The sequence below is a fragment of the Hakea prostrata genome, chromosome 8 (assembly GCF_041222555.1).
Source record: "Hakea prostrata isolate BN-2017 chromosome 8, UWA_Hpros_2, whole genome shotgun sequence".
NCBI lineage: Eukaryota > Viridiplantae > Streptophyta > Magnoliopsida > Proteales > Proteaceae > Hakea > Hakea prostrata.
The window spans coordinates 36,675,417-36,747,505 of record NC_142607.1 but is presented as its reverse complement, the minus strand read 5'-3'; the positions used below and the strand labels follow the sequence as shown (position 1 = coordinate 36,747,505).

General features: G+C 36.5%; 2 protein-coding genes and 1 pseudogene across 2 annotated transcripts; all 3 read right to left on the bottom strand.

Moving 5' to 3' along the window:
- Window positions 1-17,134: 17,134 nt before the first annotated feature.
- LOC149007702 (amino acid transporter AVT1I pseudogene) lies at window positions 17,135-18,305 on the bottom strand (annotated as a pseudogene).
- Window positions 18,306-23,483: 5,178 nt separating this feature from the next.
- LEW3 (UDP-Glycosyltransferase superfamily protein) lies at window positions 23,484-37,742 on the bottom strand. Its single transcript, XM_089165360.1, has 7 exons — window positions 37,209-37,742; window positions 34,407-34,693; window positions 33,890-34,076; window positions 25,830-25,898; window positions 25,194-25,387; window positions 24,150-24,259; window positions 23,484-24,012 (listed from the first exon to the last, which is right to left on the bottom strand). The coding sequence occupies exons 1-7, from the start codon at window positions 37,530-37,532 to the stop codon at window positions 23,768-23,770; spliced, it is 1,416 nt and encodes a 471-aa protein (XP_089021486.1). The 5' UTR covers window positions 37,533-37,742; the 3' UTR covers window positions 23,484-23,767.
- Window positions 37,743-40,842: 3,100 nt separating this feature from the next.
- LOC149007700 (clathrin heavy chain 2-like) lies at window positions 40,843-65,342 on the bottom strand. The gene is made up of 30 exons (XM_089166007.1): window positions 65,040-65,342; window positions 64,317-64,521; window positions 63,217-63,305; window positions 62,976-63,054; window positions 62,709-62,836; window positions 53,855-53,953; window positions 53,612-53,720; window positions 53,336-53,415; window positions 53,017-53,244; window positions 52,828-52,893; window positions 52,339-52,455; window positions 51,946-52,143; window positions 49,795-49,911; window positions 49,542-49,601; window positions 48,068-48,154; window positions 47,759-47,842; window positions 47,536-47,670; window positions 47,380-47,442; window positions 47,167-47,271; window positions 46,979-47,091; window positions 46,640-46,892; window positions 46,415-46,551; window positions 46,039-46,317; window positions 44,952-45,954; window positions 44,213-44,698; window positions 43,871-44,041; window positions 43,599-43,784; window positions 42,032-42,154; window positions 41,844-41,954; window positions 40,843-41,527 (listed from the first exon to the last, which is right to left on the bottom strand). Exons 1-30 carry the CDS (start codon window positions 65,082-65,084, stop codon window positions 41,360-41,362), a joined length of 5,124 nt encoding a protein of 1,707 aa, XP_089022133.1. The 5' UTR covers window positions 65,085-65,342; the 3' UTR covers window positions 40,843-41,359.
- Window positions 65,343-72,089: the final 6,747 nt, after the last annotated feature.

The following is a 72,089-nucleotide window of genomic DNA, read 5'->3' as shown; positions in this document are numbered from 1 at the left end:
ATTTATTTGTTAGCTATCCTTATGTTTTAATTTACTTTTTTTTTTTTTGTAAATAATTTACTTATACGTTTATAAGGGTAAAAATATCATTATTAATGATTACCTATATTTTTAATATATAAGGGCCATGTCTAAACATCATAATATAATTCAACGGTGAGATCTTTAGTGGATCTCACATAGGCCCATACAATGTGTGGTAAAGCATTAGTGCTCCCCTGGTGGGGAGATGATTCAGACTCTCATTATCTGGCATTCCCAATGTTAAATCCTGGCTCTGCCTCTATATGCGTTCATACATTTGATTTTTTTCAGATACTAGTAATAATACACGTGCATATGTATGTGTGATGTGTTCTCGAATATAAAAAATCTTTGCAAATAACTGATGTGACATCTCAAAGACAACTTTGTAAATATTAGTAAAGGACCAAGGACAATATTGTCCCTAAAAATATAAAGGTGTCCTTTTAAGTCCTTTGTTTGTAGTATATTGACAAATGTAATAAGTAGTATATAGTATGTTGACAAGTATAATAGGGCACTTTGAAGGCAGATTGCCTATAAATGAAATAGTAAATGTAAATGAGACACGCTAGTTCTTTGGAAAAATCTTTGAAGACTCCATAGGAATTTACGAATGGTGCACTCTCCTTGTAATGTGTTTGCTTGTAACCTCTCTTTAGTGTAATAAAGAAAGTCTTTCCATGGTAAGATCTCTTCCTTCAATTTTTTAGTTTTCTCTAATCTTTTTGGAAACCCGAAAGAGAACTCAAGCAAGGTAAAGATGTAGATCAACGGCTTATTTTTCTTTTTATTCTCTTAATTTAATAGAGGAAGGATTTGAGATGACATCCCTCTAGTCGTGCAACTACCATCTCCTAGGTCCCTCTATAATTTTCTGCATTGCATGCATCAATAGATTATCATTTGTAAATCCTCTAATCTTTTTGTAAATATTCTCTTGTAAGTGCTGTCGCACGCCACCAATTATGCTAAAAACTGGCCATGTGGGTGTGACTTCATTTCTCCTGTGATTTCGCCCTCACCTATATATATAGTCAACCCCCCAAAAGAAAAAATTATACATCAAGAAATTAGAAGCTAAAAAGTCATTTTTAGATAAAAACAAACATGTTCGAAGATTCAATCTAAGAAAAACTTATAAGACACAACTAAAATGTTATTATCTCTAACTTGATTCACTTTCTTAAACACAGTTTGGGTATGCTTCTTCTAAAGTAGTTCTAGATCTTGACCTATTTGTAGATGTACTTTGTTCTATAGAATATTGAGAAGTATGGTGATGAAAATGCAATGTATGACTATTATTTACTCTTGATCCACTATACTAGACAAAATAAAACAAATACTCCAAAATACATATGGAAGTTGTAGAACAAACCATTATCATTCATGTCTATTTCCATTAACTGGATTATTGATTTTATGTTGCTCCATCTTCCCTTATATAATGTTACTAAAACCTTTGTAATAAGGCATAGTGTCTTCCACTTGCCTATAAATAGGAATGACTAATGTAAGAGAGGCACATTTATGTGAACTCTTCTCCCATCTTTGCTCTCTCTCTTCAAGTGATGGTGCTCTCCTTTGTACTAAGTGCTTTTCTTGTAACTCTTATTTGAATAAATAAATCAAGCTTTCTTAATGGTAAGTGCCTTATTTCTTATTTCTTAAGTCTTTCTTAATTTTTTCGGGAACCCAAAGGGAACCCAAGCAAGGTAATGATGTGAGATCAAGGGCTAGTTGTTGTTGTTGTTGGTTTTTTTTTCCATAGAGGAATGATTTGAGATGGCATGCCTACACTCATGCTTCTATCATCTCCTAGGCCCCTCTATACATTTTTGTATTGCATGCATATAGTTAAGCACGTAGATTAATATTTGTATATTATTTAATCTTTCCTTAATTATTTTCTTGTAAATTTTCAAGCACGCCACCAGTCGTGCAAAAAACTGACCATATGGGCGGTTTTATACTAGCTTGGCCTAGTTTACAATATTTTACATGCTTGGTAGTGCATGGATCCTGTTGTTGCCCGGATCAAGGGTTAATGACAATTATTTGATTATACATGGTTGTTCTATGAACCATGTGGTCCTTTATGGATTGGGCCAAAATTCTTGTGGTTTTGTTAAGGTCCACAAAAATCATCCCTAAGTTTAATGTCATTTGGGTGTGAGATGGATGTTAAGGGAATCACCCTATGATGAGACTCTACATATCAAGGAGATTTTTCTCCTTATCTTTCCCTTTCCTTCTTCTGATCACTTCGAATTCAGCATCTTCTGGAGGTGGCGTGACGTGTGGGTGAACGTGGAATCACATGGGAAGGTGAAACCCGCTCACATGGCTAATTTTTTGTGCGACTGGTGGCGTGCGTGAATTTTTACAAAAATTTACAAGAAGGTAACTGAGAAAAGCTTAAATAATATACAAATGCTAATCTACATGTTAATTTATATGCATGCGATGCAAAAAGGTATAGGGGCCTAGGAGATGGTAGAGGCACGATTGTAGGCATGCCATCTCAAATCTTTCCTCTATGAAATTAAGGTAACAAAAGAGAAAAACAGGCCATTAGATCTCACATCCTTACCTTGCTTGGGTTCCTTTTTGGGTTCCCGAAAAGATTAAAAGACTTAAGAAGGAAGAAGTAAGACACTAACTATTAAGAAAACTTGTTTTATTAATTCAAAGAAAACTTACAAAAAGAACACTTAGTACAATAGGAGAGCACCATCATTTGGAGTGAGAGAGCATAGATGGGAGAAGAGTTCATGTAAGGGTGCTCTCTTACACTAGTCCTACCTATTTATTGGCAAGTGGATGGCATTATGCCTTATTAGACTTGGCACACTTACAAACAAAGTAAAAACAAAGGACTAAGAACATATTTTAGGGGACTATAATACCCTTATATATATATGTGCCGTTCATTTATTGAATTTAAAGTATGGTTGGATAAAAGGGGTGAGAAAAGGTAAAATTTTATATAAAATCCCAAATCATTATTTATTTAATTTAATGAAGTGGGATGGTAGATAGACAAACTTCACCTTGTTTGCTTATATGGCATGTCACTTTTCTCATCCATTCATTTTGAAAGTCCTACATATTTAGTAAAATTTTGTGGAAAAGTGTGGATTATAATAAAGTGACACTTATATTTGCAACTTTTTTCACAAAATTCTTTCATTTGCTTTGCTTTCCTTTTTTATTCTCCCACCCCATTACATGCAGGCCTACATGTAGGGGCGAAACCAAGATTCAACATTGGGGGGGGGGCGAAGAATGAAAGTCCAAATAACCTTCTCATTGGACTTACCCCAAAGAGATTGTACCCCAAAGAGATTGGTATCCGAGCCCAAGGTTCGAGGAGATCCTAACCACAAAAGGCAACAACTGAACATTCCTGAGTCATTGATCTGAAGTGACTCTTCTACTCTTAGAAGTGAATAATAGAACACCGAATTAGAAACTTGAACTTTGAGGCATAAGAACATTTCTGAATAACATACCATAATTATACTTGAACAAATGACACTAATGCAAGGAAAAGAAAAGTGCATAACATACAATAATTAAAGAGAAACAAAATGAACTTCATTAATTTCAAAAGTTTTTACAATGATTACATCGAAATGCAAAATGGGAAACCTAAGGTACGCTATCTAGGTGATCTACTCGATCTCATAGCCGAACCCCGCTAGGAGTCACCCGATGCCTACCGCGTCGAGACTCCATCCTCTCGTACATCTGCTCGTCGACCCCATCCCTCTAGCATGGAAGTCATCGATCTCATCGGCACCAAGATCTGAAGTCTCCGGAACCGCATGTGAAGGGCCACCCGCCTCGAAGTGTGATGAAGGAAACTCGTGATGCACGGGCTCGCCCGCGCATATCTCGATCACTCCGGCCCGATCATCACTATCGGGACCGATATCCTCTCCTCCATCCTCTCGATCCCTCATCCTCATCCTCCGATTCATCATCATCCTCACCCCTCGGACCGGGAGATCTCTAACCGATGTAGTCTCATCCGCCGAATGGTCCGAGTCCCAATGGGGTATCCCCGTGATCTAGTGTCCACGGAGTATCCTCGAAACTCACCCCGAAATGCCCGAAGATCAAAGTCGAAGCCTCCCAAGCAAAGGTTCCGCATGCAGGCCGCAGAACTAAGTCCAAGCATGACCGCCGAATGATGTAAGAAAGATCGATCTCGAAGCCCATGTAGATGCGGTAATGACCAAGGCCTCCATCCGGACCCGATGGTGATGTCCGGCCGGCATGATGTTCCGGCCGACTATGCGACCGATAATACGTGCAGAACCCGTCATCCGTCCGCTAGTCCACGGGTGAAGCATCGGCGGCTATCCCATAGCGAGAGCATATCCGCGAAGCTCGACGGCATCGGATGGCTGTCCAGTGCGCTCCGGCAGGTATCCACACACACCGCTGTGGGTAGTAAGGGACCTGCAAGATCTCGGCCGGTGTCCGGGTAGAGAAGCGAATCCGAGTCGGTGGACCCCGCTCCCGAGGACAAGTCCGAGTGGATGTCCCCGGCCCCGAGCCTCCCCGTGAAGTAAGGTTGCCGAAGAACAACCTCACTAGCTCCGGACACCGGCAAATCCTCGGTGAAGAGGTGAGTCCACCGTAAAGTGTCGAACCCGCCGGATCCTGAAGGCTCCGAGCTGGCGTAAATGAAGTAGACGCCCCATCTCGATGTTACAATAGCTGAAGTAGGCCTCGCACGCAAACTCGGCCGAGGTGTGTCAAACAGGTCCGGCCTCCTAACCTCCCTCCGGGGCTCGAAAGGAACCCGACCTCGCCCCCGAGAGCACCTACGATGCGACCTCTACCTCTACCTCCTCCTCGTCCTCCCCTCCGCATGATGTATCCGTGGAAGAGACAAGAGACATTTCCAATTAGTGCTATTTCAAGATTTGAGCCAAAAGGGTATTTTCGTAATTTTTCGGAAAATTTCAAATTTGGGGGAAATTTGATTTGAACATACTAGCATGTGCACAATACTTGGAATTTCATGTCTATGAAGTTGTTTTGATGAAAATCGATCGAAAACATGGATTAAAGCGAAAAATTCAGCAAGAAGAAATTTGGGGATTTTGCAATTTAGGTCAAAATTGGATTTTTGAAAAGTTGAAATTGGTTAAATCAAATTGTATGGACCTATCTACAATGTCATCTTGAGCATGTAGCATTTGATCTCGTGCGAAAATTTCAAGCGGTTTGAGAGAAAACGAAATTTTTCTAAAGATATCGATTTCGGTATAAAACTTTCGAGATGAGCACCAAATGTGTTAAAACTTGTTGTCTATGCATGTCATTGTGTTTAAAACCTAGGGAATATGTTTCTAAGCATTCCTAAGCATGATTTCTAGCATTGGATACAAGTAAAGCATGGTTTTATTGAAATGCAAGCATGAGAAGATGAAAATGGAAGAAAGAATGAGAGATTTACCTTGTTTGTGAAGATGGTGTGTTGTGTTGTTGTTGTTGAAGCACTAAATCACCTCAAGAACACTTGTGAGAACCTTTGGAGACTTTCCCTAGAGCTCTCTCACCTTTGGAAGAAGTTAGAATGAGGTTGGAATGTGGAAATGAGGCTTATAATGCGAATTTTCGTATTCCGTCTTCATTGGTCGACCGATTGGTCGATCGGGTCACTCGACCAACCACTCGACCAATGGTCACGGTGACCTCATTTGCTGTTGAATTTTTGGAAAATGTGATTTTTGCCTTATGGAATATTGTTTGATGACTATATGGATATATTTGAGCATGATTTAAGTTTTCAAATCATTTGGTCAAGTGGATTTTTGATGATTTTAAGTAAAGAGTGGAAGCAAGTTGTTGATGATGTTCTTGGATATCTTGCTTCTGATTTGGAAACCAAGGTGACACACTAGGTGGGAAAAGTTAAAGAAGAGAAGGGAGTTTCACCTTGGGGAGCTCCGGTCTTGTTCGTCAAGAAGAAAGACGGTAGTATGCGCTTGTGCATCGACTACCGTGAGTTGAATAAGTTGACTATCAAGAATAGATATCCACCGCCGAATCGATGATCTCTTCGATCGGTTGAAGGGTGCAGTTGTGTTCTCGAAGATTGACTTAAGGTCCGGATATCACCAATTGAAAGTGAAGTCTAGTGATATCTTCAAGACAGCTTTCCCCACGGGGGGGGGGGCGCGCGAGGAGAGGGGGGCGCCGCCGGGGGGGGCCGCCGGCGCGCGGGGGCGGGGGGCCCCCGGGAGCGGGGAATGGCGAGGTGGGGGGGAAGGGGGTGGGGGTGGGGCCCCCCCCCCCAAAGAGAGCGTACTCCAAATGAAAAACCCCATTACCTCGGGATCAAAAGGTGAAGACACAACCATCCATACACAAATTGCAACAATATCCATCACACCTCTACTCGCAACATGTTTCCATATCAAGAATATGATTGTGTGCAAGAATCATATATTGTATTTCCAATCGAGTAGATGCCCTCACTATAAATATGTAATGCACTCAATGAATGAATAGTTCGATTGAACTCATCTTGCTTCTTTGTATCTAATATATTTCATTTTATAACACGTATCAGACGATTCCGCCAAGAACGAATCCCCAAGTATTGCGTTTGAGAAGAAAGACAACAGACTATGTATCATTATGTCTATTCCAAAGTGAAAATAATGATCGACCTCTCCACGTTGTAAACAATGGAGTTTACCTTGTCCATCTTGAAATGTAAGTGCATCATGATAAAAGGTATGTGTTTTATTGAATCTAAGAATCAATCAAATAATAAGATATTATGTTGCTTTAATGATTGTGGTTATTTAATGTATATAGTGGCTAGCTTTGCACCACAAATATTGTTAAATGCATCAAATTCAAGATTTGAAACGAAATGAATACCTACAGATCACATGAAGTTGAAAGATTTGAAACAGAAATAAGACGATCAGAGATCACTTGAAGTTGCAAGATTTGAAACCGTAAATGAATACGACAGATGCACATGAAGTTCAAGATTTGAAACCGTAAATGAATACGATCAGATGCACATGAAGTTGCAAGATTTGAAACCGTAAAAAATACAGCGTAGTTTTGAGATTAATCTCTTTGAAATTATAAGGAGAAAATATTAATTCTCGAATGATATCATGCCTATTTGTGGCCGAGTAAAATAATGGACTATTAATGAAAAATCATGAAGCTCGAATTGGCCGCCATTCCCAAGTGAATGCAACAATTAATGATATGCCCAAAGAAGGCAAAATTAAAATTATGACAGACGTGGAAGAGGATGAGACAAAAGACGGAATAATTACCGCCATATTATGGAAATAAATAAGAGAATAATAAGGATTCTCAATATAACAATCAAGGAGTGAAAAATATTTATACCGATGTGGTATGAAAGCCATTAGACATGCATATGTCGACTCCACAATATTTAATTAAGCTTTGTCAAGCCTTAATTAAAGAAATAAAAATAATGTGAGATAAATTGGATTTTCCAAAATCATGATACTTGAGCAATTTTGCTTATAAAATAAAATGATGATTTTAATGGCTTCATAGATACTACACATCTAGATGTTGCAAACTCCTTTGAAGATAATAGTTGAAGATTTGGTTATGGTTATTTAATTTGATGATGCGAAGCCAATGTTTATATAAAATCGGTAGTACAACATTGATTGAAGCTCCGAAGAGCTAATCTATTATTATCCGGGAGATAAAATTGGTTATAAATAATTCATTATTTTGTAGTAAGTCTCAAAGAAACTTATTAAGTTTCAAAGCATTTCCAAAATTATTATCGATTGAGACTACAAATAATGGTATAAGTAAATATCTATACAAAGTTATTAGATATTCCCCAATTTGTACTACACAATATCGCATGGTTGAAACACATGCTTGGGTAAATCAAATGAACATTGATTCCAATAATTTTATTATTTGGCATGACCGGTTGGACCATACCGGATCAAGTATGATGCAAAAAATTATTGAAAATTCAATTGTCATCCATTGAAGAACTAGAAGATTCTTCAATTAAGTGAATTTTCTTGTATTGTTTGTTCTCAAGAAATATTTATTATTAAATATTCACCACTAAAGTTAGATTGAACATCTACGTTGAAACGATAGAGGGTGAAATGTATGGGCCCATCACCCATCATGTGGACCATTCAGATAATATATGATTTTAATAGATGCATCTATAAAGTGGTCACATGTATGTTCATTATGAACTCGCAATTTGGTGTTTCAGATTGTTTGCTCAAATAATGAGATTAAGAGCATAATTTATGAATTATAAGATAAAGACAGTTGTCTTGATAATCTGTGAATTTACATCTCGGGCTTATGATTATTGTATAACAACTTAGATCACGGTTAAATAGCCGTTACTCATGTTTATATCCAAAATGGTTTGTAAAATTATTTATTAATTGTCTCCAATTAATTGCTAAACCATTGTTTATGAGAACAAAGCATCATTTGTATGCATGAGGCCAAAAGGTTGTCATAAATTCTCCTATTACAATTGGCTATGTGAAGCCAAATATTCTCATCTTAAAATTTTTGGATGTACGGCACGCTCCAATTGCTCCACCACAACGACAAAGATGAGTCCCAAAATAAAGTTGGGAATATATGTTGGATATAAATCTCCTATATAATTCAATATATTGCTAATGATAGGAGATTTATATAATGCAATACTTGCTAAGTATTATTTTGATGAATTAGTTTTTCCAACATGAGGGGAGAGAATAAACATTGAAAAAGAGATTGATTGTATGCATTATCATTATCTCATTAGATCCTGCACCGAAACCTCGTGAACTTGAAGTTCAAAGGATAATGCAATAAATATATAAATCAACGCCAGACTGACCGCTAAGAGTTACTAAACTCATGTTCCAGGAAATGCTCAATTAGAATTGATGTCCCAACAGGACAATCTATCGGTCAAATGAAATTAAACCACGCTTAAAACGTGGAAGAACAATCGGTTCCAAGGATAAAATCCTAGAAAATGAAATGAGCAAATGATCAAGATGGTCATAATATGGAGACAATTGATTATGAAGATCCCGAAGACATAACCTATAAAACCCAGAAGAGGTTCAGCACGAAAATAATGAAGAGATCTCGATTAGTTATGTCATTCGGGAAAAAGATGGAACCGAAAAGATAAAGTTGTCGACAACATTTTGCATATTATGTTATTGTTGAAATAATACATCAAGACGAGGATCTTGAATATAAATTTGTTGATGAATATAAATCAAGAAATGATTGGCCAAAATGTAAAGACGCAATTCAAGCAGAATTGAATTTGCTTGAAAATTAAACCTTTGGACCCGTAGTCCAACATCCGAAGGTATAAAGCCGGGGTACAATTGAGTTTCTGCGAAAAATGAAATGAGAAAAATAATGAAATCGTGATATATAAAGCATGAATTATGGCACAAGAATTTTCGCAGATCACGGCATTGATTACATGGAAACATGTTCTCTTGTGGTGGATGCAATCACCTAGATATCTTATTAACGCAAGATATGAAAATTGACATGCCTAATGGATATTATTACAGCCTATTTATATGGCTCACTCAGTGTGAAATATATATGAAAATTCTGAATGATTCAAAATGACTGAAGCATATAAAAATCCTAGGAAGTTTGTTCAATAAGGCCAAAGATTATCAAGGCATATATGGTAATCTCCTTAGTGGATATTTACTAAATGAAAAGCATAAAAATGATCCAATTTATTATTGTGCCTTTATTAAAGGATATGGATCTAATTTTAGTAAATATATATGATGATGATTTAAATATCATCAAACTCCGAAGAGTTTCCAAAAGCGATAGATTATTTTAAAAAAGTTGAAATGAAAATCTTGAAAAGACAATGTTTTGTCTTGATTTGTAAATTGAGCATTTGACGAATGAAATATTCGTTAATCAATCAACTTATATAGATAATATTTTGAAGATATTTTATCTAGATAAAATACATCCATTGAGTACCCCAATGGTTGTGAGATCGCCAATATAAAGAAAGATTTATTTCGACCCCAAGAAAAACAGTGGAGAATTTCTGGTCCGAAGTATCATATGTTAGTGCAATTGTGGCATTAATGTATCTTGCCGATAATACACAATCGGATGTAGCATTTCTATAAGGGTATTAACAAGATTTATATTTATCTCCAATACGAAGACACACGAAATGTTATAAAACATATATTTCAGATATTTGAGAAATTATTGACATGATATTATTTTATGAATGTGGATATCAACTTACTAGTTTTGCGGATGCGGGATATTTATCCGATCTACATAAAACTAGATCTCAAACATGCTATTATTCAAGTGAATGTTAGCTATTTTATATTTGGTTAAGATCAATGATACAACACATTCATGAAGCATGCCTTCTACTAGAAGAAGGAATTCAACAATATTATATGAAGATTATCCGCATGCAAAGCTCAATTGAATGGATGATACATCAAAGAAGATAGAACGAAGCATATTTCACGAAATCTCTCACTCTTGATCTTCAATGAAATGGTGAAATATATGTCATTGAATTCGCTTAAGTGATAACTTGACAAGTTATTATGAGGCGTTACCTACTTCAAATGTTGAGAAGTTGGTATATGATAATGGAATGTACGTATTCAAAGATACTCAATGATATTATCATCGGGGAGAAAAACGCACTCTTCCTAACCAAGGTTTGTCCCACCGGGTTTCCGTAAGGTTTTTAATGAGGCACACCAATACGTATTATTTAGATATGATACTCTCCTCACAAGATTTTCCCACGGGTTTCTAGTAAGGTTTTAACGAGTACATTATCTATTGATGGACACCAAGGGGAGTGTTATAAATAATATTTATTATGGATGTCCATTACCCCAAAGAGATACCAATGAAGATCCAATACCTCGGATGCAATAATGGTGAAGATCACAACCACCATACACAATACACAATATTCCACAGCACCCTATCTGGCGCAACATTTCCATATCAAGAATAGTTATGTGTCAAGAATCATATATTATTCCACATCGAGTAGATGCTCCCTACTATAAATATGTAATGCACTCAACTGAATGAATTAGTTCTGATTGAACTCATCTTGTCTTTTTTCTTTGTATCTAATATATTTTCTCTTTATTTTATAACAAATACTTTTTTGTCACACATATTGTGTGGGACCTTCCAAGACCCATGATGGTCTCACTTATGAATTATTTTATTATATTAAGGAATAGACCCATATATATTTTGTGGGGCCCACACATATTTTTTAAAAAAGGGTAAATTATTGATAATGATATTTTATTCTGACAAAATATATGTAAATTAAAGCATCAATACAAAAAAAAAAAAAAAAAAAAATACACATGACTTCAGCCCTAAAACTTTAGATGCAAACCAAAATTTTCTTTGGTAGGAGACGCAAATAAAATATTTTAGGCAAGAGATGCAAACCAATGGTAGTTAGTTACCTTACTAATTATAGATATTTTATTCACAATATAAAATCAAATAACAAAAATTGCAGAAGAAATAAAGAAACCGATAATATAAAATCAAATAAAAAGAATAAAAAAAAAAAAAAGGAGATAAAGAGAAAGAATAAAGAGTTCCTAAAAATAGGGGAGAGAATAAATTTTCCTTAACTCACCCTTAAAAAGGGGAGAGAATAAATAAGAAGAAAGAAAGGAAAGAGAATAAATAAGAAGAAAGAGAAAGATGAGAGAAAAAATAAGGATTAAGGAGTTAGTTTCTAAATAGGAATTATATTTTGAATACTTAATAAGATTTTTTTTCAAAATTTTCCTTTAACCCACGATTATAGAAAGAGAAGAGAATAAATAGGAAGAAAGATGAGAGAAAAGAAAGGGAGAATAAATAGGGTTTGAGGAGTTAGTTTTTAATTAGGAATGACATTTATACCCATTATTTTACATTTAAAAATGTTTTCAATTTTGAAGGGGGCCAAATAGTGATATTTCACATGTGGGAAGAGGAAAAACTGAAAAATTAAGAGAGTTATATAATTTTTTTTTAAATTCGCCCCTGCCTCAACTGTTGTTCTGCCATTGCCCACATGTTTATTTTTTCAACCCTTTTATCTACAATGCCTATATGTTTCCTTCATAAACATTTGATTTAATCATTCTTTTTTTTTTAATATCTATTGGCCTTTGCATTATTTTAGTTGAAAATTTTATATAGTTGTTGTGTTCAATGTTTTGTAATTGATTTGGTGTTTGTGTAGATTGCATTTTAATTAAATAGAACATTCCCAGTTTCCAGGAGAGTGAAATAGAAATAACAATTTTGAGTTTGTAACGTTGATTTTTTTTTTTTTGAACTGTTAAAATAAAAAGTCATTGACTTGGCAATAGATGCTGTTAAAGAAAAGATATAGTCAAAATTAGTAATTCATTTTTGAGTATATCGCGATATTACTATAGATGTGAGTATAATTAAAAGTAGGCAAAAAATTAAAAAGATTAGAGAAAGCTAAATAAGTCATTTGTAGATGCGCTTGTGATGTTTTACCATTGACAATCTCATAATTCTGGCTCTAAATTTTACATACCGTTTTCACAGTCAATATTTTTATTATTTATTTGTTATTTGTGCATAATGTATGTTGACTAAATTCGGCAGCTAGAACATGAATTTCTGATATTAATATTCCTTGGTCAGCTTCAATCCTTAATGAACTTGATATGGATGCCTCTAGACGTCCTAGATTTCGTTTTATAAGTTAGTGGTTTCTAATCTGAGCAGGAACCAGTGAGGAAGGGTGTATTGGGGGCAACAGTTGTTGCGGGTAAGGGAGGTTGGTTCTTTATACGGTATTAATTGATGTATTTTTAATATTTCTTCTTCGCTTAATATAATGATCCTTTTAGCGAAAAAAATGTATGTTGACTAAATAGAAAATTTCAGAAATATCAAATGTAAATATTCATTTTGTGTTCATATAACTTATAAATAACATTTTAACTATTAAGATGTAAAAGAAAGCATGCGTAGTTTCTCATAAAAAGTACAACTTTTAATGACTAATTGAAATGTTGTCAAATTTGTTTTCTAAAAGTTTGTCTAAATTGTCTGTGTTTTGAAGTAAGAGATTCAAATCCCTTATTTTAAATTTTGTAGAGGAACTAACAAAATGAGGTATATTTGTTTATCGAAATATTAGAGTATTAATTGAATGACATTAAACCAAGTTTATTTATTGTAATTTAAATTTCTCGTAAATTAATTTCTTATGAAAGGTAAATAATAGACTTGTTGTATTTGAAGGAAGAAGAAGACAAAGAGTTTGATGTAATTAATAACATCTATATTGTGAAGTTGTTTGAGTGTATTTAATTTTAATTTATTGAGGCTATATAAAAGTCTAACTTATAATTTGAAACTATATCATGCTATCTATGCTTGCCCTAAATTACAATGCATACAGTTCGACTTTAGTAGATGTTGAAATTCTTGAATGTAATCAATGGGTGTTTGTTGAGCGTTTAATTTTTGGGTTGCTACTTTAATTTTGCAGTTATACCATATGAGTTCTTTTGTACCCATGATTAATATTGTAGTCATGCTTTCCAATGTCAAATTGTGTAGTTCCCTTTGAGACACTCGATTAATAGTGTCAAACTTGTTCTGTATTTCTTCTTCTATGTCTCTGTATTATAGTCCTTCATCACCCAGAGATCTATCCATAATGACGTTTTGTTATTTAGCCACCCCAAACGTCCCTCACAGTTGACCAATATTGATGTTTCGAATTTAATTATCAATTTTTTTTTTGCCACTGCAATGAGCTCTCAATTGTCCTTATGTAGATTGAATGCAAATATTGTTTTTATTTGTACTCCAAATGTTAGCTAGTGAAGAATACTATGTGTTAATGCGTTTTAAAGGGGGTGAATGAGTTGCAACTAATGAATTTACCCAATTTTTTGGTTTAATCGTAAATACAAGACTAAGTATGAAAATTTAAATATGATTGAGTAAAATAAATTGAATTTTTTTTATAGTAAAACAAAGCTTGATATTAATTAAGATAGCAAATACATAATGTAGTAGGGTCTATAATGTTTGACCTTGTAAAGTCTAAAGTGGACTTAAATGCCAAATACAAAAGCCACTGGTGGAGTATGGTGTCAGAAAAACCATTAAGGTTTGCATCCTTAATGTTAGTTAGTATGTTTAGCAAAATTGGGACTTGAGATATTGGCCACTTGATGTGATTAATTGGCATGAGTAAATCACGAACTTCTTTGTTGTTGCACCAGATATCTTGTATTTTAATATTCTGGTGCAATGCATGATGTATCCCTTCCTTTAATCCAATCAAGAGTGCGTCAACGATGTTTCCGTTCCCTAATCCTCCTGTGCGTAGAAGCTTTAACTGCCCTTCATGCACTATTCCCATACTCCATCCTGTGCTACCTAATTCTGCATTATATACCACATGTGCAAGCATACAATCCACAACACAAGGATTTTATAGTGGTTCAACTTTACAAGTTTACATCAACTTCTCTCTTGCTCAAGAGATATTTCTACTAATGATTATATTTTAATATGGTTGGTAAAGAAAAACCCTTGCATTCTTTGTTAGGGGTAAGAGTACCCTTTTACAATATTTGTTTATGGGCAAAAGCACCCTTTACGATCTTTGTTCATGGGCAAGAGCATCCACAACAATCTTTATTCATAGGTAGGGGCACCCAAAACCAATTCTAGTCTATTTAGATTAGACTAAATACAATAATATGGTTATAGATTACGTAACAATGGATGTGACACTTTATCCCTTGTGCAAGTGTGATGCAATGAGAGTTGTACGCCCAAATAGAAATGATATGCACTACTAATGACCTTTCAATAGCCTTCTATCATCTCAAGCTTAGCTTTCACAAGCTTGCTTAAATGCTTTGGTATTTTCTTTAAGAGTGGAGTAAGGGTGAAAGGCAAATACAATTGAATTCTTACAATTTGGGAGTTTGAGAGTATTTAGGGAGTAGATGATCAATTGGTAAGGTTGTTACTCTCAAATGGGGTGGATTGGACTTATATAGATGATCTTCAAGTGCCTAGCCCAACCCCCAATAGATAGAAAACGGATAAATTTTAGCTAAGATGGACGTCTATCTAAAAGTATAGCCTTTAAAAATATTAGCTATTGAAGCATTTTTAATCAGACAGGTGTTCGTCTCAAAGTCCGTCTGAGCTTTTGTGAATAGACAGATGTCTGTCTGAAAATCCATCTGCAGTCTAGAGGCACAAAATAGAACTTTAAGGATTTTTAAGGTCTTCTAACCAACCCTATGTCTTCATATACACTCCTAACATGTTCTAGGTCAATCTAATGACATGATGCACATGATTTTTATGCAAATGAGTGCAATTATATATAAATGTACATGGAGGTGTCTTAGGTCTTAATTTGCTAAGTCTTCTTGCTTGAGTTTGAGTTAATGTTCTTGAATTTTCTTGTACTCTATTTTTCATGCTCATCTTGACTTAGACTTCATATCCATTTTGGCTTGGTCTTGGCCTTGACTTGGGCTTGGGCATTCGGCAATAAGTTGGATTTGATTAAGTTGTTCTAGACATACACAACTCAATATAGTCATTAGTAATTTATGTTTGTTATCATCAAAACAAATGAAGGCTGACGTGGCAATCCTGACATGACATTTTCCAACACCATGCATAAGTATATCAGGCTCTCAAGACAATAAAGTTAAATTATAGAATTTCATATAGTGGAAAGACATTTTCCATTCCATGTCTTTGATTTGAATATTTTGTAGTATAAGCTACTGTGACCATATTTCATTTTCGACCGTAAGAACCTTATGATGTTGTAGTCTAGTGGTACTGGCTTTTTTTTAACCACAACTGTTATTTCTTTTTTAATTTGGTAATGTGTTTTTTGGTTTGGGATTTATTTTCATTATTGTGTCACTGGTTTACACACATCGTACTTATTGAATCAATCATACAATATTATTATACTTCTAACCTAACATAACATAAAAATTGTTAGCATTTTCTTATTCCATAGATTTTTTTTTTGTTCTTTCCATGTATAAGCATTTGAATATAGACTCATAAATGATGGTTTCCAATCTTTCACAATCCATATGCATTAGCGTTAAAGATCACAAGTGGAATGTGGCTTAAGACTTCATAAAACATATCATTTCTCAACAATGTTGATGAAGATGAGGTGTTGTTCTTTGATTAACATTATTTTTCGTCTTATTTTATTTGTTGGAGTTTATTTGAAAACGTTGTCCAGTTCAATCACACTTATAGTTAGTTTTTGATTTGTTAGAAGTTAATTATTACATGAGGTACTGTTATCACTAGTATGTTGTTCTCCAATATAATTTTTTGTTTTTATGTAATTTAAAATTTATATATATTTTTTAGTTTAATTTCTATATAAAACCTATATGTTTTCCTTGTAAACATTTAATTAAATTATTAATTTTTATACACGGTAGTTGATTAGTATTGTATTAAAAAATGTAGTAAATTGAATTGAATTTTTATATTTTTTTATTCAAAATTTAGTGCTAGGAAGACGAATTCTCAACTAGCTCACTTATAAGGTATCTTGAATTCGTGAAGAATGAATTTGTTGGTTAACCACTTTTATAGTCTTAGCAATGATTCACGTGCATATGCATGTGTGATATGTTCTTGAATATAAATTTTTACTTTTGTGTAATATAATAAATAAAATACTCAAAGATCAAAATTATTAAAGGGAAGATAAACATACCTAGGTTGACCCATCAATATATAAATATTATATTAGGAGATAATTATTTACATGATCTTAATTTGTTGGAAAATATTTTACCTTTATATAAAAGATAAACAAGTAATTTGACACCAACAATAGCTATAAGAAGCTAAAGACTTTATTTTAGTGTTAAAACAAAGCACACTAGTTTGGGTTGAAATGTTCTTATAGGTTTTCATGTAGTAGTCTTTCTTGTAGAGATATAAATGCTTAAGAATTAAGACACCAATCATGTTCACCAATATTTACCAATTTTACGCTGAATCTCCTGTAAGTCTTAAAAATTATGAGGTAGTAGATGTACGTACAACAACATTGAGCAAAACACATATAAGAGCGCATTAATCAATGCCATTAGGTATGCGAAGAACGTAACACTTAGAGCTAGAGTGACATTACTGGCTAGTATTACTATTCTAATAAATATGCTCATTGGCCTATTTGTTTGGAATGGAAACTAATCTTCAATGGCTAAAGCAATGGGTTGTATTATAATAACATACTTGGTTAATGGAGTGACTAGTGTTGTGCATATAGCAATCAACGTGCTAGGTTTTTCAATAGGTAGATTTAGTATGACCTAAGACTTGATATCTTTACCCTATATCAAAAAACCCAAAACCACCTTGATATGTAATTGATGGTGGAAAGCACAAAGCAAATCACCAATACTTGTAAGGAGAAACTACGGATGATTTCGTGTCTGAGAAATATGGACTTTAGGATTAATTGGAAAGAGAAAATATAAAGAAATGGGTGCTAGCATTCTTACCTTAGGGAACTACTTTTTATCTTTAATGGAATTGCACAAAGTTGGAAATATGACTTGATCGCACAAACAGAAGACATATAAGGTTATTACAGTTGGAAATCCAACCCAGTTCAAAAGCTTTCCTATTTTTATGAAATCATACACCATCTACAGCACTACCCCAAGCAACACAAAGCACAACAATAGTGGAAGTCAAGATCCCACCAACAGAGACATAGGCAATGATACCCAAGTTCCTTAACCTTGTGGTGGGAAAGATTACAAGAACAACAATTAAAACAAACGCCGAAACTCTTGCTGGAGAATAATTTATTTAAATAATCACCTTCTAAATTAAGAATTCGATTGCTATAAGATAAATTTTCATATACATGGAGAACACTATTAATATTCTTCCTTTATACCCAAACCATAACTCACTGATGTCCGCATACGTTCTAACCCTTGGGTGTGCAGTCATACATCTTTTTAAGAGTGATGTCATGTCATTGCAAGTTATTGCTATCATGAGAAGGAAAATTAGACTCACTTGCCTTCAAAAAGTGCATGTGGGATTGATAGTATCCCCGCTTCTACAATTTTTTTTTTGAAAAAGTTCACTAGTAGCATTTTAACACAAGATATGCAATGATGACAAAAATTGCAGATTCATCTTTACTTGATTTTCACCTTATATTATGCTTAGTTTAACCTTCTTCCCTCCACTCTGTTCATCTTCTTCATTTCCTGTGTCATCATGCAATGTTGCTATATGCTATCATTATAACCTTATGTCTTTAATTAGGGTTTCTACATTTATGGTGGTTTATATTCCTTAAAGTTTCTTCCGTTATGTTGTAATCTTCTAGAGAAACAAATTAGGAACTAAACTTACCTTGAAAATATGAGAGGAAATAATAAAATTAATGAGAGAGAGAGAGAGAGTAACTGATTCATCATTCTATCTTTTTTTCTTTTTGTGATAGTGGTGAACGGGATGGGAATGTAGTGAGTGAAATCTTTATTGATTGAGGGTAAGCACTAGATTATAGTATCTCATCATATAATGGTAGATTTGAATCTTTATTGATTGAGGGTAAATGCTAGATTATAATATTTCATCATGCGTCTCATTTACATGAGTGAATGGATTGGGATGAGAATTAACTCGTGAATGGGATAAGAAAGGATAATGTTAGATTGAAAACTTTATTGATTGAGGGTGAGTGTTGAATTACAGTATATCATCATTTGTTTAATTTACATGAGTGTATGGGATGAAAATTTACACTTTTGGATTGATTTTTTGTACTACTTTTAATGAATATGATTAGGTAAGTGCTTTTTAAACAAGTGAAATGTAATCATCCTCGCTCTATTCATGCTTTTATATTAATAGTATGATTTTGAAGTTTTTTTCTTTTTCTAATGAACTCATAACATAGACACGTTTTAAGTTGTCATATGTTGAAGTTAAGCTTATAATGACACTATACTAGTCAAACTTTGTTTATATTTTATGTTTTAATACTCAATATTTTGTTTAGTATATATGTGAATATTATCTTTTGCGTGAGTATTGTACTTTTATCGCTTTAAATTTAAGAGGTTGAATTTATGTGTTCAATATGAGATTTTTATATGTTTAATTGTTATTGATAGTGACGATGAAGTATTGCGAATGACCGCATTATTGCTACTTATTATTAGTTGTGGAACATCACCATTTGAAACATAAAGAGAGCCCATGATGATATTGATGATGAAAATAATAGTGAAAGTGATCATGAGATTAGTTCCCAATTTACAAAACAACCTATGCACACACAACAAATCACAAGTCATACTTGAATATCTAAAATGACGAGTTCAAATACACATCCTAGAAGGTTTCAAAAACTATTTCGTATATTTAGAACACATTTCACTATGTTGGTAAATGTATTAAAAGAGAAGAGTTTGATGGCAGATATAAAGAATACCACAATAAATGAATAGGTGGTAATGAGAGTGTTTATTATGACCTAAAATGTCATAAATGAACCTAGACAAAAAAGTTTGTGTTTAAGTGAAACTAAGTCATCATTTTCATAATGTATTAAATATACTACGAACAATTTTCAGGGAGATGATAAAATCTCCATCATTTAAAGAAAATCACCATACATCAAGTCCAATTGAAATCACTATTTAATCTTTGTGAATTGCCTTGTAACAATAGATTCAACACACATAACTATATCTATTCCAGTTTCAAAATAAATGCAGTATAAGTTTGGTAGAAAAAATCAAAGTTCCTCAAAATGTATGTGTTGCTTGTTCTTTTGATCTGTGATTCACTTATGCGCACTCCTCGTCTGAATTTCCCACATCCACCAATAGATAACATTTCATAATTTTTTATTATGTAGTTATTAAGAATTTGTTAACTCTTGTCTGATTAGTTGACATTTTATTAATTGATTTTCTGATAAAAAATCTGGATATATAAATGCATTTAGTTATATGCCTTCTTTGAAGAATGTACAATTGTTGATTCTAGATGTAAAAATGCACTTGGTTATTTGGCTTCTTTATAGAATATACAATTGTTGATTTTAGATGTAGAAATACAATGCACAATATCATTAACAATATTTTATAAGTGTCGACAACCTCGAGGACAAGATGAATTATTTAGGGCCTGTTTGGTTACATGACTCTGAAGATTTCAAATATCTAGAGATTTCAAATCTATAGACTTCAAATCTATGGAGTCATAATTTATAAAATTAAGTGTTTCGTTGTTGAATGAAATCTGTGGATTCATCCTAAAAAACTATTTGATCGACGTTGATTTATGTGAATGTGCAAATGTATAGGTTTTTTGAAATCTCTGGATTTCACCCCTTACCCATAAATCTATAGATTCACGTTTTTAGTGCAAAAAGGTGAATCCATAGAATTCATGAATCTAGAGATTTTTACAACCAAACGGGTATAATTCTCAGATTCATGAATCCAAAGATTTGAAATCTCTAGATTTATGTAACCAAACAGGCCCTAAGTTAGTTTATCTATTTTCCTAATTTTTCTTTTCCTACATGTGAAATATCACTTTTTGCTCCCCTCACCCCCCCCCCCAAATATTGGAAAATAAAAATTTAAAGGTAAAGATGATTTACTTATAAGGGTAAAAATGTCATTATTAATGATTATCTATATTTTTAATATGTGATGACCATGTCTAAACATGATAATATAATTCAAAGGTAGGATCTTTAGTGGGTCCCACATGAATCCATACAACGTGTGGTGAAAAATCATTAGTGCTAGATGATCCAGACTCTCATGATCCCCCCCCCCCCAATGTTGAATTTTGGCTCCGCCCCTGTTTACGCATTCTTCATTGAGAACTGTTATGGAAAGATCGTTTGAGGTCATGAAGAAACGCTTCCCTATTTTAAAGACAATACCACCATATAAGTTCAAAACCCATGTTTTGATAGTTATTGCTTATGATATTCTACATAACTTTATTAGAAATCAAGTGACTTTAGATTGACTTTTTGAATAAGTTGAGAAGGGAGAGCTTTGTGATGAATTTAAAAACAATGATAGTGATGATGATGTCTTAAACATTATCATGTGATAGGCCACATAGATCAATTAGATGAAAAACATATCAAAAGAAAATTACAAAACAAATCATAGAAGCCTATTAAGATAAATGATGAACATGTGACCATGGAACAAAGTTTCGGAAATTTCGCTGGGTGGTGCTTAACTGGCGAAATATCGCCGAGTTCACCGATATATCGGCGATATTTCGACCCCCATATAGAAATTTTCGCCCCTAATTTTTTTGAGTATTTTTACTCAATAATTTTGGTAAATTTGATGCCTATCCTAATCTGATGCAAATATGTGGTAAATTTGAATTATTTCCTAAAAATTATTCCATTTAAATTCTTTTACGTAGTCACATTTAATATGTTACCTTATGAGGCCTACATCATTAGGACATAATTGGAACGATTATCAAATCAAAATCACTCTGAAGATTCTTTTATAAGATTCATTAATAATTTAAATTATTTCCATAAATTATTTCATGTATACACTCTTCCCTAATCACATTTGGCATGTTGACTTTGATAATTTAAATTATTTCTTAATAAATATTTCCATTTAAATCTCCTGCCTAGCCACATTTAACGTTTTACCTTCTAAGGCCTAAATCATTTGGATATAGTCGGAATGATTAACCGACGATTCTATTACAAAATCTCTCCATAATTTAAATTGTTTCCATAAATTATTTCATGTATATACTCTTCCCTAACCACATTTGGCATGTTGACTTTTGAGAACTAGATCACTAAAATATAGTTGGTAAGATTGCCCATTAATCTTGAAGATTTTGCTATAAAAAGTTTTCCTATTTATAAGTTATTCTATGTAGATTCTCCTCCCAATTACATTTAGCACATTAACTTTTGAGTCTTGAATCATTGTGATAGAATCGCGAGAGAAATCGCCTAAAAAGTGCAAGAAATAGTATAAAAATCACACAAAAAAAACTAAAAAAATGGATTTTTTTTCGAAATATCGCGATATCTCGCCAGATATCGCCGATTTGTAAATATCGTTTCGCCCCCTCGTTTCATTTCGCCAGGGGGCGAAACCGCTGAAATAACTTTCCATGCATGTGACATTATTTTCTTTCAACGCTCATATTAGGGGTGTCAACGGTTCGGGTTGGGCCGGTTCCGGGCCGGGCCTAACGGTTTCGGGCTGAAAAACACTCAGCCCAAACACGGCCCATTAAGAAAATAACGAGTTTCGGGCCGGTGCGGTTTGGGTTCGGGCTAACTAACAGTTTGGGCTAACGGTTTAGAATTGATTTACTAACGGTTTGGGTTCGGGTTTACTAACAGTGTGTTTTGAGTACCTTGTTGAAATGTGAAATTTATCAATATTATGTGAACACATTTAAATATTAAGTTATCTCCAAGTCTTTTGTGTTGGGTGTTCAAAACCAAAAACTTTTTTTTTACAAAGAAATGAAACTTATAGAACTAATATACAAAAAAAAGTTGGCATCTTGATGAATTTAGTGGGTTGTCTCTGCTTATTTTCCTCTCCCTTCTTGACACTTGTAAAAATGGATCAAAATAAAGCATTAAAAGATTTTTAAATGATAATACACTTGCTAAATATTTACTAAGCCCATCTTCCAAATGGCGAAGGCTTTGACAAGCTTGTTGTTTGCACATTCCAAAGTAAAACAATTAAGGAAAATAAATGGATATTTGGGGGTTTTTCTTGTTTTTTACATTTAAATTTAAGTTATTTTATTTCCTTATATCGGGTTTAATGGGCTGGTTCGGGTTTGGGCTGGTTTCGAGCCAAACGGGCCACACATGGGTTGGCCCAGGCCAGCCCGAACCATTGCGGGCTGAGGTTGTTCAGCCCAAACACAGCCCATTAAGCTTCGGTTCGGGTAGGTTCGGTTCGGGTTAGGTTTTGACACCCCTAGCTCATATTTTATTCAAAAATCATCCACCTAATATTTTGTTTGATGTATTTTTTAATTAATTAATTATTAATAATTTGATTAATAGGGCCTTTTTTGTATCAACTTTCATTATCATTTTCTAACAAAATTTTCTTTTACATACCAAATCTATTTTTCATTCCATAATTTATTTTGGACAAAAGTCGCAAATCATTTTCATTTTTGCCCCAAATGGATTATTATATTAATTTTCTTTTAAAAATACGCAAAATAGAGAATGATAATTGATATAAAAAAAGGCCCTAAAGTATGGCATGGTCATCTGCTCTCTAGCTTTTGAGGAGTGTCAAGAGCTAATGTAATGTGTATTTTGGATGCTAGCATACAAAACGAGTTTTACGCAAACATGAGTTCAATTCATTCAAAAACTGAACCTCATCAGGAATGTCAATGCCTCTTTTTCAGTCTTAAGTTAACCCTGAACAAAATTTTCAAGAACTATACAAAAAAAGTGAGGGGCTGGGATCAACTAACCAAATCATACTCTGCCCAGTGTTATTCATTGAAGATTGGTATACAGCAATATCTACTACTATCTTAATGTTTGTGAGAAAGTTGGATGGATGGCCGCCTTGAAATCTTCATAAAACCTTTTCTCTGAATACTTGGCTGCACGCTTCCTTGTGGCAGCTGCCATCTCAAGTCTTTCAGCTTCCGGCATCTGCAGAAGGCTGATTATGGCATCTGCATACTCTTCCACACTAAGGGCAAGAAATCCAGTCTGTTTCCCATCTTCTTCTAAAACAATGTCCATCTTTGGCCCTGCTGAATTATGAGCTGCATAGGGTGGGGAAAATTGATATAACATTGTTGATGCAGAAAATGATTCTTAAGTCTAGAGAAAGGTAAAACAAGAAAAGAGTGATGCAGAAAGCTGATTAATAGAAGAATCCACCTAACATTCAGTCACTCACCAATTGGGATTGCACCTGCAGCCATGTATTCTACAACACAAATGCCAAAGTGCTCATCTGTCATAGAATGGATCCCAGCAATGGCACCTCCTAGAAGTCTTACCAAGTCCCTGTTGATGCAAAAATTAAATAGGTCAGTATGGCTTCTGAATTGATAACAAATGGTAATGGTTGGCAAAGAATGCATGAAATAAGGTAATCAACAGAACAAGGAGAACTAAAAAGAGTAGTATTTCATTAATGTCAGCCTAAAAAAGAAAAAAGAGGATGTAATCAATAATAAAACAAACAAATATAAAGAATCTCTTTGTAGGGGTACATTATTGCGATTCCAGTGGACCATTCCCTGCTTATCAGAAATAGGGGATGCATGGCAATCTGCTCTTGCTCTTACTCTCATTGCTTTCAACTACTTTCTCTTCACTAGAAACTCCTCACTGTACTGCTTTTACCCTCAATGCTGCTCATGATGCTACCAATATTTACTTGGGGAAATTTTAAAGCCTACGAAAGCTCCATAGTTATAGTTTCAACTTTTCTTGCCCTTTCTCCAGATCTATCTGGAAAAAAGCCCTAACTTCCATTTGGTCCCATTCGAGGCAATCCTATGGATTTTTTTGAGATTGGTCTTGGATTTTGAGAAACTTTTCAGGTTCTTCCATTTGTGATCGGATTGATAATCTAGTGTACTGTGCCTTGATCCATCACCTATGATGGGAGCGCAATCTTCGGAGATGGACATCCAGATCCCGCTCTATAGACAGGATTTGGAATGCCATCTATTTTGATGTTTCTTCTAGATTGTTAGCTACTCCCCATTCCCTTGTTGATGATACCCTAAGGAACAGACTTATTGTTGTCTCCTGGGGTCTTAATTCTCCTTTTCGGCCTTCTGCTTAAAGGCCTTGTTCTCTTGTTTTCTTTCGTTTAATATATTTTTTATTCATCCAAAAAGGGCTTTCAACAATGAAGAGAACCAGCACCAACGATAGGGCCTCTCATGAAATGTTAAAAGAAGGCAGGAAGGAAGTATGGAAAACACACCTGTACATCACATTCTTGTGGAATTCCACATACTGCTCCACCTTCAATTCAACAGCTTTGTCTTTAAGTTTTTGCAGTCTTTCTTCATCCGCCTCATTCCTGCAGCTACCTACAAACTGGAGCTTTGGCATGTGCGAATCTGTATCTAGGTTTCTGATGGCAAGAGCGAATGCCTCAAGTTGCAGAGTATGAGCCTGGATTTTCAAAACCAAGTTCAATTGGATTAAAGAAAACTACACTTCAACAATTATCAAAACTACAAAAAAGGAGGTTGTCAAATGTCACAATTTGAATTGGACTCCAGATGCAGCTTGCCACATGGCAAAATTGACAGGTCCAGGAACATTACACAAATCTTACCGGTCAAGGCCGAGTTTAAAACAAGTACAGGAAGTGCCTAATGAAAGTGAGTTTAAAGTAACAAAGAATGTAAAATAGTGGAATGGCATTCTTGTGACTGTGTGAAACTTTTCACTCACTTTTTAACCACTTCCCATGCTGTGTTTTGGGCTGAAATTTGACCGGCAAGAAGTCGTATTTTACACCCACATTTGTTTGCCATCTGGTGAGCAAGTGAAAACTGGTGGATGAAAACAATGTACACAAACTCTTAAGACATTTAGCAATAATACCTACCTTCTCTGGACGAAATTGGGCTACAGAGATGATTTTTGGGATATCAACAGGCCTTTCCAGTGGAAGCACCTACATAAACCACAGCACATGAAAAGTATTCGACTCAGCCTTAATGTAAAAGAGGAAACGTAGAATGATTAGAGGATATAATGTAAGATATAGATAAATAGAGCAAATAGGTCACACAGCTGGACAGAGGCCAGTGACATAGCCATCTATAAAGTAGCAAAGCAACAAAAATCATCTGTGTTTTTGTATATCACCCAATGTGTTTGATACACAGCTTTGTTACAAGACCTGGAACAGAGACCAAGCTTATTCCGGGAAGTGCATCAACCTGCCGTGGGCCAGGCTCAGAACAAGATCTTGTTCTTTTGAGAACTGCACTTAAAGCTTAACTACCATGTTAACAATGATGGGAATTTTTTCATCTCTTGATGAAAAAGAGAACTCCATTCATCATCATTTTGTTAGAGATCTTAGTTCCAAAGGGTAATTTAGGCAAGTGCCTTCCATGTTGTGACTTGATGTAGTGTTTGATCTTTTACCTTCCGTCTCTATCTTACATTAGCATGGGGGCAATGTTCTGCCCTTGTGTCAGTAATCAATATGTGTGACTGTGGTAAAGAGAGGAACATGACACAACATCTCACCATTCTCTGTTCTTGTTTCTTCTCTTCTCGCTCTACAACCTTCATCCTCCATCGTCTTCTTTGTTCCTTACATTAGGTAACTTCCTACACATTCTGGAAGAGATGCAAATACTCAATTCCTAGGTTGTCAGTCTCTTCCCTTTCTCTTTTGCAAATATAATTGGTATTCATAACAATCATGTAGTTGGAGCTAATCGGATTCTTGGTTTCTGGGAATAGATATCTTCCTCCAAGGAAGATTTTATAAAGGCTTGGACGAAGGAGACCTGGGTCATTAATAGGCTTTTCCTTTCTTTCGTTGGACGCGGTTTAATCCAGCAGTTATGTGTGCCTGGAATTCTTGTACCTGGCTTGAACATTGACCAGCTTTTACTTTCATTGGTGGCAACCCTTGGTGGCAACCCAAATGACCCATTTCTTCATTCATTTATATTATCACGCCTAATCAGTCTCATTTGAGCTATAAAAGATGTTTAGGATTATTTGGGTTAGGAGTCTCTTCATTTATCATCTCCTAATGATGTTATCATCGTTTATTATTCAGGTTATAATAAAATGAAGTGCGTATATGTGTATGTGCTCTCTCTTCTCACCGCTCCCACTTCTTTTCATGTAAACTGTTTTTCGCCTATCTCATTTTTCCCCCTTCCCTTAATCCTCTGTCTCCTGTATTTTCTCCGATATTCCCATCTCTATCCAGGCCCCCACCACCAATTTGGCATCAGAGCCAATGGATTCAACTCCTTCAGTCCTTTCACACACAACACAACCCGTCCCAAATCAAAAAGAAAATCAACCTCTCATTCCCATCGCTAACTTATTTATGTTCTTCTGCTCAAAGAAGAAGAAGAAAAAAAAAAAGTCTGCCAAAGTCGAAGGAGCCAAATTGAAACCAAACTCTCTATTAGACTCTTCCATCCCCGTCGTTCCCCACCCCCTTCTCCTCCAAAAAAAATTAAATAAATACAATAAAACTACTGGAGCCAACCCCACTCCTTTTCTGCAGCAACATTTCCATCTCCGGAGTCACGCTGAAACCCAACCCTAGCCGATCGCCTCAATTCACACCGCCTGTATTTTTACACAAGTACTTCCTTGGCAGTACTGCTCTTGTTCCGCCAGCAACCAGTAAAAGAGATTAAAAGGAAGGAAGAAGAGAACAGAGACACAGTGCCAGCATGAGGGGGAAAACAAGCTACGTACCTGGTTGATGCCCCACCCTCGATTAGCAATAAAGTTTCTAGCATCGTCCGACTCCATCTCCTGACCTAATACCTCCGCCATTTTTCCCACAAGTTTCCCAGAAGTTTCAGAATCCTCTACAGTAAGTCGTCTGTCGGCAACTCGTTACCCCAACCCCTTCTGTTTTCCTTGTTATGATTGCTCAATACCTATGCCCTAGCATTAATTGACTCCACTTCCTCTTTTTCTTTTCTTCTTCTATTTCCTAGTAATTACTTATTACCATAATAACACTCCCCTCCTTTATTCCTTTTAAACTTCTATTACACAGTTCTTCCAAGTAAAGCCCTCCTCTCAAGGTTACTTTTTATGTTTCCTATTTTGTTTTTAGTTGCTATACTATCCCTGATTTCGCTCTTATCACCTCATCCTTTGAAGCATGACAAAACATGAAGAGCAATAGGCCAAAACAATGTTCACGTGAACGGTGTAACAGCCAGTACTTTTGCCTTGGTGGCACCCACATGCAAAGTTCGACTGCAGTTTAGTTACCAACCCTGCAGCCTTTGTAGTTTCTGTAATTATTAATTTCTAATTTGCACGGACTAGTTTTAAAAGTCAGTTTAGCTTCTAATTTAAGAAGTTCCTCTTATGAGCTCAACCAAGCAGATTCAATGCTAAAATGGCTTTACCATATGTATCCGAGACTGACATCAAGGATTTTTCCTTATGAGCTCGATTTAAGTCAGAATTTTGGCTTTAGACACAGCTGCAAAATGGCATCAACCAAATCAACCTTGTTCTTTATTTTTGTACTAATACTAAATACTAATCCATATGATATTAAAAATAACATAAATATATTAATTCCAAAAGGATAAAAAGTACAACCCCCAATTCAACAACACAAATTGGGGTTTTTGGCAACAGGTAAAATTTTCAACATTATGATCCCACGGTTTCCACTCAAAAAATCTCCATAAATCTTAATATGTAGAACAAAAATTGCTAAAAACCAAAAGTGCCATAAAATGTAATGATATCTAAAGGATATTTTTATAGAGAGCTTTGACAGCATTCATCCGCACAAAACGAGGTTTAACCAGAACATAACTCCAATGTAAATCAGATTTAAGCATCGGAAAGCTGGTTTTGTGCCCTAACTAATACAAAAAGCCTCTACAAAAATAAAATCATTTAATCAATCAAATTTCTTAGAGAACAAGAACATTTCTACAATTCAAGGGCATCTTATTTCCTATTTGGTAAGAACATATTTTTTTAAAAACAATATAAATCAAGAATAAAACCAGGAAAATCTGAAAACGACCAATTCCAAGAACATATAAACCAACAAATCTTTTGATTGTTCCAAACTTCCTATAGCTTGCTTATTTAGTTCTATCGTCCTTTATTTCTATGTTGACTTTTGATAACTTGATGTGGCTTAATATTAAATATGTGAGGTCTTCAGGCGGCTTAATGTTGATTTTTAATGACTTGATGTGGATTAATATTGTTTCTGAAGACTTGATCAGGTTTATTTTGGATGACTTGATGAGGCTTGGTTTTGATTTTAGAAAATATATAAGTTATCTAACTACTATAAAAAATATATATATATATCATAATGCGATTTAGACTAAACAAGTGCCTACCCAGGATCTCAAATGCCATGCATCTTCTATCACATAGGCAAACCAAAAGGGAAACCCAAGTTGCATAAGAGACTAGTTGTGAACCAATGACTTAGCTTAGGAAATCTAGAATTTTAAGAATTCCTAGCTGTTCAAGATTCCTGATTATTAGGAAGTCTAGCATAACTAATTTGAGTTTTTCTATTTCTATAAAAACAGCATAACAAATGACAACACTCTTGCCACTGCAGGGTCCAGGGAGAGTTATAATATAAGCACCCGTACCACTTTGCAGAGAGGCCGTTGTTTCCGAACTCGAATACATGACCGCTTGGACAACACGGAGCAACTTTACACTTGCACCAGGCCCACCCACTTTTTAACAATTTTTGACAACGGGGGTTGAACTGTTTGCTTGGTAATAGCCTATCAGGACTCTCTCTTTCCTTCTTTCTCCATACTTCAGTCCCATCGATTCATACATTTTTATCACATAATGTGTCCCTTGTTCAGCTCATTGACTCCTCCAGTCACTATTTATTTTTGAGTTCTCATTAGAACCCAATACATCATTAGATCTAAGGTCAGATCTACATAATCCAACCGTTCTTCTCAACATTTAATCTCTTGATTGATTGGGCCTATCAGACTAGTTTCCCAGTCTCAACTGGTGTCAGGCCAAAAATCCTATGTCAATTGATTTTGATTGTTTGAATCTTGAAATATGGCCTATCAGACTAGTTTCCCAGTCTCAACTGGTGTCAGGCCAAAAATCCTATGTCAATTGATTTTGATTGTTTGAATCTTGAAATATGGCCTATCAGACTAGTTTCCCAGTCTCAACTGGTGTCAGGCCAAAAATCCTATGTCAATTGATTTTGATTGTTTGAATCTTGAAATATTGTGGTTCAATGTCGTATTGAGAGAAAAAAATGAAGCAATTCATGAATAGACTTCATAACATGGATTAGAGAGGTTGCCAGTGATACTATACACCTCAGTGGCGAAGTGTTTCGGGCATTGACAGAAGATTCAGCAAAGGAATAAGATCGAAGGCAGCAGAGCTCAATGATCACCAATAGATGATAGCAATCGAAGAAATACAATTTGTAGCAATTTAGACAATTGATATTCCCCACCTTCCACAAATCTAGCATGTGAAGAAGATGATTGATGCTGATTTTTGTCATGAGAATCACTGTACCAACAAAACCAAGGATCATGGATGCCAATCCTGTCGTCTTGATTCTCCCATTTAATAAACTTGAGTACAATTTTCCCAACATCAGAATTTGATGTAGTTGCAAGTATTCAATGAAGCCAACTAGTCCTTGAAATACTTTATTTTGTCTCATGGTGGAATTCTCATTTCTACATGTCCTGGACTTACTTTTGTGTTTATTAATGTAATGGGGCCCATTTTATAAGCCCAAAATTAGGATCCAAAAGGTTTTAGGGATTAAGTAAAGAAATAAGGTTTGGTGGGCACATGCTGGTGGTGTGTGTTGGTTGAGAGACTAGCTGTTGAACAATTAACTACTGCCAAATAGAAGCCAATAACCAGGATCTGCCACACACACATAATCTCAGCTAGGTTGCAACAGGATTTCATGTTCACACTAGGGATGGGTTTGGTAGGACCAAGGGTTTGATGGTAGGATTTAGATTAGTTGATGTTGAGGAGTCCCCCAGTGAAGGTCGTGTTAAGTTTTGATGGAGGTAAGTACAACAGAGTGAACTCAGCAGCACTGCTTACAGTTAGGTTTGGGTTTTTGAAAAGAGGAAGATGATGGAAAGTAGTGCTTTGAATGGTCAATTTTGGGAACAGCTTGGATCAAGTCTCCTACAGAAGGAGAGTCTCAATCCATATAGGGAGGGATTGGCTGTTTTGGTCTATGATGAATTTAAGTCTTGGGAATGTGATTCAAAGATGGAGGAGATGTTAAGCTTCGTGGTTTAGAGGACAAGGATTAGGAGAAGAAGAGTTAGGGTTGTGATGAATCAAACTCATTGTTGTTGCAGAATTCATTAATCATTAACAGCAGATTGTTTGATTGAGAAAATTGGACAAAAAATGAATCTTTCACTAGGACATGAAAAAGCTTCAAACAAGAAACCAGGTCTTCACACCGCAAGGTGTAGATTGAATCAAACAACCATCCTGCCAGCCTAGATCAAACACAAGCAGAACATCTTCTTGGAGAAGAGAAAGTTGCAGAGCTGCAGCTTGAGAGTGTTTTTTCTTAAAGTTTTGTAACGTAAAAAGAAGCCCCAAATTTTCCTTCATCTGATGGGCATTAGCCTAGCTCCTGAAATATACTAGGAAAAGAAAAGCACAAACAGAACACTCTTCCCATGATAACCATGGGGAGGAGTGACGAATAAGTTGTAACACACTACAACATAAAAAAAGTTGTTGCAGACAACGTATAAGTCACAAAGACGTCTAGAACAATAACTATGGGATGATGGGATTAAAGGCTCAACATGCATATGACCAATCCTTCTGAATGGAGCAAGCCTATTTCAGTGCAGCGTCTGCAACATCAGGAAATCTTCGATTCTAAAGTTCTAGTTGTTCAAGAGTCCTAATTATTAGGAAATTTAGCATAGTGAGTCTATATGATTTTTGGGTAAAAGATTGAATAATGGCCTCTTTGTAGGGGCGGATGGTTGGTAGACCACAGTTGTAGCCTGGGGTAGGAAACCCCCCCCCCCCCAAGGGACTCTGCTTGTGCTGAAGTCTTTGGTAGCGGATTCGCCTAAATGGCCTCTCTGTCTTTCTGTGGCTGGAGATTTTTCTCTTTCTCTTTCTCCTCTCCCTCCACCCCCAGATATCCTCTCTCCTTCCCTCTTTTCTCCCTTATATTTCTTCCCATTGATATCCATTTTTTATCTCACGCATTTTCTCTGTTTGTTTGTCCCATCGGCTCCTGAAGCATTTAGATTTTGATTTCCTTATTAGAAATTTATCTCTGTTATCTTCCACAATCAAATCTGGATTTTTCTTTTCCAATTATGTTTAACTGAGATTGAATATCAAATCTTCCCAACATAATTCAACAGATCTCTCAGCTATCAATTTCTTAATTGGAGACAGATCTCTCAGCTATCAATTTCTTAATTGGAGACATTAGATTTGTTGTTTAACCTCAGCTAACATCAGGTGGCATTATAGTACAATAGCTTGCTCAAAAGAAAAACGATTATAGAATAATCATAGCAATTGGAGAAAAAGAAAATCAATTTAGAAATAAAAATCTTTCCATAATTACAAAGACCTATCCTTAAATAGCAAGAGAGAATAATGTTTCTTCTCCTTTGTCGCAACTTTAGTAGAACCGTGAACAGGAACACACATTGCAAACATTAGAATGGAGAGAAAATCTCACCAGAAACAGTATATTTAGATAAATTCACAAGTCTTTCACAATATGGATGAGTAATCAAGTGCACTATCAGATGCTCCATATTGTTCAAAAGCTATCCTAAAATTCATGCATCAATTATATCCCAAGATGGATCACCATCCAGCAGAGACTGTGACAGGCGTTTTAATTGTCCTTGACCAGTCAAAACCAAAGTGACAATGTGTTTCCAATCTTGAAAATTAATAGAATCTTTTAACTTCTTTTCAACAAGACCATGGTAACAAGAGGATATTACCTTGGTACTATACTTTCTCTTCACCCATCTCAGCAGATTCAGTCTTGGTCATAAAAAAGTTCAGAAATAAATTCAACCCAGAAAAATTGCAAAATGGTGGTTTTCACCAGTGCAGGGAAAAAAATCCACGAATAATTTCAGAAACAAAATCTCTCTAGAAAATGCAGAATAAAAAACTAACTAAAGAACTTCAAGGAAAAAGGTCCAGAGAAGACCCAGAAAGAAAAGCCACACCTCATGATCTCAAACAGCCAAGACAATGTTTATCCAGAAAACCAATCCAAACTTAATCAATATAAAGGTCTTCAAACATAAATGACTGTGCTTTCCAGAGAGAAGACTAGTTCTCAATCTGAAACATTAACTAGTATCCAGGAAGTCCCAAAGACAGCATTGGGTGCTGCAACCTTCAAACAAAATCGAACAGAAGCATCAAACCACTATGGATTATTCACCAGTAATGAGATGAAGAACCAATAGTGAAAAAGGAGAATAAGAGGTAGAGCCTTGTAGCAGTCCTTGATGATCTAACTCTGGTACTACGTAAATAAATATGAAAAGACGAAGAGAGCAACAGAGGCTGCAACTCTGGGAGTTCAACCATAGGTTAGAACACCCTAATCTATTTAATATAAATAGGTTCAACAAAGGAACATAAAAAGGGAAAATGAAAAAAAGGCCCCCAACCAAGGAATGTCAATATCTGAGCCTGCTGCCAATTCACTGATGTCTAGATTCAATCTAACAACCAATAAGAAAAATAAAAATTCCTTCTTTCAGAATAATTGTTTTTAGAACAACTTCAATGGATAGAAAAATATATTGAACTTGGAAATTTTCCAATTGATGCATTATTACCAGAATCAAATAAGGTAACAGGGATCATGGCATTTTCTTAACATAAGAAAGTAACTAAACAAACCTGAAGACCTGAAGTATCACATGGGGGGTAGACTCTCTTAATACGGTTTGAGATTTTCCACAGTTTCTCTATATGTGACAGTGTCCATGACGAGTTGACCATTGCAAGGTGTGCATGTGAACCCACAATTCCATACATGCAGCTGAAGAATGTGTAATAGATGACCTTGCATCGAGAAAGCCAAATGCTGTTACAAGATAAGGAATCCTTAGAAGCAACGTCAGAATGAAAACGACGTAGCAAAGTAAAAATGTACCCACAACTTGTCACCAGCAGCAAAGAGCATGACTAACCATAAAGATAATACTAAATTATTGCAGAGACAAAAAAAACTCTCTTTAAATTTCAAATTTGTACCAATTTTGCCCACAATAGCTAGAATGCTAAAAATTGAATTAAGTCAATAACTGGACAGAATGTTGGAACCAAATACATATAAGCCAAACCCATTTCATCCCCTTGACTTAGAAATTCCCAGAAATAAAACAAAATAAAATAAATTGTGGAGCAGCAATACCTCTGTGCAATCAAAGAATTGTTATTATACATCGAATTCCGTTGCTGTACACGAGAAACCATGTCTGAACTGATTGTAGGGTAATGTGTATAGCTAACAACTTTGCACCCAAACATCCGGGCAAGTGGATATGTAAATGCATATCCACTAGTATCCAGATAAAACCAAGGTGTAAATTTATTCAGTGCCTCCCATGCTAGATAAACTGAACCAAGACTTTGCCCAATCATGGTGAAATGTGGGTAGGTACCCTCCTCAATCCACTTCCTCTTATGCAAATGCACCACCTGACCATCAGCAATTGCATACAGATACAGTGAGATGGTAAAAGACCAAAAGAAGCAAACAGATAGAATCAATCACATTTGCACTAAGCAGTAAAAACAAATAGTCCAATTGATGGATGAATGTAGAAACCCTAATTAAAAAACAGAAAAGTCCTTCAACCATGCCCAATGCTCCTCACTGCGTGGGGTTGGTTCCCAGCACAAGCAACGACGAAAAACTATTCCTTACAAGTTACAACCCACTTGACCACCATGGATGTGCTTGGTTGCAGGTCAAACTCTCTGGACATGCTCTCCATGTCAGAATCAATTCATATGTTGATTTGTGGTTCAATCCAACTCTTGTCAGATTGATACTTCCTCAATTTTTTGTTTTTAATATTTTATTTCTGAATGTTACTAATGTTGGAGCAAGAAGGGTAGCTTCCATTACATGGTTGATACAGTTTGGATGTCTAAAACCACCCACTGGAGTAGGGAATTCCTACACTATCAATAGTAAAGGTGTAGGATTCCCTCTACATCAGCAACTAAATCACGGGAGTAGTTAAGGAGAATTTAAATTTTTATTTATTTATTCGAGTCTTAGTTTGAGTTCTAATCCTACTGAGGATTTAACAGTGAATCCTACTAGGGAATCTTTATACAAAGTTGAGTCCTAGTTCTATTTTGAATCATAATTTAGACTCTAGCTTCTTCTATGGAATCCTGGTCTTGTTGAGACTCCTAATTAGACTTTGAGTTTCTATTTCTTTTCTGTTCAGCCACTAGGCTAGATATTTATCTAACAGCTCTTGAGAGTCACCTATGATTAAATGAATACAGAATTGCACTTAATGGAATTGTGAACGGGACTTTAAGATTTCCATTATCTATCCCAACATCATACTCCGATACTCGATCACCCCAATCTCCTATTCTTCTCTTTCTTCTGCTGGTTCTTTAAGGTGATTCTCTGCAACTTCAAGAGGTCTTTCACATCAGACTTGGTTTGTTTTCTATCAGCCACTCAAAATGGTTTCGCAATCCATGTCGTGGAAGAATCAGATTACATATTTGATTGGAATTTGAGTTCTAGCATTGAATATTCAAGTTGTTTGATCTCCAAGCTTCTGTTACTCCTACTTCATTTAACTTCAAGTAATATATTCTTATTTTGAGAACAGCCAGCAACATTCATCTCCTCTTCTCATTATTAGGATCTACCTAAAGTCATGAACATAAGTAGGCTTGTTCCAATAATTTCTCTTTATCTATCATCCTCTCTCCCCAACCATGAAAAAACTTGATTTGCATAAGAAAACTGAGAAAAGTTGAACATATATGAAACACCTCACAACTATCCAGAAGCTTCATGATAACATTTACTTTACTTTCTCAATCTCTGAAATCAAATAGAGGATGATGCACTTATATCTCATGTTGGCTATTTAAATCTGATTTGAATCCCAACTGTTTTTAGCTCTCTGTTGATTAGAAAACCTAGCTTTAGGGGATATACATGCTGGCTTATCAGTTTGCCTGCATCATCACAGCTGCCATTCTTTTAGTACGAATAGAAAATGCTATATATAGATGAGGAAAGGAAGGATCTCAGCCCCCTTGGAGGCTGCACTGTGTATAGAGAGAGAGGAGTGGGAAGTCTGCTATTTCTGTGTTATTTAATGCATAGTGAAGGCTGCTATAAACATAATATCCAACACTTTGAACACTAATTCTTCCTAGGTTTTGCAAACTTTTGGGGAAATATTTGCCTCAACAGACTGCCTAACCATCAAATCCCATCCCTTTAACCCCAAATATGTATCACCTTTTTAACAATCTATCAGCCCAACATATCATAATCTTCACTTCTTTCTCAAATATTACTCCCCTTTGCTGAACTGTCAAGCCGACCAAAGAGGAGTGGGAAAGGGGGAAGAGAAAAGGAAATTCAGTAGAAAAATATATTTCTGGCTTTCTTTTGCCAATTCAATCTTTTGGGTTTAGTTGTCTGTTATTTTCTCGAAGATGAATTTTCATGATATAAGCCTAACTTGAGTTGAATCCCAGTTCCATATTTCCATGTACAGTAGTCTTTTTTTTGGGGGTAAAATGTACAGTAGTCATTTATAACTATAGTTTTCTGCAGATTTACCAAAGAGATCGAATAAAAAGAGAATTGTGAACCAGAAATATTCTCAGGTTTTCTCCTCCATCCTCCCGAATGAATAGTGTCATTTCCTCCTTCCTTAATTTTGTTCAGAAAATAATAATGCCAATTTTACGCAAAGTTGCTTGCTAAATTATCAGGAACCTACTAATCTTCACTTCTTAAAACCCAATTGACAGAGAATGTGAACTATTAATGACCCACCATAACAATAGACCAAATCAAACCTAGCCGGATTGTCATCTGAGTAAACATGAACATAAATAAAACTAGATATTCTGATTATTTAAGGGGAAAATCAGTTTCACAGAATGCGAATAAGAAAGTGAAACGAAAGACATCCATAATTTTTGCCAGAGCTACCTGAGGAGGGAAAAGAAGCTTAACCCCAAATCGATCGGTGGCTCGGTCCATCAAGCTTTGTGGAGAAGCATCGAAATCTCCAGTATAGATAACACAATCAAGACTAGGATACTCCTCTTGGATTGCTTTAACTGCACACCATAGAACCCGCTCTCCACCTCCACCATCATTTGTGTATGGGTGGAAAAAACCCACGGCTCTTTTCCTGTTTTTCCTTCCACTTAACATGAAAGGCAAAAGAAATCCCAGAGCAAGGGCATAAAACATTAGCCAACACAACACAGAAACCCCGAAAGCCATTAACCTGCTCAAGTGATTCTCCATCGATTACAAAAGAGCGTCAGAAAATCTTCAAACAGGAAGAAATAGGAAGTTCTTTTTGGTTTCTCTTTCGTTTTTCTAATTAGTTTGCTTCCAGATTTGCTCACTTAGAACTCGAATGGTGGGAATATGCTTTTTTTTCAGGTCCATACAGGGAGATGCATTTGAAGCCTGAAATTTCCACCGAAAATACGTTTGAAGCCTGAAGCACGACTACTGTTGAAGAATTTTTTCAAAAAACAGGGGGTTCTTCGATCTGGATCCTTGAATTTTATCGAAATGCAAATCTGAATCCTCAAGTTTTTGAAATTACCACTGCAACCCTTGAGATTACAAAAAGTTCCATATGCTGTCTTTGGTAGATAACGGTCACTGTTGGTAAGGGTAGGGCTTATTGCAAGGGAATGTGGGTTGGAATGTCAACGGTCGGAAATAGGCCATGGTTAGTGAAGTTTGGTATGGTCATTAGAATAGGAGTCTTACCATATAAAAATTATAAATGTATTAGTGATGGCAATGAAAGGAATGATGAATATTCTTCCCCATTTCTCTACTCTCCTCTTTGCATTTCTTCTTCCCCCATCTTCTAATTTGTTGTTCTTCCCCTCTTATATTCCTCTCCTATAAGCTTCAAGATATGAGTTTGTATTGGTCACACCACCAACCCAATAAGTCTTGGTCTCAAAGCTCTTTCTCTTGGGCAGATAGAACGGTTCCTAAGCTCTGTCAGCCAGGGATCACAGTTAAATTTAACTATTTAATCAAGTATCTAATTGGGTAAATCAAGGCTAACCTAAAACCCTATTAGTTACATGAAGGTGGCTAGGTTTAGAAGAAACTTGGGAGGTAGAGTTTGGGTTTGGGGTTCTTATAATTTCCTGTCAAGCCGAGATTTTGGACCGTCAGATTTGAAATCTCGATCAAAATTGAATTTCGACTATTGAATTTCAATGGTCAAGATAAAAATTTTGACCAAAATTCTAATCTGACGGCAGGCTTGACGATCCTGCGCATTCAAAGTCCGGAGGTTTAGACTAGATCACTACAACCTAGCCCATTGATACTCCTAATTCCCATTGATTGAACAATGATTCCGCCAATGCAAAGTTGTTAGCCCATTGATACTCCTAATTCCCATTGATTGAACAATGATTCCGCCAATGCAAAGCTGTTCTAGTTGGTTGAAACCAACACTTCTTAGTGAAGAGGTCGTGGGTTCGACTCTCGCTGAGGCATATTAATATCCTTATCCCCGGCTTAATATAGCTCCTTTGTACCAAAAAAAAAAAAACAAACAATGATTCCAATTATCATGACATTCATGAATAAATTTTCTTGGGGGATTATGTTTGGCTTGAAAAGGAAAACAATGTACACCATATTTTCTTCTTTGATTCCATTGTTCTCAAGTATATAAGGGTAAATACCTCCGATGCCATTAGAATTATTTATGCACTCCGTAGGTTTCCAAACTACCATGTTACACCCCTTTGAATTCATTAGGAAAAAATATATATTTACCTTTAGTCAATCTTTTTATAGGTTAAAAAAATTAAATGTAGTATTATCTTTGGACTATGAGTTATGACTAGTGGCGGATCATGTATGATTGATGCAAACAACAGATCTAAAGCAGGCATTGGTGGTGTAGCTCGTGATCACCACGGACAACACCTACTTAGCTTCGCCTCTCCTTGTGGAGACATATCAGCACTTCAAGCTGAAGCTGAAGCTTTAAAAGGGGCTATTCAATTAGCCATTTCCAACAAGTACAGAAAAGTAATCTTTGAAGGTGACAATGAAGCCATTATTCACCTTATAAATCAGCAACATTTATAAATCAGCAACATTCATCAGTTCCTTGAAAGATCAAGCACATATTAGATTTTGATTCTGTTTATTTCATTCACACTCTTAGGGAAAGACTCTTAGGGAAAGAAACTTTGTTGCTGATAGACTTGCTACTTATGCTGCTTCTTCCCAATCCCCCAGTTTCCCATCTCCCATCCTCCCCACTCATCCACTGGTATTTGTATTATGATGTAATTGGCTGTAATTTCCCTCGTGGTTTCTCTTTTAAATAAATAACTTTTCGCACCCAAAAAAAAAAAAAAAAAAAGTTATGACCAGTGGGAAGTTACCGTTATAGCTTTAGGGTTAGCTTTTTTTTATTGGTAGAAACCAACTTTATTCAGGATGAGAAGGCGATAAGGCCAAGCATAGCTCTAAAAGCCACAAAGAGGATCATGATTTGCACTAACGGACACCATAAATTTCATACAGAATAGAAGTATATGATTGATCTTTCGCCTTTGACTTCTAGTTTTAGACAGTGAATAGGACACTATCCTAATCCGAACAAGTCACACATATAGACCCTGTTACAGGTTCCTCGGTGCTGAGAACATCACCAAAGAGCAGGGAATTTCACAACTTTTCAGATTGACTGTCTTGTGTTCCTAATAAGTTTCTTTATAGTTGGAATGGTAAATCGTATATAGAGTGGGGCTGGCTGCTGTTGTAGATTTATGTATATCTTTTACCCCCAAAAAACACAAAGTCCTAAGATATTACTATCAAGTTATGCCCATTAAGAAATTGGGAATGAGTGAGTATAATGCAACCACGTTTATCTCCTTACTTGACTTATTCAAAATCCTGAGGAGGTAACTTAATAGCCATGAATTGCCGGACACCACTGCAATTCTTTGAAATCTTCCAAATTCTCTCCTGCTTTCCTGTTTCGCACTTCTTTATAAATGCTGCAAAGAAAACCTGTGTATTTATGTATTTTCATTTTCTTGCACCAATGAAATCGTTTGCCCTTGTTTTTTCCTTCTGTTTTTTTATTCTTTGTAGAAATACTCGTTTACTTTATTGCTTGAAAGATGTGGTATTCTGTGGGATTTTCTTCACTCTCACTGTCTCACCCATGATGCATCTCTCAAGCAAGGGAAGATATCCAATATCTTAAATTTAGGATATTATTTTCTTCTCTCATGGAAAGCAGTCCACAGGTTCACCATCTTCGTGGGTCTGGTCACCAACAGTTCTCCAGAAAACCACAAGTTGATGCCTGGTTAGTTACAGCTCGATTATAGGTTCACCATATATACCAAGCAATGAAACAGATGATGACATACCCAGATACATTACCTGTAAACAAAAACAAATTCTCCAATAAAATCGGAATGGGATTACAGTCTCTTTATCCTTCCTTTCTTCTCTGTGGGCTGCGAATGGGGTTGGGGTTCAGAAGAGAGCATAATTGAAACAATAATGCCACCATATTGAGGAAGTAGACACCCCCCAATTATAAAAGAAGCAATCAGAGATACATTAATAAAAAAGGTAGCAGTGGCATCTAACAAACAATCTAAACAACCTATAAACAGGCAACCCTGCCACAAAACACCAAAGAAGAGAGAAGACCCGCTCACATGAACTTAAAACACAGATAACGGGCAACTTCTTCAAGGCCGCGTAGATCAATCCAATCCAAAACACAAAATGCTAATCTCAGCCCCAGCGGCAACCAAAAAAGAAAGGGGGGGGGGGTAAATGCCTGTGCTACTACCAAAAAATATTATGAAATACAAATGCACCCCCCGAAGACATACATAATTAACATCCGAGGGGCAAAAAAATAAAGCTTATTTGAAACTAAATTCTCTTACATCCCTTTCTCTCACCACACCCCAAAAAAATTTCGAGAAAACTCCATCCACCAACTTCTGCAAAATGGAAATCCTAGAGATTGCTAGCTTCTCCTTGCTCCATGCTGTTGTTACTAGCTTCCTTGTTTCTAATTACATCTCAGCCCTGAAATATCAATACGAGCCCATTGGAGGCATCCCAGGCATCCCAAAAGGTGGCATTGGAGGCATACCCATGCCTCCCATTGGAGGCGGGGGTCCATAGCCTCCACCCATCCCGCCTCCCATACCCGGCATTGGTGGAGCAGGCAAAGCAAGAGGCAGCAACTGAGCATACATGTTCTGCAACAAGAAAATACATCGTATCAGAAAATCACCTTCACTGTATGTACAACCTATTAACATGTAATGACTGAAGGTAATGAATTAACATCCCTCGCTCTCATGAAAGGATGGGAACTCAAACAGATTTTCACTACCCAGGCCATCTTCTAGGAAGACATTGCAAGACGTTTTTGTGGTGGAAACCAGAAAGAATTAGACCAAGTAAAACTATTAATCACAAAATTTCTGGCCAAATAAGCAAACCCACATAATCTTTCACCTCTCCAGCAGAGGGAGAGGAAGAAAGTAATATAAATGGTTCTCTTAGCAATACCTGCTGATTAACCATCTCCTTCTCCTCCTTCTCTTTAGCTTTCTCTTCAATTTGAGCTTCAATCTTGTCCTTTATAAGCTCATCAACCTTGCTTGCATACTCACGAATAAACTGAACGGAAAAGTGAGGATGAGATAAATTTACTGATTCAAGGTACTGCAAAAGCATGGAAAGGCAGAAAAAATCACCTGCAAGAGATATGGGAAGGCAAAGTCGATCATATTGTTCATCCATGCAAGTTCAAGTGCAACGTCAGGCCGGATTACTTCATAACAGACAAAGAGGCATGAAGCAAAGCATTCCTTCTTTCCCTGCATTTACACCAAAGACTATTAATTTTCCATAGGAGAGCAATATAAATGGACACGCGTTAGGAGGTACATCTTGGATCAAATTCAGTTGTAACTTCAAATCAAATTATTCCAGATCAGGCCTAGGTTTTGTTACGTCCACAGTATATCAATTTCCCTCCAACTAAAATACACCCGACATCCAACCCACTACCAGAGTTTTACATACTTCCTCAGAACATTCAAATGCATTGACCATGTGCATTATGTATGGCAATCACTTCTTCACATGGATGAGGATGCTAAGATGCAGAACCTTCATTGTGCCACTGTTCTTTAGAGAAACAACCTTAAGAACCTCTCACAAAAAATAAAATGTAACGAAAGTTTTGATGCATTTACTAGGCAACATATGCAATTACTTCTAGGTTGCCACTAGAAAAAATTGCATCTAATATAAACTGGACAAGAGGAGAAAAAATCTCCCACAAAATAGAAACAAGAAGACATAATGAACTTAAATTACATTTGTTGAACAGATAACCCAAAAAGAAAAAGGAAAACCCAGTGTATGAGACTCAAATTACTACAGGGTCTAGCAGGGGCAAACGTAAGCAACCTTGAGGCTGTTTCCATGTCTGGAACCCTCCCCCCCTTTTTTTTCTCTTCTTTCTTATCTTTCTGATAGTTGCAATGGGATTCAAACAAAATTGAGTAAGTAAAATGAAACTAGTTGCCATGCATCAGATCTTAGAAGATTAAATACCACAGGAAGCAAGCAAAGATAGGTTATCAAAACCAAAAACCCATGACCAAAACATTGGGCACAGATGGAATATCTTATAGATTGCTGAAGGATTAAATAAAATACTGCTTAAAAAATAACCAGTATCTGTGATTTAAGAAGATTAAATAACATAAGCAAATTCTGTGATCTAACATTAAATACCACATAGAGTCACCAAGGAACATAGTATATCCAAACCACAAAAATCCATGACTGAAACATTAGCACAGATGGAAATGCACATTGCTGAATAGAACAGAAAGACTAAATAAGAGACCAGTTAAACAAAATAAGCAATATATGCAAGTGTGAATGACCATCCCCCCCCCCCCCCACACCACACACACACACAAATCACAACAAATCACACAAAAAAGAAAGAACCAACCATAGCACCCAATGCTTCATTTAAACACTGAGAGGGGGGGGGGGGGGAAGAACTATTGCTTCAACTATTTGCCATACTTCCAATAAAAAACATTCAATGTTTGACTGTTCAAATTTATAAAAAATGACAACTAAAGCAGGCAGTTTCAATCATGGTTGTCATGCTGTCTAGGCGACCCAAGGCTTTTGAGGGGGCCTGGATACAGGTGACCAAGAGGTTCAACACATTTAATCACTAATATTATATTATTATATACAATCATCCTGAAGAAATATTACTGAATCTCATACCTGCTCAATGAAATAAACAAGCAGCTCCTCTGAAAGTTCACGATCTCCAGATTGTGAACATGTTTCCATGGCATCTTTGTAAAGGTTGTCTTTCTTAGACAATGCAATTGACTGCTTCCATCTACCAGCCTTCTTATAAATGTAAGCAGCAATGCGCCTCATCTCCAAAAGCTCGTGTTTCTCAATCTGTAGACACATATTTCATGGGTACTATAAGTATACAAACCTCAATTTCGAGATATGGAAAAAAGGTAAAGTAAAACTTGAGCAACCTTTTGTGCAAGGCCTATCTGATCAAAGTTGTCATGCATATCAATTGATTCTCGTAGCCTGTCATAATCTTCCTCTTGAACATATATCTCATTTAGAGCCTCATTCACTGCAGCCACATTGTTGCTTTGAACTGCAACCATATATGGCTTGACAAGGTGAAGATAGCCTGCCTGGAATCCAGAAAGAAGAAATACATCAATAAGAATTGGTCCCAAATTAAGAAAAAATAACACAAAATATCATAATTATCAATATGAATTGCTCCCAAATTAATGCTTCCAAAGATACAATATTCATAGTAAAGAACCCCAGTTGGTTAACACAAAATAATATATAAATACCTTTCGCATTATGTCAACCACACGTGTATGATCCAGACGAAGTGCAAGCACATTGAGAAAATCATTGATAAGATCAGGATGCTCCTGCAAGTAGAAATGTACAGCCTTATAGTAAAGCTCCACATTTGCAACTTTGACTGCAACATCTTTAAATTGCATGTGATCCCATGCTTCAGGTGAATGGTTCATGATGGTGGTTGCAGCATTATCAAACTCATCATATTGGATATACAGATAGGTGAGTTCCTTCCAGTGCTGCTGCTCATCACAAGCCCGTATAAGCTTAGGAATGTTGAGACGTGTCGAGAACAGTTTGATGTGCTCCATAAGCTTCTCTGGACGATATCTAGCATATAGAACTCCCAACTCAGTGAAGATACCCATATGTGCACGTTCCAATCCCAGCCCACTCTCCATAAGATTGATCAACTCGTTGAAGCACCCTCTGTTCTGGTAATAATCACTAACTTCTTCCAAATCATCCACCTAGAACAGTCACAACTTAAAAAGTTAATACGTATTGAGAAAGAGAATAGAACAGATGCTCAGCACAAGAATAATTAGGTTAGGGAAAGAATGACAAGTATAGGACTCTGCAGTATTGGAAGCCAAAAGATTGCAACATCAGATAACGCACCCACATGCTTGGTGGACCACAAACCAAGTTGACATACAACCCTAATAATAGGTATGCAGCAAATAAAAAAACAAAAGTTCTACATTATTGAGACCATCTCACCTGTATAATGATGTTAAGCCCACATATCTGAGCCAAGCGGAACTCCTCAGCATCAACACAAGCAAAACAAACTTCCTTCCATGTCTTGGAGCTATTTGCTTTTCGAGCTGCATCTACAGCACCTTGGAACTGTCTTAGCTTCACAAGCGTGCAAGCCAGTTTGGCCCAGTTAGAAATGAAAGCAAATATGATTTTGGCAGCCTCATAGAGGGCTTCATCATACAAACGGTCACCAACACTTTGGAGATTAGCAACATTTGGCATGAGAATGAATTCTTCAATGTCACCCAGTCTATCAATTTTAGCATATGCATAGATAAGCTCACTGTCCACCTTGGGTTCCTTTGTCTTCTGCCTAACCATCAGAAGGTACCTCACCAAGTCGCTGTAAACATCAGCATTCTCTGAAGCTCGGATGACATCTAAGAACTCAGTGGCATCATCAGCACGGATAAATGACTCAATTGCTTCGCTCACTAAACCCTCCCTGAGTTGGGCCTTTGCCACCTGGCTCCATACAGCATCCTCTTCAACCCGGAAAGCAAACTCCACAGCTCGCTCGATGCTCTGAATGTTATCCAATAGGACATTCACGGCCTGGACATTCAAGTTAAACTTCTTGAAGATAGCGAATGCTTCTTCATAGAGTTGGGCTTCCACAGCCACCTCCCCTACAGCTGGTCCGTCAAAGTTCTCCAACCTATTAATGTAATCCATTACTCTTGAAGGATCTGCCTTGATAGCTGTGAGTATTAGCAGATTTTGTAGATTGAAGTTCCCACTGAAGGCAGAGTTTTGGAGCACAATCTTCTCAAGAAGCTCAATTAACTCGTGCGGAAGATCAGCAGTCATGAAAGCTTTGACAGCAGCAGAAACTTGCTCTGGGCTTTTGCTTTCAGGTAACGCAGTCGATACCACTTGATCAATTAGCTGCCTCCTATACTCATTGTCAGGATTGAGAACTTTCTCCCAGAGGTCACCATCCATTCTTTCCACCACATATCTGAAAGAACAGAAATGGTAAATAACCTTCAAGCACCAAAAGAAGCCCTGTAAAATGGGTAAATAATGAAGACAATGTACAAACCTGGCCTGAAGTTTGAACAATGAGTTCTTATTTGTGACATTGATGAGCTCATCATCACACTGTCCTCTCCTGTAAGCAACAACCGCCAGAGTGGGATCACGCTTCTCACAATACTTACCCACAACACGCGAATCATAGTATGGATTTGTGGTAAGGAAATGCTCTGGATTATTGTTACTGTCAATGATGATTTTCCCCAATGCATTGTGAACATGCACATCCTGGCTTCCTTCACTCACAAGATGTTCCAAGAACTGAGAGAGCAAACGGAGACGATTCCTGCACCATATGAACAGAGATGAGATAGAATGATAAAAGGAATTTGGAAGTTATTTTTCTGGGGCGGGAAAGGAGGACCATGGAGGGGAAAGCAAACCTCTTCTCACATTCCTCAACAAGAGGCTCCACTGGAAGCAGGGACCGTACAGATAGAATAAGGCCTTTAATGAAATCCTCAGGGCACTCATCATCTAGCAGCTGCCCCACAACTAGAGGAGCGTTCCCAGGGTTTACCTATAAACAAAAGAGAATTTGCTATAAATTGAATTTACTTTTCTCTAATATTCATTGGAAATAGAAGGGGTGCCAGAAAAACTCCTACCTTTTGAACATACCCTTCAATATATCTCAACATGTTGTTAGAGTATAGGTAGTGAGTAAGATCTGGAACAAAACCAAAACGATCACAAACATTAATTAGAGGTCTTGCATCAGGAAGTTTTGCTTCCATCAAAAAGTTCTTTGTCTTCTCAGCATTGTAGAAGTTTGATTCCCTCGTAACACGCTCAACCTCTTTGATTTGTCCAGTTTTAGCAGCTGCCTCAATGTACTTGAAATGAATGTCTGGATCCTCACTGTAATACATCCCAATTGATTATAAAAACAGCCAACATCGGCACAAACTAAGGAGAGGTGCTATTCTTTCTTTAGCAATAAATACCTGGAGCTCAAGTATGATCCCAAGAAGAAGTATAATCCTTCATAGGACTTGAATTGCTCAAAAAGTTTTATACATGAATCAACCCCCAACTGCTCAGAATATTCTTTGGCAGCCTGCATAGAAGTGACAGTGAGCCTCAATCAAAGAACAGAAATAGCAGCAAAAATAACAAGAGAAACAAGTTTTACCTGCACAATTATCTGCAGATTTCCTCTCAAGTTCACCAGTAAAAGGTCTTTCATGCACTCCAGCGCCCATTCTTTAGAAAGGGTACCAAAGAACTCAACAAGTGACTGTAACATTGCATATAATTCAGTGGCAGGTTACACCCAAACAATGGTTTAAAAAAAATGTACAATTATGTCACACACACACACACACACACACACACACCCACCCACCTGTGGCTCAATGGCATGTGTATTCACAATGACACGCTTGATATCCGGCAATTCAGTATAGTGCTGCACGAAGGAGGTATTGTTAAATCTACGGAATATATTGTACATTTTAAGACAGAAAACCTTCCTGCCGCAGATTCAGAGAAAGTAATTTACCTGAAGAGCACGCACATAAAGACCTGCTTTCTCACAAAGTTGTGCAATTCGAGGACGATCATAGTGACTGAACATCCCATTAGCTAATATGGCATCAGCTACATTTGGGAATGTCACTAGATTGATCTCCAAAACCTGTACCAAGGACAATCTTATGGATATAAGCAGGCAAGCTCAATCCAAAGAATAACTCATTATACTGGCTAGAAAGGGAAATAGTAACCTTGGTTTGAAGGAAACCATGCTCTGGTAAATTTGGCTTCAAAACATCTAACAAGAATGCTGTAGCCTCACGGATCAAATTTCTCTGGAGTTAAAAATGCCAAAAGAGAACTTTGATGTTAAATTTAATTCTAAAAAGATCTAAAAGAAACACAGAATGTGGTTAGAGAAGAAATAAGTACAGGGGGTTTGCACAAATCCGTAACAATATGAATATTATTTGAAATGGACAGATGCCCATAGGCCAACTTGTTCACCACTACTGATAGACATAAGAGGAAGACTAAAAAGCAGGATATTGTAGATAAACCTGAAGGAAGAGATCTGTTATAGTGTTGTAGTCAATAGGACAACCTCCCTCCATTTGTGACATCATTAAAGCAAAATTAACAGCACCCTGCCATGCAAAAATATTTCTGAGTTACACTTCATCACAATATGCCAAAGAAATATGTATGCAGTTCAGTTGCACTGAGTCTGCATATGTTTTCAGAACCAGTTTCCAGAATGGGGAAAAAGAAAAACACAACATTTTAACCTACTATAACAAATTTCTGAAGAAACAAAAGATCCTCGTGAGCCTTGACAATACAAAAAATGAAAAACAGGAGAGGGCAAATCCATGAATAAAAGTTTTGATATTCAAGGAGTAAAAACCCACCCACCAACTAGAAAATGTAGATGAAGAAAGCAATATATAGTCTGAACGGTAACACTTCTATTCCTGGGTCATGTTTCTATCCTGAATTGACTTTTTGTAGATATATTCCAGGGAAAAAGATCTGTGCAAAAAAACGTGTTTGGTGATGCATAATAATTTCAATTTCTAGGCCTAACAGGAAACAGAAACAAGTTATTCACAGTCCACAGTCCACTATGTTTGTAGAATTTCATAAAATTCAAAAAACCACTGGATACTCTAAGTTTTGGAGAAGGCAGGGCTGGTGTTGAGGAGGTAGTGGCATCAGTGGTGGCAGGGTGCAAGGAGGTGGTGGTGATCATGGAAGTGGTGGCAGTGGTGACGGTGCAAGTGGTAGCGATTTTAGTGGCAGTGGCAGTGGCGCAAAGTGGTGGCGATCGCAGTGGAGGAGATGGTCACAGCAGTGATAGATGGTGTCGGCATGGAGGTGGAGGTGATGGTGAGAGTGGTGGTAGCAAGGAGTTGGTGGTGTTGTGGGGAACGTGGCAGTGGAGGCAGCAGTAGTAACAGTGGCAGAGGCAGTGGTGGTGGCAGCTACAACAATGGTGGAGGCAAACGCGGAGGTTTCCAATGGTGGTCGAAATTGCATTGGAGGTGGGGGGGGTGTTTATTGAGAACGTGAAATTACTATTTTCCCATCAAATTAACTATGTTTTCAGTAAGGAGCAAATCTGCTTTATTTCTTCCATATGTTCATGGACAGAGAAGCTGCAAGCTGAAGCTTCCTTTTATGTATTTCTATGAAACATTTTTGCCCCAATACATTTCCAGCAGCCCAAAAAAAATGAACCAGCATCTACAATGGATTTTTCTTTCATTTTTCATTCCCAAGAATAGGAAAAAAAGAACACAGAAAAAGAAACAGAAGAGTTATCATACAGAACCCTTGTCACAATGGAATTACAGAAACCCAATTAGAGAATTTACCAAACTGAAACCTACAGAATTTAAAAACCCATTCTATTGTTAGATCACACAAGATACTTTGGTCATGTGTACACTACTTTTTTACAACAAGGAAAGGAATAATGGGGGAAAAATAGAAATCACGAAAGGATTTTAAATCACAGAATAACAAATTTACCTGAGGATCAGATCGCAGAATTGTTTGCAGAAGAAAGAGATAATCCGGTGTGTAGCCAACCTACAATAATGCAGTAACACACCAAGAATTAAAATCGAAAACAGCAATACAAGTATAGTACTAGAAGTAGAAGGCAAAAAAATCAATAATACATAAAAATAAAATAAAACAAAATTTTCAGATATAAAATGTCTAAACCAGGTAGCATGTTGTCAATAATTTATTCTTAATATAAAAATGCCTGCATCATTACCTGCTTCGAGTAGATGAGAATCTTGTCGAATTCTCTTCTTTCTGCAAAAGCTGCAACAACTTTTGGGGTAGCTCGAGCCTTGATATATATTTTCAGGGCAAGATCATTATCCACAGTCTACAACAAGCAAACACATTATTAAATACGATTGAGAGTAGGTACCAAATCAGTGAAATATTGCAACAAAAAAGCTCCAGGAGTATGCAAGATAATAATACGTTGCCTTAATAAAACCTGGTGTGGTGTGGGGAACAGCTCATTTCTTTCCTAAATTCATTATTTGCAAAAAATATAAATGAAACAATCTTTTACTGAAATTTGATTCTGTTATGAGGCTGCATTCTTGCCATAAAGCAGACATGGATGGAAATAGGTGAATTTATTTGATAGAGAACCCTATACCCATTTGACAAGCCAATTTTCAGCCAGGAACAAGTACTGGAAGAGAACAAACAGTGAGGAACATAAGGCCACTTTATCAGAATGGAATTCAATGACATCACTGTTAATTTTGTAACTTCAAACTCAATTTACGGTAATTAACTTGGCTGTCCCACACTGGAGCTTGACCAGTAAGACATGCCTTGTTAACTACGTGTCCTAAGGTAGGATGCAGCAAGCCACGGCAGGTTTCAACTATCATGTGGTGAGTTTCTTTTGGGTTTGGTTCAGTTTTCTGGGTAAGACTGAACCTGTGGTTCAAGATAACTTCAAGTGAGAATCAACTTTAAGCCCCAATAGGTCATGTTGGTCATGGGCCAAATTTTCAGTTTTCTAATATAATGGGCCAATTATATAACCCACATACGAGGGACTTGTAGCCTATAAGAAACCAGATTTTTATTTCCAGTTTCTGTTTTCTTGGTTTACGGAGAATTAAATAATCACATAAGGACCTCATAGCCTAGAATGCTTTTATGAATGACTGAAAATGGGTTTTGTTCAGTTTTCTGCAGTGAATTCATAACTCTGTGGTGAATTAAGATCTAGAACCTACTATGATGATTCAATAGGTTCAATTGGTAGCAATTCAGAAGTCATATCCCTCTTTTCTTTATCATATCCTTCTATTTCTCTCCTCTATTTTCTTTGGAATTCAGCAGTACTAAGTTCCTGCATTTTAGTCAGCTAGTAATTCTTCATTGCCTGAATCCAGTTTCTGATACACTTTATCAGTGGTTTCTACAAATGGTACGCATTTACTGTTTCGTCTCCACATAGGTAAAGTTGAGTCCCAAAGTTGTTTCATGTCAGAATTTCTGCCATCAATATCTGAAGTGTAGTCACTTAGGTGGACATCTTAAGCACCAAGTTGCCTTTAGTGTAGAAGTAGTTCAACTAAGAAACACTCTACAGTAGGATCAATGATAGGCCAGCAATTTTCACCCAAAAAATTAATGATAGGGCAGCAATAGAGTCCTGCAACAATGACCCCTAATTGAATGATGAACAAATCAGTAATACTCTCCAGACAATAGGTATTCTAACCAGCAGCAATGGTGAAGCTTCAACCACATCTCGTGTAGATTAGCTCAAAGAATAAATAATTAAAAAAGTAATAACAAAACAGAGAAATAGGGGAGAATATGGACAGTTCTCTCATAACAGCCATTGCACAAAGCAACATTCCCTTTAATTCTTTTTAGCCTGAATTGTTGGCTCATCAATACATCCTCTTGCCCTTATTTACATCCAAAGCATGTTACAAAAATAGAAACTCACCTTCTCATTATTGCCTTATTGGGAAGGATTACAAAATAGAAATGATGAAATAGAAACTAAATTTAACTGAAGGAAACAAAAGGACTAACATAGAATCTTAAGAATGTATGAACCTTTAGATAGAAGATAAGCCGAATTTCTAAATCTGGTTACCATTTAAGCTGCCTGATATTTTGTTTCTTCACAATATTTTAAGATCAGACTCTGAAATTGCATCAGAGTTTGCTGACTTGTTCCTCAACCATGCTAGATCAGGTTACCTACAATTTTCCCATTAAATTTGTTGTTCCTTATCTACAGTTCCGGATCACTTTTCCTGCTTTCTAGTCCCTAACTCTTAGGTTGACTGAATATCCATTATTTCATCCTTAATATTTTGTTCAAAAACAGAACAAATGGAGAAAAAGAGATGTCAAAAATCTCACCAACCTTAACAAGATCTCCAAGCTCCTCACTACACTCAAGTTTGTCCTCAGCCAGCCAATTTTCCAGAAGATTCTTTTTATTCTGATTTACAACAAGGCGTGATAATTCCAAAGATTCAAACGCATTAAGCTTTCCCCTTGTTAATAGTGTCCCAAAATACTGCAACAGGGGAGGTGTTTGCCCAGCTTGCACAGGAACACTCTGCAAAAGAAATTAATCATTATCAGGTCTGAATACCACCTTTCTGAAGCATGCCCCTCCCTCCTCCCCAAAAAAAAAAAAAGAAAAAGAAAGAGAGAGAGAGAGAGAGAGAGGAAGGAAGAAGAGAAGAACACAGCAGCACCAAGTCAAAGTTAAGGAATCAAAGCAAAATCCACAAAAAATTTATGTACATACCTGAAATTTTGCAACAGTATCAGGTGTACGAAGAATTCCCTGTGGAGATTCTGCAGCAAGTTCCGCAGCCTCCTTATATTTTGTTTGCGCAAACAATTCTTGGAATCGCTGAACAACCTGTTAAGATGTACGACGAATCAGAAAAGATCCCGCATGAAAATGAAATACATACATGAAATGAAGAACCATTGTTTGAACCAGCACCCAAAGCACCACTACTACAAGTATCCCAACAAGTAAAACATATATTTGTCAGCATATTGATTTCCAAATCCAATAGCTATGCCTCCCAACAAGCATCAACCCCATTGGCAGAACCATAAAGTAGCTTATGAGTAAAGTAAGACGTTAGATTCAAACAAGTTGCTCATTAGTAGAGATGGATCCAAGAACCATCTTTTTATAGTTTCTAGAGATAGGATAGCACACAAATACACGCAGTGGAGAGGGAACTGAAGTGCAAATAAAAGAAAATAAACTATCTGATACCAGATTCTCTGCCCCAGGAAGGTTTCCTCTTTTAGCAAGACTGACAGCAAGCTCCAGGTTATTCAACTGCAACCGTTGCAAGAAAGACTTGTGAATAACAGACCACTTATTATGATCCCACCCACCAAATCCAATAATAAACACTGTTTGCTATCAAAAGATTCCCCCAGAGACAAGTTCCTAACATACTTGGCCACTGACAAATGGCACAATTGTTGCTTCATTTACGGTTGCAAGTAACACTTGACCACGCCTATTGATAGCATAGAAGCCTCCTGCTGAAGATGCTTCTGCTGTCAAAAAGATAGGATCAGGACTTATACGATTTCTGTAAACTGCAGTTGCATTCTCCAGGTCATAAACAAAGAGAAGCCCAAGCTTTGTGATCACATATATCAAACTGTACTTGTGGGATATCTGTCAAAGAAGAAAAGAAAATACTTCAACACCGCAACTGTAACTACAATTTGATGGTACTTGAGATCATAATGATTGAGTGACTTAATACCTGCATTGCCACTGGAAAGTCATCAGGAAAATCAGGAGGAAAGAATAGATCTGCTTGTTTCTTCGTAAAACTTGGTTTGCCTGCTAGAAGTTACAAGATCAGTAACAAATGCAACAATAACAAAGTTTTTGTTCATGACTACCAGATAGGAAGACAGAACTTCCAGACAAGCAGTGCAATAAATTCCAATAAAGTTAGCTCTAAAAAGAATGCATCAACAGTTAATCCCTAAGTAAGCACAAGTAAATATGTAAAACTAAAGGGAAATAACTTGACCTGGTTGGGCACCAAGTTCAATCACATGCAACTTCGATGTAATTTGGCCAGCATTTGTACTCTTAGAAGCAAAACAGATAAGAGTGGAAGGGTTCTCATTTCCAGGAACCTATAAACAAGTAGACAAACATAACACCAATTAAATAAACCAACGTATGCATACATAAAATCAGGTACATGTGAATTCACTCGTGCATTCAAAAACCAAACTCCATAACCAAAGGAGGGAGGAACTATCCGCACTTTATATGAGGCAAAGGATGCGGCATGCGCTTCAAGAGCTTGACTGCGTTGCTGGTCCACTGAAAACAGCTGCATATTCCCCTTGACCAGTTGCGGTCTCTAGAGTCACATTCCAAACATGAACATATAATTAGAACCAAAAGAATTCCCATCTATAAACCCTCCATCCACAAACTTGCAGGGGGTTGGGGGAGAAGAAAAGAAGAGGTTATAACACTTTTGAAGGTATTCACCACCATTTTTTTAGCCATAAGTAGCTAACAAAGAACCTAGACAATAAGAAATGAGCACACCATGACAAGCCAATGTTTAGCAGCATCAAGAATAAGACAAAAATGAAGGGGGAAAAAAAGGGTTACCAAAAAGTTGGAATAAGTGAAGACATGAAGAGGGATGTTTTTATGTTAGCAACAGAAGCCCAAGCTCATGGAATGGTTGATCTTGTCACGGTAAAAAATAGCGGAACATAAAACCGCTATTCCATTTCAATCTATAAGACTATAACATAATTCAAATGAATCAAACCTTGCTTTCATATTTTCTTTTCTTACCGGAGTATAAGTAAAATATTATAGGAAATGGGAATAATTCATAATCATCTGCTTCGGATCTAAACCAGCCATATTGTGTATCCGATTCAGCATGCCAACTATTAAACAACTAATTAGAAACACAAGACAGCCAAAATTAAATAACACACTTTATGTTCAAAGCAACATTAACCTCTAACAACAGGCATACACTCAAAGAGAGGCAAGAACAGCATAATTCCATGGACAATGCAGCATACCAGTCACAGGTTAGCAATAGTATTCTTTCAACCTGAGTGGTAGTGGATCTAACAGAATACATGAAAGAGTTCTCAAGCCTATATCCACTAAACCTCTAATAACAGAAGGTTATTCCACATATTAAGGATTCAACCAGGAATATTCAGAATCAAAATAAATAAGCCATCACTCCTTAATTTTTGCAATATGGGTAAAACGGTTGACCAAAGGTTTCTATTGTGTTGCCCCAAGGGTATATTTGTAAAAAACTATTCTTTATCACATCTTTCAGATAAAGAGGAGTTGTGTTATTGCAGGTTAAACAATACTATGTGGAGTCTTTTACTGCAAAACTTCAACTGAAACATGGTGAAGTCAAAGTGCTATGGGGAACTGCTATATGATGATGGCTTTTTCCTTTTTTCAGTACCCTGCTTCTCTTCTTCTACCTTCTTATCTTATTCATCATACTTTTTTCCTCTGGTTCTCCAGCTTTTGTTCAATCTGCTTCGACTTATTTTTTCCCCTTGAATTCAAACCTGCTTTTCTTTTCTGATTTTGTGACATTTCTGATTGGTCTTGATGAAACAGGACTCGGAAGTGTGGTGGGTGTCAGTAGATGCTGGTTTGGCGTTTCTGATAAAAAGGGGAAGAAAGCATTTAGGTTTCTGGTTTCTGGTTTCTTGAAAACGTAAGAGGCTCTCCCCCACTTCACCTTCCAACCATTGCTGGTTATAAGCAGTGAAGTAACAGAAGATGAAAGAGAGAATAGGGAAGAGAATGAAAGAAATTGATGGGAAGGAGACAGATCCTTTTGGCTCTAATAAGACTTAAAGGCGGGTAAACCTGGAAGTTAGAGTTGCACCAGAGAAGACAAAAAGAGGGGGAAGAAGAATGCACATATATGCACAGCCATACAGACTCTCAGACCATAAACTCAATTCATCCTATTCAATCTGCCTTTACAATGGGGGATCACATCATATATAAAGACAATCTGGAGACTCATAAAATAGACTCTCTAAAGGAAACTTAAAAAATTAGAAATATCTTATGCAATTAATTTCTCAAGTAAATAGAATAAAATAAACAAAGACATTATCCAAATAGCATACCTTCCTAAAATACTATTAGACCCATCCTTCAAACTGAACTGGTTAATCACTCTATGGAAAACTATTTGGATTTGGGTCGGCCAAAAGCAATATATCTGGCATCATATGCGGCTCTGCAAAGGGAAACAAGAGGGATGTTGGCTTCTTTTTTCTTTTCCTTTTTCCTTATTCTTTTTTTGGGGGGGGGGGGGGGGGTAAAATGGATGTTGGCTTTCAGAATAGGGTGGACTGAGGTTTTGAGGTCTCACTGACAGATGGGAGAGGGTTCTTGTGGTGTGAGGTTTTCCTTCTTTTTTCACTGCTGCAGGTTACACACCAGAACAGTAACAGATACGAGGTACAAGAATGGGGTAAGAATTTCCAAATATCAAAACTTTGGCTTCAGTACTAAGTTGATGGCAGGATTATAGGGAAAAGGGACTATTTACAGAGGAAGGGGAAAGAGACCTCACAATATTCACTCTCTCAAAGACAACATTCAAGCTTCTACTAATTCCACTGTCTGTCACCAGGTTACGAGCAGATATTTACTGAATAAAGTAACAAATCTCTTACTTGGACTATGAAACTGAAAATAACAACTTGCAATTCAAACCCCTAACTCATATGTAGGTAACCCAAAACAAATACAACAACAGGAAGAAGAAGAACAACAAAAGCCTTGACCCAACTAACTGGGGTCGGCTACATGGATCCTTGCCTTTCCAATCAGCTCTATCAGAGGCCATATTGGAGACAAGGCTTAAGCGACACATATCTTTTCTCACAACTTCTCCCAAGGTTATTTTAGGTCAGCCCCGAACCCTTTTAGTTCCTTCAACCTGGATTAAATCCCTCCTCTGTACAAGGGATGCATTTAAAGGCCTCCATTGAAAATCATCATGCCATTCCAATTGATTTTCTCACAGCTTATCATTCTTTAGAGCTACACCCAACCAGATCTAACAAGATCATTCCTTTCTTTATCATTCCTAGTTTTGCCACTCATCTATCACAACATCCTCACTTCATCTATACTGAAATCATCTATATGATACTTCTTAACAGCCTAATACTCTGCACCATACATCATAATTGGTCATACAACGGTCCTAGGGGTGCAAGTTTGACCTTCGTGGCTCCAATACGCCCTGAACTGCGTTGAGCCCAAACAGGGCTTGGGCTCAAAATTTTTCCCTAAGTGCAGGTCAGAGCCAAGGGCAACCCTCGGATTAGTGTTTGCCCACTCAACCCACCCCTAATATTTCCCCCCTGATTTTGGCTTGTGATTATTGCTTACTTGAGATGTATTCTTGATCTTTTATATCAGATTTAATAGCATCTTGAAAGCTTTATATTATTATTATTATTATTAATTATTGGATGATCTGAATTTAATAATAAGTTAAATCATGGAAGTTTTATTTTTTGCTTCTGCATCAAGTTGAGAAATTATTAATATCAGATTTAACAAGAAGTTAGATTATGGAAGTTTTATTTTTATATCGTGCAACTGGTTGAGATATTATCATATGATTCATATCAGATTTAACAGATAACCATAATAAATAGCCTAAAAGTTTTAGTTTTGCTTAGATTTTTATTTTATATTAAATTTAGTTGAATAATAGTTTAGATTTTAGAAGTTTCATTGTCCAATTGCGCATCTCATTTTGAATTCGACTGAGAATATATTTTATTTGAATACCAAATGTGCTACTTTAGGGTCGGGGTCAAGGAGAGGGCCAATCAAGGACAAGGAAAATGACAAGGATAGGGATAGGGATAGGGCCAGCCCATCCTGACCTAGCCCAATCAAGGACAATCAAGATGGGATTGGGCTTGGCTTAGCCTGTCAAGGTCCAAGGTCAAGGCCAAGAATTTTAGGCCCCAAGTCAAAGTCAAGGCAAGAATGGGCTTGGCTAAGAGCATTCAAGGCTGGGATTAGGCTTTGAAAAGCCTGACCCAGCCCAACCCTGTTGCAGCTCTAAACAATCCTATAAACCCCATCATTCTTACACTTGTCACTGAACTATCACACATAGGTTTGCAAGAAGGAGAGGTTGAGTCGGGGTTTTAAAAATCTGATCCCAACTCATAATGCACTTACCTAAGTCCATTCACACCCTGAATCTAAGTCCAGGCCTAAAATTCTTGTCCCTGACCCTGAATCCTAACAAGCCAAGCCAAGCCAAGCCAAGCCCAATTCATCCTAGTTGTCCCTGATTGGGTTGGATTGGGGCAAGTTGGCCCTATCCCTGGCCCTCAAATAGCAAATCTAATATAAAATAATATCTCAAATAAATTCAAATTTAGATACACAATTGGACAGTGAACTTCCAAAATCTAAATAAAAATCAAAGCAAATTAAAACTTCCAAGCTGTCATTATTGTCCACGTGTTAAATCTAATATGATAATATCTTAACTAGATGCACAATAGAAAAATAAAACTTCCATAATTAAGCCTATTGCTAAATTTAAAATCATCTAATATAAATAAATAAAAAAATTAACAATATACTTCCAAGCTACTATTACTATCTAAGTCCTTGTTAAATCTGACATCAATAACATTTCAACTTGATGCACAAGAAGAAAATAAAACTTCAATAATCTAACTTCTTGTTAAATTTGAATCATCTAATATTAAAAAAATATGATATTAAAAGAAGTAATAAAACTTCTGAGTTGCTACTAAATTTCATATCAAAATCAATAAAATATCTCAGGCAACTCTAATAACATGCAAAAAAATAAAGGACGGGTGGGACAGAACAGACACCACTCCTAAGCCTGCCTTTAGCCTATTTCAAGGCCAAATTATTTTGGCCCTGGCCAGCCAACAGGGCTAAAACCTTAAGCACAAGACCTGTTTAGGCTCATGGTAAGTCAGGGCCACCAAGGCCACACTTGCATCCTAGTCATACATATCCTTACCTATGCCCCAATAATAACTAATCCCAATCCCTGTTGGACCAAAAATCAGCTGACTTTTCCTTTCTAGGTTTGGTTCCCAAAGCCTAGCATGCCGGTCCAACCAGCCAAGTGAGGTTGCATCCTAACGCCATTACTCTTCATAAGAAGGAAGACAAGCTCAATGCGTGTAAATTTTTTATGGATTTGGATATGAAGTATGATCAAACCAGGGTTCATGTTCATACACAAGAACCCTTTCCATCTCTTGAGCAAGCTTATGGAATGATGGACTCTAGAGAAAGCCTTTGTAGTACTATGATTCACAGTGTGCCCTTAAACAAACTACCCTTTACACTAGCATTGGCAACCATCCTGTGGGGTCGTCCCCCAACCTCTCTGGCCTCATTTAACTAATCATTTCGGTCTTGAAAGTCCTCCAATAAAGGGTGATTGTTGTAGCAAGGAGCGACACAACAACACTATAGCAAGCCACATAGTTTCCTCTTGCGTCTCATGAAGGATGTGGTATTGAGTATGGGCTGTTGTACATACAACTGCGACAAACGATTCTCCATCCAATACACTCTTTCAATGAGTTTCAAAATGGTACAAAATTCAACCAAGTGCTGAAATTTCAAAAATATCTCAATCTTACAAGCGGAATTTCCAACGAAATAAATATAACGACGAAGCAACATGTCCGGTCGGCCGCAACTCCCAAGGGAAAACCATTCCGGCCCCGCATCCAAGAAAAGGAACCCACAGCCCGCCACCCCCCCCCGAAAGGCCCATCGGCCCCCCCTTGAAAGCCCATTTCCACCAAACCCACCGCACGCTCTCCTCGACCTTCCATTCCTCCGAACCATCGAGCCCGGGAAGCGAGGCACGCGCGCCCATCTCTGGCCTCATCTCTCCGACTCCGGATGCACCAGCCCATGATCGGTGCCCCGACGAATCCAACCGAAATATCAAACCGCGAACTCGCCGAGATTTGGGTTTCGTTGGTTTCGCAGAACCCCAAACCGGCGGTTCCGTTCCTTGCTTACAAGAAACCAAGATGAGGTGGCCTGGGTACTCCAAAAAATCCCAGTCTCAACAACACTTTGAAATTTTCGATAGTTTCAATCAATAAATACTAGGTCATGGCCAATTTTAACCAACTTCAACCAACCTACTTCCAATAGTTAGATCAATTTTGAGAAGCCCATCAAATGTCGAGTTTTAACTCCACCCCTTGCAGAAAATCCCTAGTTTCGACCTGATTTCAGTCCATCTCATTAAGTTCTCAGTTTTCGGCTGGTTGAAACCACCCTCAAAACCAAGATCTTGAAACTTGGTACCAACGCATGCACCAGATGATGACCCGACTCAAAGGTTTCTTAAGTTCCCTTTGATGTGAACATGAAATAGAGGCCCACCACGAACCACGAGGGAGCCTAGCACTTCCAGGCCCATGCACACCCTCCTAGGGGTAATTTTGTACTTTTAGGGTTTCCCCTTTGTTTGGTTGTTTATTCTAGTAGGGATTCTAACCTGATTTTAATGAGTCTCACCAATTAAGGTTTTTTAATCTTAATAGAGTTAGTTGGAAAAGGAAGTTTCTTACTTTAGTTATCTAGTTGAGTAAGGAACTTAAGTTGAAGTCGATTAGGATTAGAGTTTGATTTTGTTTTAAAGCCTTGTAAAGGCTATAATTTCTCAAGCCTCTCACAGAAATTTTCAGTTCTGAATGAATAAAGATATTTGAGAGTTTACAGCCAAGGAAGTTTGGCAGGTTTCCCATGAGGGGGGACCCAGTGATTGTTAATCTACTGATTTCAGCTCTTTTTCATTAGCTCCTGCAATCTCAGCCTTCAAGCATCATTTACAACAAGAAACAGCAACATAAATTCGGCAGAATTTAGCCCCAAGCTCCTCCAGGTATTTTCAGCCTTCACCTGCCCATCACAACACCTCCCTCCTTTCCCCTGTTTCTGCACAAGACAGAAACCCCCATTCCAGGCCCTCGCAGACCTCTTAGGACCCGTTCCCTCCCCTTTTCAGATCTCTAAATTCTCCCCCCCCCCCGGCCTATGACTCCTTGGAACCATTTCCCCTCCTCCCCAGCCCTTCAATGGCCCCTAAAACTCTCCCCCTCTCTCAGGTGCTCTGTTTAGGCGGAAAACAGAAAACAAAAGAAAATCAGAAAAAGAGAAGCGAAAAGAGAAGAGGGGGGGGGGGGGAGGAAAGAAGCGAAACAGAAAGAAAAGAAAGGAGTAAAAAGAGAAGGCAACAAGGCAAGAAGAGAGAGAGTTTAGGGAAGATCTCAAAAATCATCCCAAAATTTCCCCATTCCCTATCAAATTCCCCAAGCCGAAAACCCAAAACCCAAGAATTGCCCTAGATTCAACAAGTCCTACTTCCCTCCCTCCTTGGCTACCAGTGCCAGTGTTGCATCTACTACATTCTGATCCTCTTAACATGCCTTCTTCCTTAGGTTTAGTTGTCGGAGTGCCTTAATCAATGCTATTTTGGATAATCTACTTTGGAGAAACTGTTACCCCTCATTTAGATTCCTAATTTCCTCATCTTGTGGTTGTAAGGTTCAAGTCATTCCTTTGTTTAGGGCAGAAGTTTCATCAGTAGTGCTTCTTCATTACATCCTTCCTCTGTTTTACATGTTCCCATGTTTTCTACTAACCTTTTGTTCCTTAGTTGTATACTTGTATTATACAAGATTAAAATTGTGAAGTTATTTTTCCCAACTCACCATCTTTTTCATGACTTGGAAATGGGACATGCAATCTAAAATGGTAGGCTTGACAGATGGCATTAACTTGCCTGAGAACTCTTCTTTGTCTTTGTCTATCACAGCTTCTTCTTCACCTGCATTCCCTACAACTTATCTACTCTTTTTTAATGGCATTGGCATTTGGTCATCCTGCTTCAGGGACTTTGTCTAGAGTTTATGGGGATTTGGATAAACGATGGAACTTGAATGATTTTAACTTTTTTCATACTAGCATTTGAGCCCAACAGGCTAAACAAACTTATCCTACCTTTAATGGTAGAAGTTTAGTTCCATTCAGTGTTTATCATTCTAATGAGTAGGGCCCTGCCCGCTATGTGTCTACCTATTGATTTATCACTTTTAGTAATTGTTTTAGTCACGCTAAATGGATCTACTTGCTTAATCGAAAAAACAATGATGCATCTTACTCCTTCAGGTTGTCTCATAAAATGGTTCAAAACCCAATGCAATTCCCAAACTAAAATTTTGCACGCTGACAGTGGAGTGAAGTACATGGTTGGTGGTCCTCATCCATACCCAAATGATTATTGTATTTTTCATCAGCACAGTTGCATTGAAACCTCTGTGCAAAATAGGGCTACTGATTGCAAGAACCACCATCTCCTAGAAGCAGCTTGTTCCCTGGGCTTTACCATGCATGTTCCTGATTCCAGCCCCCTTTTGGATGATGTTCTCCAGGCTACTCATCATATTAGTTGATGCCTTCTCAAATGCAGGACCACTCTAATCATCATGTCCATGGCAAACTCCAAAGGGCTCCACACACATTTCTTGGATATCTTGCTACCAGGAAAGGGTACAAGTGTTATCACCTCCAATTGGTGAAAGTTGTTTGTTAAACTGGATGCGATTTTAGTATCTCCAAAACTATCTGCTCATCTGACACACTTATTCACAGGGAAAGCAGTTCAAGTGACGAGGTTACATTCTTAATGCTCCCATGGATGTTGCATTGGATACCGCCTTAAGGGATGAAAAATCCTATAAATAACTACATGTTATGAGATAACCCAACTTGTGAGGCCTTATTTGGGTGAAAAATGGTTTACCTCTTCTCTTTCCATCTATCTTCATCACTCAGCCTACTCTTCAGTTCCCAACATGGAAAGTACAAAATGTGTTCTTTAAAAGGTTTTGTTTGGAATTTTCACATTGAGATAAGTAAGAGATATTTGAACTCAAGGAAATCATCAAATAAATTGGATACTTAATTATACATTCAATTCAAAATCTGAAAGAGATACAAAATGAACTTCATAGTAAGCAACTCCAGCAACATACCTCAGGTGCGCCTGGAGCTATTCCAATCAAAACTAACCACTTTTCAGAAGGATCACATTTGTAGTTAATAATTTGGTTATTCACCAAATTAGCTGTTCTCTCAAATACCTTTACAGGCTCAGAGTCACCTGCATTAATAAATAAATGATAAAAAATTATAGCAAATGTTCCTAGAAGTAAAAAGATGAAATATAAAAACAGGGAAAGCAAGAAATAAAGAAGGAAATCCAACAACTCTAAAATGAAGTGAAGAGAAAGCCATTATACCATCAATCAACCAGTGATATACAGATGTCTGTGTGACAAGGCCCAACATCTTTGGGGTAATCCACTTCCAGAAAACAACCTAAGCATAAAGCATGAACAGCAGTTGGAGAACTTGAAGAAGCCACACAGTTCAAAATAACATAACAAGCTTCAGAAACAGTCCAAGCAGTAAGCTTGTAGAAACCTTTTTTTGCCCTTTGAGCACTCAACTTCCTAGAGGTTCAAAGGGTTCAAGAAATACCTGTTCAGGCATCTGATGAGACTTCATCTTAGATTTCATTTCGATGTTGAAAATTTGTAAGTGATCCTGAGTTGTTCCCGGAAGTTGAGCTACAAATAAATAATCATCAGTCATTAGCCATACAGAAGATATAACATGAGCAAAGACAGCAGCAAAATGTCAAAGTAACACCCAATACATTTTCCATATAAACTTTTAAAGTTTGATCCAAAAACTGCCATCCTGAACATTCAGAGCACTAAAATCAATAAGTATTTCAACTACATAACAACCAAAACACATCAGACTGATCAAGGTCCAGCACGCATACATGAAAAGATGCACGATTATTAATGAAAACAGGCAATCACAGTTAGCTAACAATGCAATGAAGATAAGCTAAAATCGGCGAGTATACTGGAACATGCTTACTAACCATCTATCAACCAGAACAGCGTACGTAGATGATGCACTTGAAAGGTAGAAGAATCATACTAGTAACCAATCTAGCAAGTAACGTTCACGCCCAGTTGCCCACCAATGTCTGGGCACCTCCCTATACACTCATACCCTGGATATCTAATCCAAAAAAATTGATAGATAACCTCTTTGAAATCTTGTCTTCCTTTGTATCATAAAAATGGAGGAACAATAGAATGTTACAATGCCAATAGAAAATCAAACTGAGTCAAACATTTCCCATTGACCAAATAAAGTGAGTTGTCCCTCTTGAAAATTCTTGGCATGCAAGGGGTCAATAATTACATAACTTCTAGCCTAACTCTACAGATTGTAAAACGTAAAGGTGAGACATCAGTACACTTTTCAGGCTATCCACCAAAAGGTGAAAATCAAAACCAATCTCTCAATTCTAAACAGACATAGCAAGCATCGTGGAAGAACAATTAAAAGGAAGCAATGTTGCAGCATGGATGATAAGTTTTAGCCATTCCTTAGCAGTGCTGTTAGAAGTTCCAAATGCTGCAATATATCATTGTTAGGTGCTTTCTCATTGAAGTGTGCAACAAATAGATATACTTATAAAATTCCGCTAAATCTCTCTCATAAGGATCAAAACGTAGTGTAATCAGAAATTTTAAATGGAAGTAATGGTCTCTTACCTTTAAGCGCAAGAATTCTGGAATTAGGATTCATCAAAGCTGAATCTGCAGTAATAGGCCTTCTCAGTGGCTGCATAGGCATGCTCATATCAATGATAACAACACTGTTCTGTGGTGATGTTTCACGGACACAGATGTACTTGTCGGATTCCATGGTAACATGCGTGAATGTGATAAATTGTGGATTAATTCCGATACTTGGTAACTGCAAGTGCAGCAAATCAAATGAGAACCAATACAAGCACGCAAGTCAACTGAAGAGAGATAATGCAAGAATCATCATAGCTAATTTTCAAAGAGATGGTTGGGAATTGAAAACTTTCAGCACTCGAAATGCATAGTCCAATAAAAAGAATGTGATCTGTTCTTGAGATCTAAACAGATCCGAGATCTATGTAAGCTCCAAGCACAAACTCTCCACACAAATTCAAAAACGAATATGATAGCATAGGAAAGATTTAAGGGGGGGGGAAAAAAGGCTAGCAAACATATGTATTACAACATTTCAGATTGCCGCAAACAAATTGCAACTTAGAATCGTCAATGCGAGCAAATTAACAAAAGTGAAATCAAGATCAAATGGAAACAACAAGTAGGCCCTTCGTACCGATAAAAACCAAATCAAATCAGCCGAATACACTAAGTTCGATACCAATTCAGCCACAATTCTACCAAAACCCAGCGAAGATACTCTAGAAGAGCAACGTTAGGGATAAAACTCACCGTTAAGGTCTCTTTCATTGTGATCGGAGCACTCGCGGCCGCCATGGCTCCCAGATCGAGCTTCAAACTGAACAAATGATTCAACAGGAGGATCAAAACCTCCTAAAGAGGGTTGAAACCAAGAGTTCGATACCAGAAAACGGAGAGCCAAAACGATGGATACTTTGATTTCTCAAAGATCTGGAGAAGCCAGAAACCCTTTCTGTCCCTCCGAGCTAGAGGGGAATGGGTGAAGAAGAGAAGAGAGAAGACGGGAGAGAGACACGGATCTGAAGGTAATATTAGAGAGGTAGAGAGAGAGACTGCGAAAGCCTTTTTCTCTCTATTTCCTAGTGTCAAAATTGTCAAAATGGAAATTCGATTACATTAAATGCGGTGGAGATTCCAATTTAACGGTGGATCTGCTACATAAACTGAATCAGTGATTGCTTACTTAAGCCTCACAAGTCGTTGATGACCGAAGTGGAATATCGATAAAGAAAAGGAACGAAATGATAAAATTAAAATCTTGTAATGGATCTGACGTGCTAAAATGTGCCCCAAGTGCGTCGTGGGCATGTTAGAACTTAGAACCCGACGGCGATAATTAATTAGATATTTACATAGATACCCCTGAGATGCTTTGGTTTTCTCAGTTTCGACTAGAAAGTTTTCAGGACAATAGTCGTTCAGGATCCCGAGTCGGTCTTATTGAACAACGAGTTGTTTGCATTGCTTTAACGTGAAGGGAAAGGATATTATCGTCTTTACCAGCTTCTAACCTGTACTTTGTAGCTGCTGTAGCATTTAGGGGTTTTAGAATATAAAAGCTTTTTACAACAGGTTGGTCCAAATAGTAAGCAGTTTGGTCTGCCTAAGCAAGATTCAGGTATCAAAACCTTGTGAATGCAAAAATTCTTCTCTGGGAGACTCACCCACCATAGCTAGGTGTGCGACCTGTCGAACATCGGATTAGTCAGGGTAAAGCCTTGGAAACCGGGGTTAACAAGTAAAAAAAAAAGAATATAAAAGCATTTTCAAGGTTGGCAAACCAAAAAAAAGAATATAAAAGCATTTTTACCACATAACCAAACAAAGAAACAAACAAATGGAAATGCATAACCTGCCACATACATATGAACGCATCCGTATGAATTAAGGCCCAGTATATTTACGTACATTTTTTTTTGGGGGGGGGGAGTTGAAAGAGAATTTATTCAAGTAAAAGCTGCAAAGAAGCTCTACAATCTAAGGATCGGATGTCGTGTTAGGTTTTTTATTAAAATCTATATTATCTATATATAAGTTTCAAAATTAGTTTTTGCATTTCTTTTATTTAATTGTTTTGTTTGTGTGTGGGACCCTTGAGGTAAGGGTGCTAATGAGGCACCATGAGGTAAGGATGGTAATGAGGCACCATGAGTAAATGAGGCCCTTCATGAATTTGGTTATGAAGCTCTTCATGACATTGGTCATGGGTCTTAAAGGTCTTGATCATAGTAATGAGGTGGGCTTACTTGAATGGTGGAATTACTCAAATTCTAACTCTTGACCTTCATTTCTAATTTCAACTTCATGACCATTCATGGCCATTACCATGAGTGGGGGTTAAGGTCTTTGAATGGGTTAAAGCTTATTCATTCCAAAGAAGTGAATATGAGAGTTACTTCCCCAAGTAGTGGAGAGGTTAGGTCAAGGGGTTTTATTCACATTAGTGGAGGAAGGACAAACCATTGATTCTCCATTAGTGGAGAATTGATTATCCCCTTGTGAGGAAGTATGGTTTGGGCCTATATAAACCCAACCCTTCCTTGCATGTGGTGTGCAAAGAGAGACACTCCTCACTCACATTATTTGTTTTACAAAGTTCATTTCTTTCTTGAGTTGTCTAAGTGTTGTGCTCTAGCTTTTGGCTCCTTGAAGGGACTAGAAGAACTATCTCATCTTCTAGTTGGAGGTTGCTTTATCTTGGAGGTGGTGGTGCGAAGAACCCTTGGTAGTAGGGTACATCAATTACCTTAAAGACAGCATTCAAGATGTGACTCAACCTCAAGGATTCTTGGTAGTAGGGTTCGTTCGGTTGCAACTTCAAGCTCTTCGAATTTGCTAAAGATCTTCATTTCTCAATTGTATTGCAATTCATTTTTGTGTGTTTGAAGAATTTGTAATACAATTACCCCAACATGTAGACTTCTACAAAAAAAAAAGGATCGGATGTAGACCAAACTATCTCACATGACAAAGACAATGCTTTCCTAGCCAGAGAATCTATAATCTTATTATGATCTCTTTTTAAAAACCCAAACTGACAAACAACAAAAGACTCAATTTGATGCCTAATTCTATTTATGTATAGATCTGTTATATTCTTATACCAATAAATAAATAAATATGGTATATTCTAGTTATTGTTATTTCATCCTAAAAATAAAGACAACTTGAGTCAAACACTTTCACTATGGAGCAATTTCGCTATGCAAAATGACATGCAACTATTTTGTACATTAGTATGTTTAGATGCCATAAATGAAACAATAGGAATAGAATATACATTGATTTTGACGAGAGAGGTAAATACGTGATCGTATTTTCAAGATTTTTGTCTTACTATGTTTTTTTAACATTGTCATGAAAAGAACAATTTATCTTTTCTAACAAAAAAAAAATAATAATAAATAAATAATATTTCTTCCATGTTATGATATGATGCTCATGACAAAGGTATTATGGTCATTTGCTTAGAGCATGTCATAGATGTCTTATTTATTTGTTTCAGGGACTTTTATGTAATTGCATTGGGTTGTATAAAATATGGAACTTATTTTCGCCGAATTTCGGTGATATCGCCCCTGGCGAACCGAAACCAGGGGGTGAAACGAGATGGCGAAACATCGCCGGAAAATCGATGAAAATCACCGATTTTCCGGCGAAACAACGAAATACAAGCGAAAATTGTTTGAATACTGCTAAAACACTGCCTAAAAACACCGGACAAATGATCACTGTATTACAGACTTTACAGTTAGCAAACAGATTGTTCAACCCCGGATATCAATAATGATGAAATGAAACGCAATAGCCGTTGCAATCAATCCGATAACGAAGAAAGGAAAAAAAACAAAAAACAGAGAAGGATCAAATATTCTGAACTACGAAGAGATCCCAACGCTTTCCCTCCCCTAACACATCAAACAATAAATTAATTGAAACAAAAATAAAAAACCCTAACTTTTGCAGGCAAAAACTTCCAAAGGTGAATTTCCTTCGACAACAGAAAAGGAGGGTGAAGATGTTACAAACATAAAAACACAAGACATCACGTAGAAAGAGAGTCCATGGGACGTTAACGATGAGCTTCCTCTCTTCGGTCTGTACTCGTTAGCTATCGGAGCTTCAGAAATTCAGCTTCCTCTCTCCGGTTTGCACTCGTCAGCGATTGAAGCTTCAGATATTTCACTCTCCAGCATACAAACTTCAGTCGCTTAAATAGTTAAATCAGAAATTGGGTTCCAACTTCCACGTGGTTGAGCCTTTTTTACCCACGCCTTTGAGCAATAAATGCTCAGATGAGGTTCAAGCCTTGTTTATCACACAAAATGAAATTTTAAAACCGTAGAGCAAATGAGCAATTAATGCATGTCTTTTCAATTACTTTTAATATTTTATTACGATATTTGGACGATATTTATCATATGAGTCGGCGAAATGGCGAGATTTCGCCGATTCGCTGGTTTCAGCAACCAGTGAAATGAGATATTTCGGCAAAACTTCGTTCCATGGTATAAATACCCATATTAAGTTAGGGTTTAGATTACTCGATCATTTTGTTTCAGGGTCTTTAGGTGTTCTTGACGAAACTATGGTTCTCTGGCACTACAAGAAAAGGGAGTTTTTGCTGCAGTTTTTCCGACTGATTCTTCAACATTGTCAGCAAATATACCTATTTTTTGCCACACATTTTATATGTGTTGCCATATATTCAAACTGTCGTGGAAAATGAATATATGGCAACACGAGCAGAAAACATAGGGAAAAGTATATTTTCAGCAACACTTAGTATAGAGTGTCATGGAAAATACATGAATTGGCGACGGTTTCCATAAAACTATGTAGAAATATCTATAATCGGCAACGCTTATTAGAAAAGCGTCACCAAAAATATGTGATTTCCCTGCAATTATGAGATTCTCTCGCTTTTGTGAAGTTAGGCAAGCCAAAAGGCATAAGTCTCTCTCTCTCTCTCTCTCTCTCTCTCTCTCTTGCAGCTCTCTCGTTGTCTCTCCCTCTCGCTCGCAATCTCTGTCTCTCTTTCTCTCTCTGGATCATGCTATCTAGAATTGGGCGTTGAAGGTGTATACAGTGTTGACTCTAGGAAAGGTTTGAACTAGCCTTTATATGTGTTCTATTTTTTATTCATTAGTCTTCCCTGTAATCTGTAGTGGATTAGGTTAGATACGTTTAGTTCCCTGTAATACATATATATATTTTTTAATTATCTTCATAAATTTCGCCTATTCTTTTCTCTGAAATTCTTGTTAGAGCTTCATATTGCATTTCAACTATGTTTAACATATATGTACAGTGTTTACAGGCAAAGGTTTTACTTTTAAAGTTGACTAAGAAAAACAAATTCAGCAATTCAACATAATAACAAACTTCAGCAGTAACTGGTGAGGAAATTTGCATGTTGATTTTTTCATCTTATAGGATTACGATTGAGAATTACATATAATATATGGATCATCATTGGTGTTAATTGAATCGATTGAATGAATGTTTTTATATGCTTAGAAGCTTATATATTTTATTCAGTGTTTAAACTTTACAAGTCTTTTCATTATTTATTTGCTAATTCTTTGTCGTCTACCTCTTCGGTTAGCTTTTCTTTTTATCATATAGTATATTCCTTGTTAATGTTATATTAAAATTTTGGCACCCTTCCTCAGGGTGTTTGTGTTGTGCATATGTGATAGATTTTTCTCTTCTGGGATGTCATTGTTAAAGTCGTTAGTTGAATGTCTTTATTGCTTTGCCCCCAAAGCTTCGTTGTCTTGCAAAGAGTTGTTAAGTATTTCAAAGCTACAAATGTTATTTTACGCATGTATGGGGTATAAAATGAAGTTGGTAATTATTGATAGAAACCCATCTAATACAGTAATAATATCCTAGATCTCCCCTTTTTTTTTATAAGTAGTTCTTATTGATATTCCTTAATGTTCTAAAAAATTCTAATTTTCTAAATTATATTATTTTTTCTTAGTTCCATTTTAAATTTATTCATGTCCCTTTGTTATATTTTATTTAAAATTCTTAATGTGATGGAGGTCATAGATCACCATGTTTTCTCCCCATCACCCTACAGTAATACTTTATAGCAACTTTCCTCATGCATTTAGAATTTAGAATTTTTTTTTATTGGTCATATTATATTCCCAGAATTTGTTGAAAAAATATATTGGTTTCAAAAATAGTTTAAAATGATCATATCATTATGTCATTATCAAAAGATAACAAATATGGTTACACACTTTTTTCTTTTATTGGTGGTGCTCTTTTCATTGCTACTATGCTTGGACATATAACTACCTTGGCTGCCTTAGTAACTCCACTTCAACTTACATGAGAGCAAAGCAATTGCATATTTAGATGAGGTTTTCATGCTAAGCACATGATAGAATGATAGAACTATTAGTCATGATGTCTTATCAGTTGATCAACTAAATTTGATCACCACAACTTAGATTTATTTTAGATAGTACTCCCACTTATTCAATTATTTGTCATTTCTAAGATCATTTTTTTTCCTTCTTTCTTTTTCCTTTTAATCATTAATGGGGGTGAGAAAACTGCAACTTTTGTTTATTGAATACTGAAGTATGTGCAAACTATTGGATATTGGATATTGGATAGAGATGGGTGCTTGATTGATGGATTTGTTTTATTTTTATAAGATCTAGGTTTATTTTTGGAGTCTCATTGCTACTTCAATTTCTTTATCTGGTCTTTAATATCATATCTAATTTCTTAATTTTCTTCTATAAGATTTTTTTACATTTTCACTCTTTTTCAACAAATTTATAGAGCATGGGGAAACTATGCCTAGGAGTTGGATTGGAAAGCCTAAAGATCCAAATTTTTGTTTGTCTTCATAATTTAGATATGAAGTCCATAAATTTATAGAGCATGCATTTTCGTTAATTATTATGGGAGATCGAATCCTATACCCATGTATTTGTAAATTATGCAAACCAACGATGGATGACTAGAGATGTAGTATTTGAATATATATGGTGGTTAATGGAATTTTATGGAGTTATACAAAATGGAGTTTCCAAGGGGAAGGTTCTTCTTCACATATAATTAGTTAAGTTAACTTAGTGTTACATGATGAAAGTGAAACACATGATGTTACATATGTCATACTAAATGAGATGTGTAGGAGTAGTGGTGGAGCCATGTTGGGGCTGGGGAGCCATGCCCTTCCTATATTTTTTTCCTTATTTCTCTCACTTCACATTTGAAATACTATTATTTGGCCCCAAAAAATTAAAAATAAAAGTTTAAGATAAAAATGATGGGTATAGATGTCATTCTCAATCATTATTTGATGGTTATCATTAAACACCTAGTTTTAAGGAATAAAATGTTAAATTCGAATTAAAAACTAACTCACCATTCATGAATTTCTCTCTATTTATTCTCTCTTATATTCATTTATATTTATTCTCTAATGAATCTCCTCTTTTATTTCCTTTTTTTTTTTTTTTTTTCTCACATGTCTTACAAAATATTGGAGTAGTTAGCAAACATTGGAGAATCTCCTAAATCTCCAATTGGAGAACATCAATTGGAGATTTATGGGGAATACTTCCTAAATCTTCTCCATAATTATTAGGTATTCACTCTCTCTTTCTCAAATTATTCCCCTCTCTCTCTCACCCACAACTTTGCTAGTATTCTTTTAAGAAAGTATAAATGAATTTGTATTATTTTTTTAATTCATTGTTCTTTCTTTTTTCTAAAATTTCGATATTTCAATTCCTATTCATAAAAATTTAAATTCGTTTAAAA

Bases quoted from the DNA above. Each gene is read 5' to 3' on its own strand.
- LOC149007700 (XM_089166007.1), bottom strand. From the start codon at position 65,084: ATGGCGGCCGCGAGTGCTCCGATCACAATGAAAGAGACCTTAACG. The intron at 47,671-47,758 runs GTTACTATTTCC...TCCTTGGTACAG, and splicing joins ATGGTTTCCTTCAAACCAAG to GTTTTGGAGATCAATCTAGT. The intron at 47,272-47,379 runs GTGGGTGGGTGT...GCAATGTTACAG, and splicing joins CACATGCCATTGAGCCACAG to TCACTTGTTGAGTTCTTTGG.
- LEW3 (XM_089165360.1), bottom strand. From the start codon at position 37,532: ATGGAGAATCACTTGAGCAGGTTAATGGCTTTCGGGGTTTCTGTGTTG. The intron at 25,899-33,889 runs GTTTGTTTAGTT...TGGTTTATGTAG, and splicing joins GTGATACTTCAGGTCTTCAG to GTGCTTCCACTGGAAAGGCC. The intron at 24,013-24,149 runs GTGAGTGACTGA...CACCCTATGCAG, and splicing joins TGCAGGTGCAATCCCAATTG to CTCATAATTCAGCAGGGCCA.